The sequence below is a fragment of the Apium graveolens genome, chromosome 9, assembly GCF_009905375.1.
Source record: "Apium graveolens cultivar Ventura chromosome 9, ASM990537v1, whole genome shotgun sequence".
In the NCBI taxonomy this organism is placed as follows: Eukaryota; Viridiplantae; Streptophyta; class Magnoliopsida; order Apiales; family Apiaceae; genus Apium; species Apium graveolens.
The window spans coordinates 196,542,055-196,614,143 of NC_133655.1; the positions used below are offsets into that span (position 1 = coordinate 196,542,055).

At 35.5% G+C, this 72,089-nt stretch overlaps 2 protein-coding genes and 1 non-coding gene across 3 annotated transcripts; all 3 read right to left on the reverse strand.

The window, feature by feature from the left end:
- Positions 1 to 18,657: 18,657 nt before the first annotated feature.
- LOC141684322 (uncharacterized) lies at positions 18,658 to 22,725 on the reverse strand. Its single transcript, XM_074489238.1, has 3 exons — positions 21,441 to 22,725; positions 20,684 to 20,851; positions 18,658 to 19,676 (listed from the first exon to the last, which is right to left on the reverse strand). The coding sequence occupies exons 1-3, from the start codon at positions 22,596 to 22,598 to the stop codon at positions 18,906 to 18,908; spliced, it is 2,097 nt and encodes a 698-aa protein (XP_074345339.1). The 5' UTR covers positions 22,599 to 22,725; the 3' UTR covers positions 18,658 to 18,905.
- A 7,905-nt stretch (positions 22,726 to 30,630) lies between these two features.
- On the reverse strand, positions 30,631 to 30,736 carry LOC141688402 (small nucleolar RNA R71). Its single transcript, XR_012561846.1, has one exon. It is a non-coding gene; the product is annotated as a small nucleolar RNA R71 (small nucleolar RNA).
- Positions 30,737 to 62,829: 32,093 nt separating this feature from the next.
- LOC141683088 (uncharacterized) lies at positions 62,830 to 66,261 on the reverse strand. Its single transcript, XM_074487786.1, has 4 exons — positions 66,133 to 66,261; positions 64,829 to 65,979; positions 64,509 to 64,676; positions 62,830 to 63,692 (listed from the first exon to the last, which is right to left on the reverse strand). Exons 2-4 carry the CDS (start codon positions 65,945 to 65,947, stop codon positions 63,120 to 63,122), a joined length of 1,860 nt encoding a protein of 619 aa, XP_074343887.1. The 5' UTR covers positions 65,948 to 65,979; positions 66,133 to 66,261; the 3' UTR covers positions 62,830 to 63,119.
- Positions 66,262 to 72,089: the final 5,828 nt, after the last annotated feature.

Here is a 72,089-nt window from a genome sequence, read left to right on the forward strand (position 1 = left end):
GTCTACCAATTTATTTAAGTATGAGCATCTAATGAATGCAAGTCTCGAAGGACCAAATGCTGAAAATAAAAGATAAGTGTGAAATGAAACCAAATGATATGCATAAATAAAGATCCCGAAGGATCACAAGTTAAGTACCGAAGGACCAATAGGTAACAAACCAACATAGTTCAAATAAACAAGTTCTGAAAATAAAGCCATATGTGGCATCTAAACCCATGCAGGGTTATCATCTTCCTGACCCTCGTTCGAACCGGCCTCGGAGGAAGAACTATTGCTCCCTGGAGCCGACTCTCTGATCTTTTCATAGAAGGCCGCTTTAGAGCTGGGGCTTCCTGAAGGAGCCTTACCCTTGGAACCAGAATTCTCGCGGCTTGAACTAGATTGAGACCGATGGCGGAAAGTCTCGGGCACCGACGCGGAAGCCTGCCCGAATGGGTCCATAACAAGAACCTCCCAAGGGCAACTAAAGAGGCTTGGATCGACCATGTCCACATACAAGCTATGAACATCTCCAACGCCCCTTTGTTATCCTATGTCCAGGTTTACAGGGCGCATCTGTTCGTCATGGTTTTCCATCATCTGGGTAAACTTATGGGATTTGTTATACACGTCCACAAGCTTCCTCCACTCCATCTTTCTCCTTTTCATCTCCTTGGAGTGTTTTTCTCTAAGACAACAACCTTGTCCTCTTCCTGGTGTGCTTTGGCCCCCATTCATCTGAGGAGATTTGCATCTTGCTCATGGAGGTTTCCTGAAGGCCGCTTTAGATCTGGGGCTTCCTGAAGGAGCCTTACCCTTGGAATCAGAATTCTCGCGGCTTGAACTAGATTGAGACCGATGGCGGAAAGTCTCGGGCACCGACGCGGAAGCCTGCCCGAATGGGTCCATAACAAGAACCTCCCAAGGGCAACTAAAGAGGCTTGGATCGACCATGTCCACATACAAGCTATGAACATCTCCAACGCCCCTTTGTTATCCTATGTCCAGGTTTACAGGGCGCATCTGTTCGTCATGGTTTTCCATCATCTGGGTAAACTTATGGGATTTGTTATACACGTCCACAAGCTTCCTTCACTCCATCTTTCTCCTTTTCATCTCCTTGGAGTGTTTTTCTCTAAGACAACAACCTTGTCCTCTTCCTGGTGTGCTTTGGCCCCCATTCATCTGAGGAGATTTGCATCTTGCTCATGGAGGTTTCTAATACAGCCTAGTTGGTCCTCATCTTCATACTCTGTGTAGAGGAGGCTGCGAAGTAAGAATTGGCCTGAGAAAAAAAAATAAAAAGAGAGAAGTCATAAAAAGGCTAACTCCACGAAAGATAAGGGCTAAGATACTAAGACTGACTAACACTCAAGAGGGTCGAGTCCCCAACGTATAAAGTCCTGGCCAACCAGAACCTTCTCGAAAGAAAGATTATGGTCGACCAAGAGTACACTACTAGAAAAATGCCCTTAGACATCGGTTATAAACCGATGTCTTTTTTTTCAAATCGATGTCTTCGCATGTATAGAGAAAGGTAGGGTTATATAACATCGGTTTTTAGCCGATGTTAAAGATTAACATAGACATCATTTTTTTGAGCAAACTGATGTATAATTAGCCTTTTTTTAATAACATGTTAAAACTAGATTGTGAAAAATGGTATTTAGGATGTTAAAAAGCACTATAAACATATAACAGGGAAGAACTTTTAACTGATAGACATCAGATTCTTAAAAAAATTGATGTCTTAAATTCTATAGTACGGTTGGTCTGTGGAAGCGATGTTAAAGAGGGCCTTAGACATCAGTTCTCTTCCAAGATAAGATGTTATATGTTATATATCACATCGGTTTTCCTTGATGTAGCAATGTCAAAGTTCTTATTTAACATCGTTTTTCAATGGAACCGTTGTGCATTATAGTGAAAGAAATCGATTTATTTCAATTATTTTAATATAAACTTTTACTTTTGACATCGATTTTACTTGCACAAGTCGGTGTGTTTTAACATTTTAGACATCATTCTTCTTCCATAGATTCATGAGTGGAAAGTGATATAAAACCATAGATAAAAGAAGCATTTAAAATAAAAATAATCAAAAAAATGATATTATCATTAATAATGCTAGTAATATAATTACTGTTAACAAAAAAGCATATACATACATACAAAAATTCATTCTAATATCACAGAAATCGCATCTGCTTCAACTACTGTAAGACTATGGTTTGGGATGCCAAAAAAGAGTTCATCATTGAGTGTAACATTAATAAATCGGAGGAGATATGTTTTTCCTAGCTTCACCTTTAACTTGAATGTGTCTACAGATGAAGCTAAATAGAATTAGAACACATGAATTTTTTTGAGAATTTTTGTTAGGTTTCTATATCATATGCATATACTGATTTCCTTCTAAGGCATCATGGGTAAATCAACTGCCAACAAATTAAAATAAATGCTATGGTGAGACTAAAATTTTTTTTACCACATACAAGTCACCTGACATTATCTTAAATAAATTAGAGTATATTGTAAGAACAGAGAGTAATATTGTAAGAACCTTGATAATCTGAGCACACTTGGTGCTTTCACTGAGACCAATCATTGATTCAGCTGACCTCCCCATGGAGGGAAGAGATTAGAAGCTTTCAGAGATAACATGGAGACCCAATAAGGTTAGAACTCATATCCTCCCTAAAGAAGAAAGAAATTTATGTCGAAATATGAAAGGTAAACTTCTGAGAGCAACTTACAATCTTAACATAAGGGAAGTCACTGCTAAACCAACAGTGGATGCTATTGCAGTCTTACCGCTGCCCATGAGAAAAAAGAAAATCACCACTAAGACTTGAATCATGAAAGATAAATAGACAAATAAATACATAATCATACCCTATTTACCTTCCACTTGGTCCTTCCAAAAGATAAGTAACCAGCGGACTCCCTCTGCTCACCTTTACTTGCTTGGGTAATAGCATTGTTCTTCTAAATATGTGTGCATGTCTCCCATCAAACTCTACTATGCCATTAAGTCTGAAAGATTCATTCAGTTGGTGGAATGAATTAAGTGTTTCCAAACACCGAAGATCAAGCTTATTGTAGAGTCAGACTCGAGCTAAGCTCGATAAAGTGCTTCTAAACACCGATAATTAAATTTTATAAAGTCAAATTCTATACACTGTACATTTTCAAAGAACCAAATTCAAACACATTGTTTGAGCCCGTATTTAACTCGAGCTGAGTTCAAACACTGTAATTTCTTAACCAAACCCAAGCATGAGCACACTAGCAGTTGTGCTCTGCTAGTTACAACCCTATTAACATATAAGTCAACATGCCGTGACACGTTCTTTGACTTGTTACATACCATGGTTTTTTAATCTGCTCTTCTTTTCTTTTCTTATTTTGTGAGGAATCAGGGGTTTAAGATGAAGTGAATGTCTTTTAAATTTTCCTTACGCATAACGAATGCAAATACAAACAATTTCTATCTTATGCAAACTTAGATTGGCAACAATATTATTCAATTATACTAAGAATGGAACCACTGGTCAAATAATTCATGCCTGCAACGATCAAGATCATCCATAGATGCTCCAAATGCTGGAATCATTTCGTGGATTTTTTTGTAGTAGTTGTTGTCAAATGAAGTGTATGTTACCAAATCAAGTGGTGTTAATTTGGTATCTCCATCGCTGGAAGGGCAGTTGCGTCTACATGTGCTAGCGAATCCACATCAATGTTTGATGCATTGTTGTATATTCTGTCACGGAATGTGAAATAGTGTGCCTGTCCAAATGAATGTGCCCCTGAAATGTTTCAAAAAGATATTTTAATTAAATGTTGAGATGGAAAGAGGAACCAAGTAAATAATAACTACAAGATTAACACATAAATTTCTTATTCCGGGTAAGATATATATTGATTTCTTAACTGAAAAAGCAACCATCTCCCTTATAGTGAAGCCCTTGATAGCAAAGTCTGAAATTAGTTTTTGGAGATTATGGCGGAAAAATGGAAGACCGTTTGAGGCTTGTGGTAGTTGTAGAATCTCTTCTTCCCAGCTTTACAGTCCATGACTGTGGCGCCCTCCAAACCCGGGTCAGAAGTTTGGGGTCCACAACACAAACACAATATATCAACCTGTATAAGAAATATTATTTATAATGACCCAGCTTCACAAAACCACGGATCGCAACAGGTTAAAGTATGAAAACAAGCCACAACCTTAATTATTACATCGTACCAAATCCCAACTAATTTAACTTACAATTGATAATAAAATCATTCTTACAACCTTGCTATCTCACTACTGCCATAAGCTCCTGCTAGCTCGATCAATCATACTCTGGAATCCTAGCTCGAACATTGAACTGGGAAATCTTGCTATCAACCGTATCCTTCTTAACTGTAGAATATATAAAAAAAAATTCGCAAGAGTGAGCTAACTAGCTCAGCAAGTCATATTATCAATAACTGAGGTTAGATAATAATAAATGAGATGATTCAAAGGAATCAAGTTTCTTGTTAAACAACCAATAGAATTGGATTATTCATTTTAAGCTTTTAAACCAAGGTTAGGCTGCTGATCAGTCACGCACTAACCCCGAGCAAAGCACACAGCACTGCTCTAACTACTGGATCCAAGGCACACATTGGCCTAACTTGACCATCGATATGGTCTGACCACGAATCTGGTCCATACAAAGAAAACTATCCAATTCTAAAGCATTTCAATATGATAAACAATAGAGTTCAATAAAACCAGATCATAATCAATAACCATAAAACATTTGTACAAGAGCATGGTAAAAGTTCATAGTTACCAAAAAGGGTATGTCAAAATACATAAAAGAAGTGGCCTCCAGCCGGTAGGATAATCGGGTATTAGATAAATAGTGTTTTTCCAAAGTTTTAGTGCTTTGATATCACAAGGTATGGTTAAGTATAAAAGTTTTTGTATATATAAACAATTTTGTTCCAGTGTTTGGTATATGATGGATATATATTTGTGGAGTAGTATCGTATTTGTGTGGTTTAATATTTGGTAAATCCACAAGAAATGGTTCACAAAGAATAAGGCTTACGGCTCAAAGATCAAATGATGTGGCTCAGGTTCAAGGCTGGAGGATTCAAAGTATTTCCAATATAAAAGAGAGCTATTTTGAATATTAACAATAGGTCACAAGAGAATTTAGAAATATTTGCAATAAATCTCGAGAAAGGTTTAGAGGTACTTGCCTTATCATAATTGATTCCAACCTCACTTGTACTTGTCTACGACTCTATTCAACCACCATTCATCTGTTTCTCCTATGCCTCGCTTCTAATTTCTGCTCACTTGCTGTATTTTCTACATGTCAATTCTATTTTCTGATCACTTGCTTCTATTTCTTACGCCTTGCTTACTCTGCTAGGCATCATAAGTATTTATCAATATTCCACTCATACGATTCTATTCAACACATACTTCTATCTACCCTTCGTTTCACCCAAATCCGATTAACGGATTGAAAGTTATGCCATAAACAGTAATCATCGAATATATAAACCGACAGTCAATCAACAAGTTACACATAATACATCACGTAATCAATGACATATCATTTATAAAGACATTTCGAGTCATAAATAGGTTTTCTGGTATTTAAAATGATTTTTAAAACATTTATCGGAATTAAAACGGGTCATTGGATCAATTTCGGAATAATAAACAGGGTTCGGTTGGTCAATTCTGGCTCCGAAACAATTTTAGAATAATTATCGAGCCTTGAAAATAATTTAGAATAATATTTTAAAGCTCGAAACTATTTTTCAAAATTTTTAAATCATTTTTAAATAATTAAATCTAATTAAATAATTAATTAAAAATCAATTAATAATTAATTAAATCAATTAATCAATTAATTTTTGAATTAATTGACTAATTAATCAATTAAAAATTAACTGAAATTAATTAACTAATTAATTCAGATTTATTTGTGAATTAAAAGTAATTTTCGGAATTAAAATAATAATTTTTAGAATTTTCAGAAATTAAAAATGGATTTTCATAATAAAAATAAATAGGAAATATGATTTTTAAACATTTTTAAAACAGGAATCCAATTTTTGCAAAGTCTGGAAACTTCAGGGACTAAACTTCATCATCTACAAAACTACAGGGACTAAACTGCAATTTTGCAGTCCAGTCGCCGGAAAACACAGGGGTGGCCGGAGAACACGATTCCGGCCTCCTCACCTTGCCACAAGCTCCAGATCACATCTACGGATTACCAGGAACATAACCATGCAATCAAATCGATCTAACAATCCCTGAGTTGGCCGGAATTTGGCCGTGAAGTTTGCCAGTTTCCGGCGAACTTCGGAAATATTCAAAACACAACTCCCTTCTCTACAGACCTCGTTGATTCATGAAATTTATACGACTGGATTGCAAATTTTACAGGGAACACAACCCACTATAACACAACATCAATCTATCACAGAATAAGAAACCCCCAAATTTCAATTAAGAACATTCATACGGGTTATAAACCCTAATTTTGAAATTCGAAAATCAAACTCAAATTTGAACATGTTATTGAACTCCAAATCAGACGTATAACATATGAAAATCATCAGGAAAACAAGCTCTACAATATGAAATCATCAAATCATACAAACAATCATCCAAACAAAAATTCATATTTTTAATAAAATAAATTCGAAAATAAATAAATTTTTAGAAAAATAACCTTGATTTCTACAGTGAAACAAAGCTCAGAATCTGATAGAACACTTCAAATCCTTCGTTTTGGTTACTCAAGCTTTGAAAATAGAGATCGGTAACGCCTTCGTTTTGCTGTTTGATTCTTAGAACAGTTTTAGAAAATTAGGGCTTTTCTCTGAAAATTATATAATTAACTATCTGCAAATGATTTTGATACGAAATAAAATACGGTAAAAGGCTATTTATAATTACGGAGAATTAGTATCCCGTTGGATCATTCCGGATATAAAACGGAAGGCATTGGACTCATTGGAAGGCATCTGATCAACTTAAAATTAACTTTAGGGTTTTTGTTAATTTTAAAACGATCATGATCCCATCATAAAGAGATTCCCAATTTTTCCTTGAATAAAATACTTCAAATCAATATTTGTCAATGGTTTGATTTCCAAGTAGTGAGGGAGTCACAACGGTCTCGCTTAAAACTCATAACCTTACAAGTTCAATGAACTCGCTTTTGACAAAATCGCCCCATGTCAGAAATAAAGAAAATTTGTATTTTATTATGTGTTTCATAAACACGGGAATCTCATAATCGTTTGTTCATTTTAAAATCTTGAATCGTTACAGATTTTATCTTGTTTAGCAAGCAGGGCATGGGTGTCGTATCTAATACATACATCCTTAATCTAATTAAGCATGCATCTTTATAAACTACTCTACACATACAGTCATCATATGCGCATATATATGTAAAGTGCAATAAATAAACGTGGTTGGTTATGGCTTCATCCTATGTGATATTTATCAAGTTAATGACAAAGATCTAGGTTAATCTAAGGTGGAAAATAAATACAGGCTAACTATTACATGTCTTCTTTCTTGTATTGCTTCCTTGGATGGCCTCCGTGGGGGATTACCCTTGATCTTCAAATCTTCATGTCTTCATGTACATTACAAGAATGAAATATGAAAACTAATCTAATGAAATTACAAGAAGAACTCGAGTTACATTCGAAATTTAATAATTACAAGATTAAACGATATGCAAGCCGTATTTGAAAAATCAAAACCATTAACCTAAGGTCATAAGTGTTGAAATTTAATCGCGCCTGAAGTATACCCCCCAGTCGCTCTCATTCCATTCTAAGACTACAAACTTCTTTTTTCAATCGTGGATAGAGTCGTGAAGAGAATGTGTGTTCACGATATGAGAAACATGAGGCCTATGTTGTAGAAGAACTCATCCATGCATATTCAAAGAAAATGCCTTCAACATGAAAATACTTTGGAACATTGGGACACTCAATGGAATACCCAAGTTATTACACCTCACTATAAAAACATTTCTAAAAAAATTGGCTCTCAACAAAAACAAGCTTCGTGAAGACTACAATATCAACGAGAACAAGGTCCATGAAGACCAGAATATCCACAACAACACGGTCCCTGGAAACTAGAAGGTCCACGGAAATAAATTTCGTGAATAGTAGGGAGTTCTCCACAGCAAGTTCGAAGAACGTTCGCCTTCCGGCCGACCAGGACCACCATGGAGGTGGCTCCATGGCCGACCAAGAGTAAGTTTGGTCGAGTAGGCCAAAAGAAGGCCTTAGGGCCGACTAGGATCTCCTTTAAGGACTGTTCAAGCCCTCCTGAAGGTTTTTTGATGGCCCTCCTAGGATATTTCTTGAAAAGTTTCTAAAAAAATGAGTGCCCAACAAGAACAAGTTTCGTGAAGACTACAACGTCCACGAGAACAAGATCCGTAAAGGACTAGAACGTCCATGGGAACAAGTTTCGTGAAGACTAGAACATCCACAAGAACAAAATCTGTAAAGGACTAGAACGTCCATGGAAACAAGATTCATGAAGAATAGAACATTCAATAGAACGAGAACGGAACGTTCACTAGAGCGAGAACAGAACGTTCACTAGAACGAGAGCAGAACATTCACTAGAGTGAGTACAGAACGTTTGCTAGAACGAGTATAAAACGTTCACTGAAAGAAGAATAGAAGAACCACAAGGAGGTCTAGTACCACCATGGAGGTGGCTCGATGGACGACCAAGAGAAGAAAAAGCCTATCAGGCCACATGAAGGGATTGAGGCCGAGTAGAAGGTTTTGCAAAAAAAAAAAATCCCGGCCAGCAGGAGGCTCAGCTCCAGCCGACCAGGAGAAGCCGAGCAGGCTATATGCGGAGGTGAGGACGACCAGGACCTTCTGGAAGAATGGTCCATGGGGTCCTGTATTTTTTCCGGTGACCCTCCTGCGAAATTTTTGAAAATTTTTGCAAAAATTGGAAAATTTTGAATTTTAAAAATTTAGCCCCAATTAGGGTCGACTAATGAAAATTAGCCCCGTTTAGGGCCGATTAATGTATATTACACGTAATTAACCTAAATCAAGGAGAATTAGTGATATGTGTGATATAATTAGCCCCGACTAGGGTCGTTTAACTTATTTACGCACATGATTAACGTGAATTAGGGATAATTAGTGTCTCGCGCATACTAATTAGTCCTAGTTAAGATGAATTAGCCTCGATTAGGGCAGATTAGCCTCGATTAAGGCCTATCAGCATAAAATTAGGCTATTTTAAGCCTAGTTAGCAGCTTATACATGGAAATTAGCCCCGATTGGGGTCGATTAGCCCTTATTAGGGCCAGATAGCAGTTTTCACCTATAATTAACCTTGACGAAGATTAAGGGGTGATAAACGCTCGCTTTCTAGTCCCGATTAGAACCATTTACTGTCGAACACCCTTCAATTAGCATGTGCAAAGGTCTTAAGTGTGTATGCTCACACTCTAAGGTCATTGTAAATGTGTAGGTAGCTCCGCACTTTACGATAAAATGACGATACCCGGGAAGGGCCGATACCCATGAATGGCCGATAACCATGAAGGGCCGATACCCGAGAAGGGCCAAAAGTACCTCGAGTTACGAATAGACCATTATAACTTCCACCAAAACTCGAGTAGTCTTCCTGGAAGTTGGGGGCAAATGATATAGATAGAAAATACATCCTAAAGACACATTAAATGTCGCATTAATTACATTTGAAATTCTTATCCAAAACACAATACAGACCAGGCTGATCTAGGCTCGTAACAGACTAAAGATGACCCAAGTAGTCAAGGCCCACTAACAGAGGTCGTCAAAGTTTACAAACATGAGCTGTTCATAGACTAGGCCCAGTACGGCTAAAAGAGCAGAGACTTATGTCCCTACAAGGAAGGATCTGGAATTGCTTCTCTTACAGGAGTCCTAATTACCATCTAAGTAGGAGAATTGTACACCAAGTCTCCCAACACAAATCTAACCTTAAACTCATCTCTATGTAAAGGGATCTACCTCTCAATCTAAAACCTCATTTTTGGATTGATGTTCTACAACACAGAGATACATAGGCATCTTACGAGGACAAACAGTCCCTACCGCGAGAGCAACCATTAAAGCTTGAAACTCAAAAACCCTAGCATTAATTACTAACGCACCCTAATTCTTATTGCACAACAACTAAAATTAATTTTGGAAGTATTTGGTACCCTACAAGAGAGAAAAGAAAGAATTTGAGTGTGATTAGAAATTAAGTTGAATACTAATTCATAAAGTTTGTAATTATATTAGATACATGATTTAATTTTTTTTAATTAAATTATATTTCTTAAAACTTTGTTTGGGAAAGTGTTAACATACTTTTTAGGAAGCCGTTAATCAACCAAACAAACGAAGATAGGTACCCTTATAAAAGTATAACTAGTATAATAACCTGTGTGAGACACGGGTCATTTTCTAGATTTTTTTGTACACCATACAATTATATTAGTAAAATTCTTGATCGTTTTATTATTGATAAATATTGTATAACGTCTAAAATATCAAGTTGAGTATATATCAATGTGTATGATTTTCATGTAAAATATTAATAACGTTCATAACGTTTTTAATATATCTCATTAATCATAATACATATTTTCTTATTTGTGTCATGTAATTTGTATTTACTAAACAAAAACTGTACGTGTAAAAGGTTAAGATTGAAGTTAATCCATCAAATATTGTCAATATATTTATAAAAAGAAACTAAAAATTAACATATATGTATATTGCAGAGTCGTGTAGATTTTTTGAGTTTTGGTCAAATAAACCCAGAGTAATGAGATATTTTATTAATAAAGTCATTACTAATTTACAATTATCTTGCTTAATTTAAAAGAATTAGTAATGCATAATTAAAGTGGTCAAGACCTGCAATCGTAATATTCAACAAAGTACAATTTACACTATAATTAATATAAGTTTGTTTTTTAAGATAAATGTTATTTTTTTTAATTCAACGTTTATGTTGATTTAATATCATTGCTAATGTCTTAATTCATTAACTAAAGTTGATCTCAGCAGTGCACTTAGCTTTTAATCCTCTCTATTATACAAAGTTAATTTTATAAGATGTCAGATAATTGTCAATTCATAAATTAAAATTGACAAAATCTATTTAGTTTTTAAGACATTGAAAAAAAACTTAAATTTAATTGATCATTCATATTTTCATAACATAAAAGACTTTTGTTATTTTCTTCTAGTATATATATCAATAACTCTGAAATACACCATCAAAATTGAATCTTTTAATATTAGTAAAGATAAAGTCACATGTGTGTGTATGTAAATTATTATTTATTATATTTTGAGTAAATTATGTTGGTCTCGTTTATTTATATGCTAGATATCTTGGTCATGTATATATCTAATTGTTATTCAGTAAATTACTCAAAAAACATGTATTTATGATTATTCAAAAATTATAATAATCTAATAGATAAATTACAATTATTTATATATCGTAGTCGTAGTAGCACTCACAATCAAACAATGTCTATTTTTACTCAACAAAGCATCAGTCATGGATGTGACATAAAAATAATTCATATATCGTCAAGACTAACTAATGATATTCAGAAGTTTTTTTCAAGAATCTTAAGATAAATTTGTACTAATATCATCATTCAAATCATTTTAAAGTTTCTTTTATTTATGTATCTAATATTTCTTTTTATAGTAACTTGACAACATTGTATATTATTTTTTAAAATTAAATATTTTCAATTTGATAAAAAATTTTAAATATTAGTTGAACTTGTTAATCCTTTCAAAATATCGACTAATATTGAAATTTTTTATTTAGATAGCATAACAAGGATTAAATCAAATAGTACAATACATTATAATTTTAACCTTTTTTCAAATAATTTAAAATAGATGTACAATATTTTCCAACACTAAATATTTTTTTGTAAATTTATTATTGCTAATTTTAATTTTTTTTCAAAATATTAAATTCTATAATTTTTCAAGTTTCTTATATATATGTATATATATATATATATGAGTTAAGTTTTATTTGAGTCCTTGTTTTTAGTTCAGTACGGGAGTCCATATATGTTCTGCAAGTAAAATAGTACAAATTTTTTTGTAAAATGTATTATAAAATGAATCATGTTCTACAAATATCACTATTTTAATAAATATCTTGAAAATCTCATACATTTGATAAGTTGAACATTGCAGAACATATAATTTTATAGAACAAAATCAGTTTGAAGAACATACGTATTTACGTTATAGAACACGTAAATATTCAACTTGCAGAATATTAATGATATAACACCATAACACACATTTATATCATGCAGTTTATTATTTTAGTTTTTAAATTATTAGAAACATAAAACTTGAACCATTAGATTGCATTGTAATATAAAGTTAAGATTTTGGACTCCAGAACTACACAAAAAATAGGGACTATATGATATCAAACTGAATAATATAAAATTTAGGATTTGTCTCATAAATATTTGAATATAAATGTATCTTTAACTAAATAATGTAATAAATAAACTATTTTTTTATGAAAAAGTATCAAATGTCTTACCATTTTTCAAATAACATGTTAATGAAAATTATTAGTTTTACTTTATAGTTGTAGTTTAATTTTTTCTAAAGAAAATGAAAAAATAGGACTTTAAGAGCACCTCTTTATAAATTCACCATCATTGAATAATATTTCAAATTATGAATATATTTAAATATTGGGTCAAGCTCCTAATGTAATAATGTAAAACCAGTCAGTTAGTTTTTAATTTTGATATATAATATCAATTGACTTAATCGTATAAAAATCTCAAAAATATTAATTTTTATTAATATAAGATATTATAAAATTTATCCTTATTGATAAGATATTCTCGTCGAACTCGTAATTTAAATATATTAAACCTAGAGAGTGATGATGTATTTTCGGCTGCGTCATGTAGTCAAATTTCGAGTATTTTTTCAAAATGGGTATTTTGAAATTATTAATTTTGATACATAATATCAATTGACTTGATTCTATAAAGACCTCAAAGATATTACTTTTTACCAACATAAGATATCACAAAACTTTTCTTTGTTGGTAAGATTTTTAAGCCGAACTCGTAATTCAAATTAAACATAGGTAGTGACGTGGTATATACGGGCAGGTCATTCAGTCAAATTTTGAGTATTTTTTGAAAAATTGGTCAAGTTCTAATTTTGAATTCGAAATAAATCGAAATACGCTAATTATAATTTATCTAAATATATAGTACACATATATATTATTTATATAAGTGTACCTCTTTTCAACATATAAAAAAATTAATTATATGTACAATTTATTTTTTATTAAAAAATTTATATTAAAAATGTATGAGACATATTTTTCGAATTAAAAACTATTTAATAAATAAGGGAATGATCCGTTTATTTACTATACTTAACTTTATATCTTAAATTCAATTGTTCAAATCCAACTCTACAAATATTTTAGTAATCATTTTTAAAGTTAAATAAATTGTCGTTATTTACGACACTCACATATTATGTGTATGATAAACAATTTAAATAACAGTGTGGTGGAGTGGTAAGGTGATGGGCTTGCGAATATAAAGACTCGGGTTCAATTGCTCCCAACAACCTTCGAGACTTCTCTTATTATATATATATATATTAGATTAACAAATTTAAATTTTTTTTTATTCAATTACAAAATTAATGAACATATTTATATTTTGGTTTTAAAAATTTCAAAATTCCATAAACCGAATTTTATGATGCTTATATAACCTTTTTTATTTTTAAATATTTAATGTGAAAACATAATTATACTAATAAATAAATAATTATATCCATATTACTAAATTAATTTAAATTATATGGATTCCTTTTTTTGTGAATTCTTGGACTCCATGTCCGTGCTACAATTAAAATGTTACTTATTAATCTGCAAATAACATGGCATAAAGATTATTATTTTAATAAAAATTTGCAAAACACATAAATAGAAAATTACAAAACTTATTATTTTATATTTTCTTATCGCAAAATATACATGTTAGATATGTAAAATAAGTATGAAATTCGCAAGATTTTCATTTTAATAATGATGTTTATATAACATTATTAACAAAATTATATGTTCCGCAATATTTTAAATAATACTTTAATTGCAGAACGTAAATATACTTACAATGTATATGAACTAGACCCCACAATTTTTCACATGACACAAAAACACGACACGAAAAAATATAAAACTTAGTGTTTGTGTTTAATTGAAATTGAGTACACGACACGAAAAATACACGAATATTGTTGGTTTTATATGTATTCTTTGGGTACATGACATTATCCGAGGTACACGAAAAAAATTATTTATATTAAATATGTATATTTATTATAAATGTATGTATTTTAATTAAAAAATAATGCATAAATTTATAATGTTGTAAGTATAAATAATTTAAATATATGAATTTTATATAATTTTGTAAATTGTTACCTAAAATTCTAATATTTTCATTTATTTATTAATTAAATATACTTATATTTATTTTTAATTTTACACTAAACATACCACAAGAAAATGAAGATATACAAAAATTACAACCTAAATTGGTCAATTTTGTTTCGAGTACATGACACAAATTATAAAATTATAGTACTGTATATAAACGAATTGGCAGGTCTGATATGGACGTCAAGACTAAAAATAAAGTTGAGGCCTGTACAAATGCATTTTTTAAATCCAACTGGGCACTCTATATCATTTTTCCAGGGTCCTCATAATTTTTTCTATTGGAGAGATCACCAATCTCGGATAGTGAAACCAGAACTCTTAGTTGAACAAGGGCTACTGCATCTACATGTAGATTTATGTCATCCTTGCGGCTTAAAATTTTTGAGGTCTAGTTATCTGAGGAAACGTAGATTGGTAACGGGTTACGGGAGTTCTAAAATATTAGAGTCAAAATATTTTCCTACTTTACCTGCTTTTTTACATAATACTCCCTCGGTCCCTAAAAACGTTTACTCTTTGTGTTGGACACGTTTGTCAATGCATGTTTGATTGTTAATATCTTTAATACCGTATTAGTATTAAATATAAAAATTTCATTCTATTAAAGTACTCATAAATACGAATCCAACAAAATGACATATGACTATGTTTGATCTTATAGATTAGACGTAAATTAGTAGTCAATCGCTTACAATGAACAGTAGCAAAAGTCAAAGGGAAAAACAATATGGGACGGAGGGGCATGTTTTAGCTGACCGTAACAATTATTGTACTTGGAGATGCTCTACTTGATAAGAAATATGTCAACCTGCCAGTGCGATGAATGGTGTTTGATCTATTAATTTGCCAGCATTAACAACTCTGTGTCTTGATGGTTGTGATGTACGGAAATCGATATTTTTTTGTATTTTTTCTGTGTACATAAAGCTCATAGTTTGTAGGCAAAAAATGCATGTCATCTCTAGCACTAATATGATTTCTTCATTTTTATGAATTGTTTTATTATTTTTATAATGGAGAATGAGAGCATAAAATTGTGAACTTTGAAACACATTTCCTTGTTTCAGTAATTGTTTCAGATGCTTATAATGATGAACTTTTACTTAATTAATTTTGGGGCTCTGACCATCTTTTGGCATCATAAATAAGAATGAACAAAAACTATGCTTTATAAATTTAAAAATACAGGTCACAGGTCGGTCAATATCTCATTTGATGTCCAAGTGTATCTCATTCATTCTAGAACCTGTTATGACTGACCTATTGAACCTTATTGGTCCAACTTCTGTTGAAAACTAAACGTTTTGTTGCTACTTCTTCACAACATTTTAATTCCTCAAATGGGGCCTGGTTCTCTGACATCTCAAAATATCATTCTAGAAGATCCATTGCGAATTCCAAGTTTAGAAATAGTTTGCTCTCTGAAGATATACATACATGATATAGTGCAGGAGTTTTGGGGTGAAAGAACACATTCTGAACAACTCTTAAATAGATGCCTAACAATGTTAGAGAGTTTGGTGCTGTGAAAAAGGATCCGGGGCCCAATCCTCAAGTTGCAGAAGAATTCTTTAACTTGAGGCGCTCTTCTAGAGAGGCCGGTAGATTTGGTTAATAGCAGGGCCATAAGATCATGTTGGCGTTTATAACCCTACTTGATCTCATTATGTGGTAAAGTACCTGGAAATCTTTGAGAGCTTTACCCCCCAAAAGAAAGCCTCAATACTATGACTTTCTCGTGCACCTCAGAGAAAGCCTTTGTCAAAACCACTATGACTGAGATCAATACTGAGGTGATCGCGGAGTACAGGGATCCGTTTTCTGATTTGCAGGTTCAGTATAATGGCTGGTGAACCATCTTAACTATATAGAACAGTTCCTGTTTTGGGAGCAATAGCTTCATGAAATTGACTCTCGTATTAACGATGCCAAAAGTAATTTAATGATGATGCCAAATGTGAAATTGGAGATCTGCAGACTCTTCGTGTTGAGAAATGGTACTAACCTTGCTGTTGGCTACAATGGACCTGCCCTGCTCCCTAAATACTTTTAGAAATATGAGATTTGTTGCATGCTTACAATGTTTTATGATGATTCAGTATTTGTTCTCTGACTTTCGTATAGGTATTGTCTAGCACATGCAGTCATGAACTCTGTATTTATCAAGAAAAATAGTGAAACAAATGGTTAGTATTATCAACATGGTGTTTCCGATCACACCTAGAGGGGGCCAAACGAGCGGGCCGAACGAGCCGTGCCGGTTTTCTGGTGAGTCTCTAGATTCGTGAACGGCCGTACCGGGCTCGGGCCGATTTAAGAAAGGTGAGCTCGTGAACGGCACGCGGGTTACCCGAGTTATGCGGTTATGTTGCAACACAAACATGTGGTGGTTGGCTTGCAACTGAGCGTAGTGGACATGACAAGCCTGGGCCGTGCCGAAGCGAGTTGTGCCTATTATATTTTTTTTTATTCATGTGCGTATTATGTATTCATCTCTGTGACTTGTCTAATGAGCTAATCTATTTGATTATTTTAGTTATAGACTTACAGGCTTATAACACAAGTGCACAACCATATACATCATGTCTAAAGAATGTCTGTATTTTTTTATTATTATTAATTTTAAGTCAGTTACTTCATTTACCGTAGTTTAGACTTAAATTTATATCAATTTCTTAATTTTCTTTGGTTTAGTTGCGGTAATATAACATGTAATTTTCGTTGATAAAATAAAACATCAGCCTATATGACAAGCATGCTAGTACAAGTCACGTGACTGAGTTATTAAAATTGGCATTTTCCCTTCCTACGTCTGCCTGCCATTATTTTATTATTATATTTTTACATACTTTCTGTTACTTTACAAATGGATATTAACACTGAAAGACAGACGAGTTAGGCGAATCCCGGCCCGTGCCGGTTCTGCGGGCCGTGAAACAAATGGTTAGCATTATCAACATGGTGTTTCCGATCACACTCACACCAGATCTCGAACAGCTCTGCATCCATATTAGTGTAACCATACATGTGAGTAGATCAGTCAGTCCTTAGGCCACTTTGCCAGTGATTCCTAACCTTTACAATTTGACTAAACAATTTTTATATAAACCAAAAACCATTAAATTAACTTGCTATTTTTGAAATGTTGGACAAGTATAGAAGACATTGAAATTTAATTTCATGGATAAAGAAAAATTACTGTATTAAGAAAAGTTGTCCGGAAACTATTGTACAGTGGCATGTTAACACTCAGAGAGTCAGAGCACTCCAACGGGGGTGTCAAGAAGAGTGCTAAATTGTCATGTGACATGAGGTGACATACCATTCTTGTTGGCTATCCATTGAAGTCTTAGGGGTACCAATTGTTGTAGTAAATTTTGTGAAGAAGGTTGTCAAAAGTAAAATTGAAAAAAGAGATAATAATAATATTATTAATGAGTTGGAAATTTTAACAATATTAGCTTAGCACCTCCACCGGAGATGTTGTCAGTCCCTACAAATTAGGTAAAGAAAAATACACATAAAGCCTTCGAGAAAAAAATTGAATCTCTTTAACCGTGAAGTATGACGACCTAACATCCTGACCCTCTTTCAAATTAATTCTTCCGATTTTGTACTTGAGGGTCATATGGTATAATTCTTGTATGGCATCTTGTCTTTACTCGAAGTCTGGTGTTAGGATTCATCTTTAGGCTGGCTGAGAGGAGCTTGATCTAGTTACGAATAAGTGGACCAAGCAGACCAGAACTTCTAGTTGCAAGTGCAGCTCTTTTTCAATTCTGTTGTAAACAAATTAAGCATATCAGTGACACTTGCATGAACGATCAGAAACATAAGATGTTGCCTATGTTACTGAAAACTAGTGTAACCGTGAATAATTTGATGAAAACTAAGTTGATGACGTGACACAACTACAACTCTCTAGGAAATGATGATATTCCCTCTTCCCTCTCCTTCCAAGGCAGAGTATAATCTCGTTATGAGAAATTAGAAACTGCAACACGACAGAAACTGCAATCTAAATAGACCACCAATGCTACATGTTTCTATTACAATTCATGACATTTCACAAAATCTATTACCAAAAGATATAATTTCAAAGCATAGCAAAGTTTGGTCCAAAATCATAGTTCAAGTGCAACCAAACATTAGAGTACACCATAGAAGCATACAATCACTTCCATGACAATGTCGGAGACAAAACACCAAGAACACTTCAACAGAAGTCAATAAGCATAATAGCACAAAAGTACCGAAATCGACAACAGATAAGATACTACAGGCATCCAAAGAACTCTAACAAACAGCACCAATCCCGTTAAATTTAGGGACCAGCCAATAGATCATCCCCGACGCAGCCAACAACAAGATTTGTATCCATATTTCCAAAAGCTTTCTGAATCTCTTGCATCTTCTCATAGCGGAGAGTTTGTAGTTCTTGCAATTTAGTTTTGGTATCATCAATACATGTTTGCAGATCTTGCAACTTACTTTTAGCATCATTACTATGACAGTCGGTTGCATGAAGTTTGGGAAGTAGGGGCTTTGAGAACCGGATCTGTTCTACATAGTTCAGACGGTTCACTAGCCAACTTACATCGAGTCCCAATTTTTCAAAGTCAGCAAATACATCCATGTACTCAACAATCATATCAGTATCAACTTCGGTCATAGGGATTTTCATAAAGTCATTAACCGCGGTGCAGAACATATTTAGCTTCATTGTACAAAACTTCTTGTTTTTGGTGTTAAGGTGTTCAAAGGTTTCTGGGTACTTTTTCATAATCTGATCGAGTAGACATACAAACTCGGGGTTAACCTCAATGCCTTGCCATAACCCAGAGTCGGTATTTTCCCTGGAAAAGATGACCTGATCATTGCATGTCCCTTCAACCGCAGCACCAACATGTATAACCCCGTCAGCATGGTCTTTAGAACTCTGCACCACTAGCTCTTCTTGCACTCCAACATCACCAGCGTCAACGCACACATTTTTCTTTTTGTCGGAATTAACCAAACTTGGTGCTGCCAAGGTCTCTCCTATCACCATCTTTTGATCTGTGACAGAAGCTGCGGCTGTACGCGGAATTTTACTCTGACAAAAAAATATCAGAAACTGGGGTAAAATTCTCTCGCTGAGATTGAAGATAAATGTATCTTGCTGCAACAAAATAACTCTTCAAAAAAAACTTTGGAAGATCAAATACTTCAGTAAACACTAGAACTATTGTTCACAATCATAGACCTTTTAAAATTAAAATTCCTTATAAGTTTCAGAAAATGAGGCAAGAACATTTAGCGGACGTGAGCTGTTAGTTCTATAGTAGCTAGACAACTTAGCATGATGACACGGATTAAATACTATGTGTACCTTCATATTTTCGATAGTGTTTGACATCAATTATAATTTTACCTCCAGTTACATGTGGGCTTGTGTCTGTGCTTGCACGTGGAATACACATACCCAAAGCACTATCTTTGTCAAGCAGAAAAGAAGAAGTTACGTAAGCTCCCAACTCTCCCGTATGAACTTCAATTTTGTTGGGTGTGCACAGAAAACATTTCATACAAAACAAGACCTAAACGTATAAATATTGGAATTTAATGGATACTAGCAATCTGATTTGCAGGTTGAGATCAATTCTTCCTTCTGTATTTAGGCGATAATATTTGCCCCTTAAAACAAAGGGACATTTGATTTTTTTTTATTTTTAGACTACAAATTTAATTACTGGAAATATTCATACCCTATATGCCCTAATTTACTCAACAGAATAGCAACGGTCTTCTAAATAATAAAACCTCACGACTTCAAATTTACTTGTTTAAGTTAAAATCTCTGAAATTTGAGTATAATGTTAAAATAACAAGTCATTCGGACAAGAACTAGCTAGAAAACAATGTTAAAATACATACCAACATCAACACATTTTTTTGATATCCTTATATCAACCAATTCATGCCTTCGCAGCCCATCATGACTAATGCAAAGGAAATATACCTACTAAGCCTAATAAAGGAAATATGAAGTAATTGTGCCAGTATATTCGCCACAGAATAAAGATTACTGAAAAGAAAGTTGACTCTTCCAAATTTAAATACCTTGGGCAATGCTGTAACAATGGTGGCTGTTGGAGAGCCACCTAGTAAGTAGCATCTTAGAGTACTGGATAGACTTGCTTCTTCAAATCCAGGAGGTACCTTCACATACTTCAAGCTATGGAATGGAGAGGCAGAACTTACAAGAGTGTCGGAAATCATAGAAAGTGCCTACATAATTATAATAAAAATGAGCAATATGTAATACATCAATTATATTAAAAAAAAGTGTATTAGATCTGCATTTTAAAATGAACCAAACAAAAATAAATAGACCAGTAAGTTCCTCATGTGCTTAAATCCTGGAGTATCTTATTTTAAAGGAAATAAGTCACTCGAGAGGCTTATGACTTATGAGAAGTCATATATACTTACTGAAAGGGTACCTAAAATAGTCGGCAACCACTACCCTCCATATGAATTTTAAGGGACAAAGACTATGCATAAAACTGTAAAAGTGTTACCTTAGTAGTCAGTAAAGTTATTACATTTGCATTATATATTTAACCTCAATGGTTCCGAACTGCAAATTCTGCAATGTACGTACAAAGTTTATAGAAATAACTAATTTTTAATGACCAAGGCGAGAGGATATACTGAATCTAATCAGACACTCAAACTCTTAGCACCTTTCCTTCAAACGACACTCAAACTCTTAGCACCTTTTCTTCAAACATGGTACTAAAATAACTAAATCCCTATGCTTAATGCTCATAATTGTAAGAAAATTAAACATACACTGTATGACAAAAGAAGTTACCTCTATTGTCTCCAACTGGAGATTAAGAATCTCGGCACTACCCAGGCCTGGTAGCATAAATATAAACTGTTGATAATACTCTTTTACCTTCTTCCGCGGAATGTTTGTGCGATTTATCCAACCCCGCAACTTTAAATGCACATTTTCCAACTTGAAATCTTCAAATTTGATTTGAAAGATACCAGTAGCAGTGAAATTCATGAGGTTTGGTGCTAAAACCACAATGTAATCCTTATAATTATTATAATAGCGAGTCTTGATCTCCAGGTTGACCAATCGAGGACAACGAATGTAACAATCTTGCAAACACATCATCTCTAGTGTGAGATTTTCTAAATTGACAAGTGCAGTAAACATGTCATTCATAGTACCCGGAAATTCTACATCATAGAGCTTTAGGGTTTTCAAAGCAGGGAAATTCCAAATTTTCTGCGGCATTCTGCACATATTAAGAGCAAGAGTCGTTAACTCAGGCAAACTTAAATACACATCCTGTTCTCCCAAATCCCAAACCATAAGATTCAAAGTCCTCAAAGCAGGCAAACAAGTCAAACAACGCACCGGCAAATTATCATTATCAGTAGGTAACAACCACAAAAACAAATCCGTCAAAGCCGGTAAATCCCAACAATCCGAAACCTCAACAATATCCCCAACTTTCATTCTCAACTGAAGCTTCGAAATCGAGTTAGAGCTAAACCTATTAAACTTAATAACCTTATGTTCTCTCCGAAAATGAACATTTAAATCCTGAACATGATGAGAAACAGCATAGTCAATAAAGTTAGCAGTTAAACCTGGAGGGAGATACGCAATTCCCAGATGCGAAACCCGGGATTGATGGTTCCGGCTCTTCAAAACATTCCGGGCGAGATTAGTAACGCGTTTCTCGCAAGTGGAAAAGCTATAAGGAGTGTCGAATTTAAGAAACGGGAGCGTAGTCCAAATAAGCTTCCATCGTTTGGAGAGAACGCTTGTTTGTACGGCTAATCTGGTGTTGTTCACAAACTTGAGAATAAGATGAAGTACATCATCAGGCAATGTGCTGATCCTGTCTTCTCCTTGGGCTTCACTGCTCTTTTTCTGCTTCTTCTTCTTTCTCGATGGAGGAGGATTCATCGCTGGTTTTGACTGTGTATTACTACTACTTCTCTTCATCGAGCCCTAATCTGATATGTAACGATAATAGAAATGTAAGTTTCACATTTGCCTCCTATTTCAAATGATTCCGGGTCGGGTCTTTATCCGATCACAGCCGAGTCAGTTTAACGCTAGAAATTTCCTAACTTTAATCTTAATGTTCAGGATCAGCTTCTTAATAAATGAACCGGACACCATTTTATTGGACTCAGCGTTTCTTAAAAATTGTAACTTATGATTTAAAGTTGAAAAATGTTATATAAATATTATAACTTATAAGTCATCTAAGCATTTGGATATTTTTACGTATATGTTACTTATAAGCTATTAAGGTGTTTGGTAAATAATAATTTTTAAATTATAGTTATTTTTAAAAAATTATAATAAAATAGTTGAATACATGAATATATTATTAAATATAATCCATATATCGCACTGGTTTTAAGTTAGTACAAGTTTAAAAATAGAAAAGAAGGAAAACTGAAAATAAAATCATAAAATACTTACTCCTTAATATTCCACTTATGTCATACAAGTGACAAAAATGGGCGTTCATAAACTTTTGCCAAACAGGATGTGCAGGCATTCATTTAACTTTTATGACAAATGATCCCCGTTTAAGAGGAAACAAACAGGCACATGGTCTAGTTGTTCGATAATTTTTCACGTTTTACACTTATTTTTAGGGTTTTTCTAAAAATACCTAAATTTTAAAATATTTTTGTAAAAATATTTTTTCAACTTAAAAGTTTTTGCAAAAATACCTTTCTTTGAAACATATTCGCAAAAATATCATTCGCAACTGTGCAACTATATTTGTAACCGGAAGAAAATCACAATCTCCCACAACTACAACTTCAAAATTTAGTTATCAAAATAATTTTTAGTTGCAGAATGCGTTGCTTAACAAGTTGCAGTGGCTAAATCAAATACAAACTGAAATGCAACAAAAAATAGACATTAATTATTTCCAGATATTGAAAAAGGATTTACATTTTTTTATCGTAATTAACCCGCAGCCGCCGGCAAACTATATGAACCAAGGTAAACCGCATTTAAGCGATATGTTCTGGCTTAGAAAGTATAATCAAAATTCTCCTCCTGTGAAATATGAACATGTAACCTGAAATTCGAACATGTAATCAAGAGGATAGGTTTCCTCTTTTTAATCAACCGAGTCAACCTTTGCGGTAAGTTGCATTTATTTGATTTAGGTTGTAAAAGTTATCTTTGCAAATATTTTCAAAATATAGTAAAATCACAAAAAAATATCTTATAAAAGTGGTATTTTTGATAAACTTCCTATTTTTTAATCGATGTCATTTTATTTTTCAAGTCTAAGTTTAGAAACATATTCATTATATATTAAATTATTGAGATATTCATAATTTTAGAAATCTTGTATTTTCTTTTAAATTGGCAATAATGTTGAAACTTGAACATATTTTAATATTTTACTTAAATTTGATTTTTGTAGTTAAAAATTATTAAATGGTATTTATGAGAATATGAAAATTTGGAGACATATATATCGTGACATCAATGTTTAATAGTTTTCTTCCAAAAAAATTACTTATTCTGTCATTTTAGGATTTATACATGGGGACTGTCCCATTGGGATCTATACGGGTAATTTGACACACATTTAATACTCCTTTAAAGTATAGTTATATAAAATATTTTTAGTTTTTTCTCTTTTTAATAAAATTTAATGTTTAAAATTTAATATAAAAATATTTAAAAAATAATTATGAAAGTATACTTTATATTTACCTTAAAATATGTGCTAAGTATCGAGAAAAACATATAGATAATTGAATGGGACGCATGGAGTAAATGTTTATTTTAAAAATATAAACAAAAATTCTAAAATTATTTCAAATTAATAAGTGAGGAGAAAAATGTGATCATGAAAATATTTAAGTGATCAATAATAAATTACTATTATATATATATATATATATGTAACTTGGCCGAATCTCATTCGAGTCTAAGTCAAATGATAAAAAACACAACCCAACTTATTTGGTCCAAACTCATTTTCATGTTTAGGATGGATTCATTTAAGAAAACGAAAAGAACTATGTTCATTTAAATGAGTTGAACTCTATTTATTTGCGGCCATATCACATATTAAAACCCAAAATACTCATTGGCTCGAGAGGTTCCTAAGCCGATGTATTGGCTATGTGGCACAATTTGCTGGAAAAAGTCCACAAAAGCATAAGCGGGAAATATGATTTTAAATAGCACTTCAAAAGGCGGGAAACATAATTTTAAATAGTACTTCAAAAGGCTTGATCTATCATGTTTAACCAAAACACTAGACCGTTTAGTGTTTTGATCTTGATTTTTTTTTCTTTTGTACCTTTCATGGAACATTTAACCAAAATGTTACATTCCATAATGTTTTGATCTTAGAATAACTTTTTTCCTTTATATTTTTGAAATATGTGTTTAGGGATAACATAGATAAATGCAAGATAGTCTTGTTTTTAGAACAAAACACGACTTTAAGTGATGTTATGCGCATGTGATTTTTCTGATATATTTTTAAAATTGAAATATGAAACTGTTGAACCCCAAAATATTAAATTTATTGATTTATGGATTCACGCATTTAGGGTCCCTAATCCCTTAATCGGCGTTTCTTTTATTAATTTTTTCTAAATATATTTAAACTTCAAATAAGAAATTGTTAACTCTACAATATTAAAAATTATTGAATTATTTTTCAAGATTAAATTAGGATTTTTAAATCCTAAATTGATGTATCTTTCATTCATATTTTTTAATATTTCTAAAACCTAAATGAAAAATATTTGAACCATAAAAAATTAAAAATTCCTAAGTTAGGGTCCACTTGTAAATTAGGGTTTAGACTCTAAGCCCTAAATTGTGGTACAATTTTTTTATTTTTTAAAATATTTTTAAACTAAAATGTGAAATTGTTAAGTTAAGATCCACTCTTAAATTAAGATTTTGGAATGAGCACCATTGCGAGTATGTTCCATGTGAATATAATTATGGACTCAGAGTGTTGTCCACTTCACTTATTATTATTGGTGCATTGAAATTTATCATATTCGCACTTATTTACATTTTTTACATAATATTTTATCGTGTACTAAGCCAGGGTTATTCATGAATGAATCTCCCTACTTCGAATAGTACAAGTATGATATGCGATTATCTTAATCTTCCATTTAAGTAGGATAAGTTGGGTATATTTGGTTTTATTTAATTTTGTTTGATTTGATCTCGAATTTATTCTTTTGCGAATTTGGTTGAAACAGATTTTTATGTAATTTTTGTCATATTGTAACGAATCGAATTTTTGAGTCCGGACTTTTTACACTTCTCTAATTGATGATATTATTTTTGTATCTAATGCATGTCTTATAATAGCAAAAAAAATTATAGATAAATATATATTATTTATAAGTATAGGTCATCCGCGTAAATATGGATTTATTCCGCTTTTTAAATGAGTTCATTATCTTTCTAAAGAGTATTTTTGCCTAAGTATCCAAAAACATTATTCGACCTTGTTACTGAACAAGCCTTTAGCGTGCTAAATTTTTTCTTTTTCCAATTATTGGAAGTAATTTATAAATTATATTATTATGCAATTATTACTTACATGAGTACACGTAAGTTATGAATGAATTGTAAATTACAAAATGGTTAGCATATTATAATACCCATTAATTTGTAATAATAATCACTCAAAATTCGTATATGGATATTAAATTACACTCTTTATATCACCCACTAGTTAATATTTAGACAGATAATGACAATAAACAAGGTAAAGCAAAGAGAAGAAAAAAAGGTGTAAAGAATAACTCCAATAAGTTAAAAAATAAATCAAACCAAACCTATTCAGTATAACCCACTTAGAGCGGGGTATGGGGAGGGTAAAATAAACGCAGCCATAGCCTACCTTTAAAATAGGGAGACTGTTTCGGTGAAGAACACCAGCTTAGTGAATAATACATAAAATAGTGTGTGATAACATCCACACAATATCTTAGCCTGTGCCTTTGTTCACACGGGACTTAACTCAAAGTGAATGCATTAACACGAGCAAGTCCACTTATTGTATGGCCGAAAAAACCCAATGATGTTGTCAATGTACTCATGTAATAGAAAAAAAACTACGGTCTTGTCCTTCGGCAACCACGAGACCCCGCCTCTAATATTCTAATACGCTGTCTCCAAGCATTCCAATCTAATATCATGTCACATATGAGATTTAAAGTCGTCATATTCAAAATTAATTGGTATTTCCACCTCCTACATGTTCTACCTCTCTTTCTCTTCCTCCTAACCGAAATACTTTCAACCTTTCGAACCAAAGCTGGAGTACATCTCCTCCTTAGATGCCCATACCAACGTAAACATCCCTCCCTTAATTTTTAAAAAATAGACTCAATACCTATAACTCGTCTGAAATCCTTGTTTGGTATATAACCAGACATGGTGCAGCCACAAATCCACCGCAACATACGCATTATCGTCGTTTCCAATCTACGCTCTTAAGTCTTTCTCAATGGCCAACATTCAGACCCATATAATAATAAATGTCTGGCTGCCAATCTATAGAATTTACCCTTCAACTTCAAAGGTACGCTCCAGTAACAACCTCCATTTAACTCAACCTGCCTTAATACGATGTGTAACGTCAAGATTAATATCATCATTGCTCTGTATGATAGAGCCTAGATACTTAAAACTTTTAGTTTGTTGCACACGTTCATCAAAAATACAAATTACAAAATCATCTATATGATTCTATTCACTGAAATTTTCCTAAAGATATTCGGTCTTAGAACGGCTCAAACACAATCCCTTAGCCTCCAATGTTGCACGCCACTATTCTAACTGTGCATTAACTTCGCCCCTAGACTCAGTTATTCACACAATGTCATCAACAAAAAGTATACACCACTGTACATTAGCTTGGATGTCATGAGTAATCACATCCAAAATAATAACGAAAAGCAGGGGGCTGATGGAGTGCTACCTCCACTGAAAAATACTAAATATCCCCCAATACCATCCAAACACAAGTCTCAACATCTGAATATATATCTTGTATAATGCGAATATACAAACCTGGTACCCCTTTAGCTTTCAAGCAACGCAAAAAAATTTCATGAGGAACACCATCATAAGATTTTTCAAGATCAATAAACACCATATGAAGATCCTTATGACGCTCCCGATATTTCTCCATAAGACAATTAACGAGATAAATTGCATCAGTGTTGACCTACCACGTATGAAACCAAATTGATTCGCTAAAATTTCAATGATCCTTCTAAGCCTGCTTTTGATAACTCATTCCCAAAATTTCATTGTATGACTAAGTAACATAATACCACGATAATTAACACAACTTTGGGTATCTCCTTTATTCTTATAAATAGGGATAACAACACTCAACCGTCACTCACTTGGCATCGTGCCCGTCCGAATTATCAATAAGATTCTTTCACCCGTACATCATCAATACACCACCAAGATTCTTTATGATCCCTAACTTTGCCTGATGTCACTCCCAAAGTCCATCTTGTCACATTTTTAATTAAATTTGTCATGTTTTCCCATAAGTTCTCAACATCTTCACCTATCCTCAAACAACCCTCAAGCAATTTCTTAAATTCCACTGCTTTCTCTCCTTGTAAATTCCGCCACATGATTTTTGATTTGACCATACACGTTATTCCTTATAATTGACCTCTCATATATAAATTCATTGCTAAGAGACGGTGTTGAGAAGAACATATAGCTCTGGGAAAGACCAGACTTTCCCTACATAATCTAATATCCTTATTACGAATAAGAAGATAATCAATTTGTGTGTTATAACCACCACTCCGAAAAGAAATGAGATAATCATCACGCTTTTAAAAACAAGAATTCACAATCACTAACTCGTGAGCTCTCACAAATTTTAAAAATCTCAATGCATTAGAATTTGTAACACCATAACCATAAGCGCCATGAGTACCATATTAACCATCCACTCGTGCACTAATGTGACCATTAAAGTCCCCAGCAACAAATAAAAATTGATTTTTGATAAGTGTATTTTATATCTACTTGGAATGTTTCATTTCAGGCTTAAGTTGGTGTTTTGGACTCAAGTTATTGGTAATTTTCATGTGTTTTTGTGTTATTGCATTTCAGACATCAGTTAAGTGAAGAAAGGAGCTTTTCAAAGAAATATGCTGAAAATAGATAAGAATTGGAAGTTTAGACCATTCTCAAGTTGTAGAGAATCTCGTTAGATTCGCGTGGGCAGTTGAATCGCCTAATTCTGATGAGCAGAACTCAAGATATGGCCAAAAGAAGATTTGTCAGCAAAATTCCAGAATGTCAGCGCGCCCGCGCGCCCGCGCCGCTGAAACACTATTTCAGCGCGGCCACGCCCGAAGGCCGAGTGGCCGCGCCTGGTTTCTGCCCCAGAATCCTGATTTTAGTCAAAATTGAAGATTTTGAGAGTCCTGGTCATCCTGGAGCCTATATATACCCATAAAAAGACGTTTTTAACAACAAGGAGGCCTGGAGAGCAATAAGAAGACCTAGAGAGCGTGAGAAGGCTACGGAGAAGAAGACTCTTGTTTTCTTTAATTTAGTTGATACTTGGATGCTTGTTTTCGATTTGTTCTTGAACCCTAGCACTCTTATATTATTTATTATCATGCTTTTATTGGAACCCATGGTGATGATGAGTTCGATTATGAACTAATCGTTATCATGGGGTTCTAGCAGATTTAATTATGGATTTCTTTAGTTAATTTGTTTCGATACCTTAGTGTGTGGTGATTGTATGATAACCTAGTATTGGTTGTGCTTATTCGTCTTATGTGCGTAGCTAACATATAAGATAGCGTGTTAATCTCTATTGAAGCGACAGTGAATAGAGAGGTTTAGAACTTGTCCTGCTAGCATAGGTTCATGTATTTGTTATGCATGATTCCTAGATAATTTTAACCATCTTACATGCCCTATGTAATCACGATAGATAACTTGCGCATTAAACCGTTATGTTTTCAATTCTTATAGACATATAAGGACTAAGCATAATTGGTGTATATTCAACTTCTATCTCTTTTGTGGATGCTTGGTAGTAGGGTATTCGTACAACGAAAGTTGGCATTTACTAGTTTCATGTTATCTGATTAGTGTCATCACCATTGCATGCTAAGGTTAAGAAAAAAAATGCTATTAAATGAAGTATTTAATGAAGTTAGGGTCCCATGTTTGTCATATATAGTAATTCAACCTCAATTCTCTTAGTTAATGTTATTTAGTATAATCTCTTAGTTCAATCAAAACCCAATTTGCTAATTGTCTTAGCATTGAGCGATAACCATATATTGTTGCATAGGTGCATAAATTGAACTTAACCTAAACCAGTCTCTGTGGGAACAAATCTAATTTATATCTTATACTACTTGCGAACGTGTATACTTGCGTGAATTTTAGCGCGCGTTTTCGCCCTAACAAGTTTTTGGCGCCGCTGCCGGGGAGTCGGTGTTGTTAATTTTTAGTTTATGTGCTTGTCATCAGTGGTTGTTAAATTTCACTTACTCGGATTCTTTTACTTTCATGGTTTATTTGTTTGTGTTTCAAGTACTCATTACAATGGGAGGTCCAGCAGCACGAACGAAAGCCTTGATGGATTTTTCTCAACCTAAGATCAATGACATTCAATCTAGCATTGTCAGGCCAGCTATCACAGCTAATACCTTTGAGATCAAGCCTGACATAATTTAATGGGTGCAGAATTTAATCCAGTTTGAGGGTTCTTCAACGGAAGATCCCAATATGCACATTAGGGATTTTTTTTGAGATCTGCGACACTTTCAAGTTTAACGGTGTTTCTGAAGATGCTGTGAAGCTGAGACTATTCCCATTCTCTCTGAGGGACAAGGCTAAGAGCTGGTTACACTCTCTACTAGCTGGTTCGATTACTACTTGGGAAGATCTTGCTCAAAAGTTTCTCTCTAAATTCTTCCCAATGGCGAAGACAACTGTAATCAGGAATGCTATTACTCAATTTATGCAGCAATCAGGAGAACACTATGTAAAGCTTGGGAGCGCTATAAGGAGATGCTTGGAAAGTGTCCTCATCATGGCATGCCTGATTGGATGATCATCAATTGTTTTTATAATGGTCTGGGAGCACAATCCAGACCCATGCTCGATGCAGCATCAGGTAGAGCCTTATAGGCTAAGAGCTATAAGGAAGCTTATTATCCAATTGAACTGATGGCTGCTAATGAATATCAGTATCCAACCCAGAGATTGCCACATGGCAAGGTAGCAGGAGTTCTTGAAGCGGATACAGCTACGGCTATCACTGCTCAACTAAAGGTATTGTCTATAAAGATCGATTCGCTAGCTAACTATGGAGTTCATCAGAGGACGAGTGTTTGTGAGCTTTGTGCAGGTTCGCATGCGACGGAGCAATGCGCTATATCTAGTGAATCAACTCAGTTTGTGAGCAACTTTCAGAGATCGCAGAAACCAGTTCCAGACACTTATCATCTTGACAACTGTAATCATCCTAACTTCAGCCGGAGCAACAATCAGAATGCGGTACAACAGCCTTATCAGCAGTTTGGATCCAATCATACAATCCTACTGGTTTTCAGCAGTAATTTGCACCAAGACAATAACTCCAACTTCAACAACAAACTCAAGATGCAGGTCAATATTCGAATGAAAAATCTGAATTGGAGGAGTTGAGGCTTATGTGCAAAAATCAGGCTCTTATATGCCAAAGCCAGGCTATTTCTATCAAGACTCTGGAGGACCAAATAGGACAAATTGCTAATGTCTTATTGAATCGACTACCAGGAACGCTTCCTAGTGATACAAAAGCCAATCCAGGTGAGAGGGAAGTTGAAGAACAGGTGAACGCCATCACCTTGAGGTCTGGAAGGGTCGCAAGTCCCCAAATTCAGCAAAAAAAAGAGTCTGAAAATTCTATCCATAATGTAGGTGCGTCTGCACCCTTTCCAATTCCAGAAAATGAGATTGTGGCTGAAAAAGAAGTATAGAAGGAAGCAGAGGTGGAACCAAGGAAGACTAATGTGGAACACACTCCTCCGGAGGGTAATACAGGGGAGAAACAAATCTATCCTCCACCCCCTTTTCCTAAAAGGCTGCAGAAGCAGAAGTTGGATAAGCAATTTGCTAAGTTTCTGGAGGTGTTCAAGAAACTTCATATCAACATACCTTTCATTGAAGCTCTTGAACAGATGCCTAGCTATGCAAGGTTTATGAAAGGTATTCTCTCTCGAAAAGTGAAGCTCGATGACTTAGAGACCATTGCTCTTACGGAGAAATGCAGTACTGTGCTGCAACAGAAGTTGCCTCTGAAGCTTAAAGATCCTGGAAGCTTCACTATTCCTTGCACCATCGGAAACTTGTCATTCGACAAGTGTTTATGTGATTTAGGAGCTAGCATCAATCTGATGCTCTTATCTATCTTCAAGAAGCTTGGTTTGCCTGATCCGAAACCAACATACATGTCATTGCAACTAGCTGATCGTTCCATCGCTTATCCACGAGGTATAACGGAGGATGTTTTGGTCAAGGTGGACAAACTTATCTTTCCTACTGACTTTGTAATTCTTGACTTTGAGGAGGATAAGAAGATTCCCATTATCTTGGGGAGACCATTCTTAGCTACTGGCCGAACTATGATCGATGTACAAAAAGGAGAGCTTACGATGAAAGTTCACGATCAAAAGATCACTTTTAATGTGTTCAAGGCAATAAAGTTACCCACAGCTAAAGAGGAGTGCTTTAAAGTAGAGTGGGTAGACTCTATCGTGAATTCGGAACTTGAGCAATTGCCAAAGTCAGAGACCTTAGAGAGATCCTTAATGGGGAAATCAGTTATTGATGAAAAGGAAGGAGCAGAGCAACTGCAAGTTTTGAATGCACCTCTGTGGAAGAGGAAGTTGGATATGCCATTCGATTCTCTTGGGTTAGCAGAGCTGAAAATTTCTCAGGAGCGTCTCGAGCCGTCTATTGAAGATGTTTTCACACTTGAGCTTCACCCACTACCATATCACTTGAGTTATGCATTCTTAGGTGCACCACATGATAAGGGCTTGGGATATATTTTTGATGATGTAGAGGGTAGCCGAATGAATCCTCTAGTGCCTACAGAGGGTTCTTCTCATGTGCAGCAGGTAGTTGATATGAATGGTGTTGGTGATGAGCAGTATAGGCGAGTAATTAGGCGTATGGAGGCCATGCACGACATTCACCACCATTTTGTTGCAGATTTGACACAGGCTTTGGGCACTATTTTCCGAGCCACTGGTGTCGAGGTTGATTGGCCACCTGATCCTCCACCCGAAGAGGGTGATCTTTCTGACGACTAGGTATGCCTGAAATCCTTATTATTTCCTTCAATGAGGATATTGAAAATTTTAAGTTTGGGGTGATAATGCAAGGATTAGTTTGTGTGTGTCCATATAGTTCATATAGATTCATGTTGCATATAGTGTTATTTCATTCGTAGTGTTGCATGATTGTTCATAGAGGACATATTTGTTTGTTTTTTATGTGATTTCATATAGTTGCATTTGCATGCATATTTAGTATGATCCCTTAAGATGAGCTATTTATGAATAATTAGTTGATGTTGATTTGAGTGTGGTGATGACGAATAGATGGATGTTTAAGTCCTAACGAATTGATTTGCATGCCAGAACAAATATTTTCACAAAGTCTTATAGGGTTGCTTTTGATCTAGATCATAATCATACTTGTTCATTGTTGAGATTTAATCACTTGGTTATATTTAGAATTTGTGATATTCTCGTAATGACGTGTGTTAGATATATTTGATAATATCATGTGTAATATGATTTCTGTTTAGTTTTCAGATCTTATCTAACATGACAAATCAGTACTTAACTGGAAATCAGCACTTATACTGAAAACAAAACTTAAGATATCAGAACTTAAGTTATCAGAACTTAAGTTATCAGAAGATATTTATCAGAAGATAATATCAGGACTTAAGATGACTTTCAGATAAGGCAGGCGGCTGATTAAAAGGAAAGAAGATTGAGACTAAGACAAAAAGAAATATGCTTGAAGAAAGAATTCTATGAAGAATAGAATACTTGGAAGAAAATATAACTAGTTGATATATTTTAGGAAGCAGAATTATATTCCATATCAATTAGAATATTATCTTGTAACTGTGTAGTATATAAACACAGGCATAGGGTTTACACTATATGTGTTATCATTATCGAAGTTATTATTCTTTGTAACCCTAGCAGCTCTCGTGATAATTTGTTCATCACTGAGAGAGGACAGTTCCATATTGTAACAAAGTTTATTGTGTTGAATAAAATCTATTTTCTGTTACTTGAGTTCTTATATTCGATTTGATTATAGTAAACACTGTATTCAACCCCCTTCTACAGTGTGTGTGACCTAACAAGTGCTATCAGAGCAGATCAGTTAACACACATACAGTTTAAGATCCATAAACAATCATGTCTGAAGAAGAAACTCCAACCATGCCCACCAAAACTGAAGAACCTCCAAAAACCATAACCCATAGTCAATATGAGACTATAAGAGTTCCCATGTTGAAACCTTCTGAGTATTCCATATGGAAAGTGAAGATGGCTATGTTTCTGGAAGCTACAGATCCAGAATATCTCGACATGATTAATGAAGGACCTCATATGCCAACCAAACTCTCTGTGGAAGTGGCAGGTCAGCCAGTAAAGTCTGTACCAAAGGAGAAAAGTGATTACACTGCTGAAGATATCTCATCGATTGCAAAGGATGCAAAGGTAAGACACTTGCTGCATAGTGCCATTGATAATGTCATGTCAAACATGGTAATTCAATGCAAGACTGCAAAAAAGATATGGGATGCTTTTGAAACAAGGTGTCAGGGAACTGATTCAATCAAGAAGAATCGGAAGACGATACTCACTCAAGAGTATGAGCACTTTGACTCAAAGCCTGATGAGTCGTTAACTGATTTATATGACAGATTTGTCAAAGTCTTGAATGATTTGTCACTAGTTGATAAAGAGTATGATATTGAAGATTCAAATCTTAAATTTATATTAGCTCTTCCTGAAAGATGGGATTTGAATGCCACAATAATAAGAGATAACTATAATCTTGATGAAACAACTCTTGATGAGATTTATGGGATGCTCAAGACTCATGAACTTGAGATGGAACAAAGAAGCAAGAGGAATGGAAGAAAGTCAAGGACAGTTGCCTTTGTGGCCGAGTAGGAAAGTCCCAAATTTGCTGCCTCAAAGAAAGGCAAGGGAAAAGCTCTCATCACAAAGTCTGATACTGAGTTATCAACTTCTGATTGTGATGATGACTCAGAAACTGAAAGTATACCTGAGATAGACCCTGATGAAGAGATGATGAAGCTGTGTGCTCTTATGGTGAAAGGAATCACAAAGATTGCATACAGGAAATTCAGGAGAGGAAAGAAGTTTTCCAGGAAAGGTGCAAGTTCTGATAAGAAAGGTTTCAGAAAATCTGAAGGCAAAGGAGGAAAGTCTGACAGAGGAGATTACTCGAATGTTAAATGCTACAACTGTGGTGACAAAGGCCACATATCTCCTGATTGCAGAAAAGGGAAGAGTGACAAAGGCAAGGCTCTTGTTACAAAGAAGAAAAGCTGGTCAGATGCTTCAGATTTTGAGGATGAGGAAAACTATGCCTTGATGGCAAATGCTGATAGCAGTTCTGATACTGCTGACTTAAAGGTACCTCAAACTACTTATGCCTTTCATACTGATGATATTACTGAGTTGAGAAGATATCTTAAAACCAAGTTCATTAGTTATAAAGATCAAACTTTAACATGTGAAAGATTAACTTCTGAAAATCTTGCTTATAAAAAGAGGAATGATTATTTAGAAAAAGAGTTAGTCATGTTCCATCAAACTCAGAAAGATAGAGATGATGCCATTTATGTTAGGGATGAAGTGCTAAAAATGAATGAATCTCTAAAAACTGAGTTAGAAAAGGAAAGAGAGATTATCAGGATTTGGACTAACTCTGGTAAAGCAACTCAGGATATTTTTTAGTAGTGGAAACTGGAAAGAGGGCTTAGGTTATGGAGATGATAAGAACAGTAAGAGAACTGTAGAAACTGAGCCTATAGTTGTTAAACAAAAACCAAAGGTAAATCCTGTTAAGTTTGTAACTGCAAAGTCTGATATTGAGAAATCAGAAGTTAAGGAGAAAGTAACTTCTGACAAACCTAAACAGGATAAGCCAACTAAAGTTAACATAGGCTTAATAACAAAGAAGAAGCTTAAACACAAGCTGAAAGATGTTAAGAATGTAAACAAGGTAAAGCCACCTAGGAAAAATAGGAATGGAAAGGAAGGTGTGAACAAAAGTAACAATTATAAGCCTGTTCCTAGTGCTCCTAGAAAACATGTCATAACTGTGGAAATTCTAACCATCTGGCTTCTTTTTGCAGGAAGAATAAGAACATAAACTCCTTACCTTCAAAGTCAGGAGTTAAGAGTCAGTCTGTTAGATATAAGCCACAAAATCCTTATTTTCATTGTGGTAGTTTATGGCATTCCATTTATACTTGTAAGGAATATCATAGTTTATACTATGATTATTATCAAATAAAACCTTCTGTAAAGAAAGTTAGCATTATTCCTTCTAGTGTAAGTTCTGATGCAAAGTCTGATATTGCAAATTCTGATAAGAAAACTGTTAACATAAACTCTGATGCTAAATCCGCTGTAAATGTTAACAAACTTAAAAAGGCCAAAGGATCCAAGCAAGTCTGGGTCCTTAAAACTAATCATTAGTGGTCTTTGTGATTGCAGGGCAACAGGAAAAACATCCTAGTTCTGGACAGTGGATGTTCAGGACATATGACTGGAAATAAAGCCCTGCTATCAGACTTTGTGGAGAAAGCTGGCCCAGGTGTTTCTTATGGAGATGGCAATATTGGAAAAACTCTGTGATATGGCAATATCAATCTTGGGAATGTCATCATTGAAAAAGTAGCTCTGGTCTCAGGACTTAGACACAATCTGCTGAGTGTTAGTCAAATCTGTGACAGAAGTTATCATGTGGATTTCTTTGAAGAACACTGTGAAGTTGTAAGGCAAATCTACAGGCAAAGTTGTTTTGAAAGGGTACAGGCATGGTAACATTTATGAAGCCAAGCTTTTAACAAGTACTGATGGTTCTGCAATCTGTCTAATGAGTAGAGCATCAATTGAAGAAAGCTGGGATTGGCACAAAAAACTCTCTCATTTAAATTTTAACAATATAAATAAACTAGTCAAGAAAGATCTTGTGAGGGGACTGCCAAAATCAGTATTTGCTCCTGATGGCCTTTGTGATTCATGTTAGAAGGCAAAACAAAGAAAATCTTCATTCAAGAGCAAGACTGAATCATCAATTCTTGAGCCTTATCACCTACTACATGTTGATCTATTTGGTCCAGTGAATGTCATGTCTATTGCAAAGAAGAAATATGCTATGGTCATAGTGGATGAGTTCACCAGATACACATGGGTGTATTTCTTGCACCCAAAAAGTGAAACTGCATCTATCTTGATTGATCATGTCAAGCAACTGGATAAACTGGTCAAAGATTCTGTGAAGATCATAAGAAGTGATAATGACATTGAGTTCAAGAATTTGATTATGGAAGAGTTCTGCAAAAACCATGGAATAAAGCAGGAATTTTCTGCTCCTGGAACTCCACAGCAAAATGGAGTTGTTGAAAGAAAGAATAGAACTCTTATTGAAGCTGCTCGAACTATGCTTGATGAAGCAAAGTTGCCAACCTACTTTTGGGCTGAAGCTGTGCAGATTGCTTGTTTTACTCAGAATGCTACACTCATTAACAAGCATGGAAAGACACCATATGAGATGGTGAAGAAAAAGAAGCCAAATTTGAAGTATTTTCATGTATTTGGATGCAAGTGTTTTGTTCTTAAGACTCATCCCGAACAGCTATCCAAATTTGATCTAAAAGCTGATAAAGGAATTTTTGTTGGATATCTACTTTCCACAAAAGCCTTCAGAGTCTACAATTTAAGAACAAGGGTTGTCATGGAATCGATCAATGTCTCTTTTGATGATAAGAAGATTACTGGACTTGAAGATTTCAATGATCATGATCAGCTGAGATTCGAAAATGAAGTTTTAAATTCTGATTCTGTAACTCCTGACAGTCTAAATCCTGATATTGCAAACTCTGATGGATTAAACTCTGATGTTATTAAAAATGTGGTGACTACGCCAAAGGAAAATGCACCTGTGCAGGGGGAGCATACTGAAGATCCAACCACATCTCAAGAAGCATCAGAACCTACAACAGGCTCTTCAAGTTCTGATAATTCTGAAACTCATGTTGTGATATTTCTGGAAACTCAAATTCTGAAGGATCCAACTCAGAGAGCATAATTTCAGGGGGAGCATCAGAAAATGTTGATGGAGACAACATGGATCATGGGGGAGCATCCAGTTCTAAAGAGAACCTTCCATCTGCAAGGAAGTGGACTAAAGCACATACACCTGACTTAATTATTGGAAATCTTGATGCAAGTGTCAGAACTAGAACAGCTACATCAAATGAATGCCTCTATCATTCTTTTCTATCTCAGACTGAACCAAAGAAAGTGGAAGAAGCTCTTCAAGATGCTGATTGGGTGCAAGCAATGCAGGAAGAGTTAAATGAATTTGAAAGAAACAAAGTATGGACCCTAGTGCCAAGACCAAAGAACAGGTCTGTTGTTGGTACAAAGTGGGTGTTCAGAAACAAAACTGACAGTGATGGCATAATTACAAGGAATAAAGCAAGAATGGTTGTAAAAGGATACTCTCAACAGGAGGGAATTGATTATGATGAAACATTTGCATCAGTTGCTAGATTGGAAGCCATAAGGATTTTTTGGCTTATGCTGCTCACAAGAAGTTTAAAGTCTTTCAAATGGATGTGAAAAGTGCTTTTCTCAATGGAGAATTGGAAGAAGAGGTATATGTTGAACAACCTCCAGGATTTGTAGATCCCAAATTTTCCAATCATGTCTACAGGCTTGATACAGCACTTTATGGCCTTAAGCAAGCTCCAAGAGCATGGTATGAGAATTTAGCTCAGTTTCTTTTAGAAAGTGGATTTAACAGAGGGACTATTGATAAAACACTGTTTTACCTCAACCATGGAAAGGACTTACGTTTGGTGCAAATATATGTTGATGATATCATTTTTGGTTCTACAAATGACAGACTTTGTAAGAAGTTTACCAAGCTGATGCTGTCAAGATATCAAATGAATATGATGGGAGAACTTAACTATTTTCTGGGCCTTCAAGTCAATCAGAATGAATAAGGAACTTTTATTTGTCAATCTAAGTACACCAGAAATTTGTTGAAAAAGTTTGGAATGCAAGATTGTTCAAGTACATCCACTCTTATGGCCACTGCAACCAAGTTGGATAAGGATACTGGTAAATCAGTAGATATTACTGATTACAGAGGTATGATTGGCTCTCTACTCTATCTAACTGCAAGTAGACCTGATATCATGTATGCTACCTGTCTTTGTGCAAGATTTCAAGCAGATCCAAGAGAATCTCACTTAACAGCTGTTAAAAGAATTTTCAAGTACCTTAAGGGTACAGCTGATCTGGGATTGTGGTATCCTAGAGAATCAGACTTTAAGCTAATAGGTTACTCAGATGCAGATTTTGCAGGATGCAAAATTGACAGGAAAAGCACAAGTGGAAGCTGCCAATTTTTTGGAGGCAGATTGGTTTCTTGGTTTAGCAAGAAACGAAAGTCAATTTCCACATCAACTGCAGAAGCAGAATACATTGCTGCAGGAAGCTGTTGTGCACAGATTATTTGGATGAAGAATCAGTTACTGGATTATGGGTTAGAATTTTCTAAAATCCCTATTTACTGTGATAATCAAAGTGCTATTGCTATGACAGGTAATCTAGTTCAACACTTAATGACAAAGCACATCAGCATTAGGTACCACTTTATACGGGAACATGTGGATGAAGGTACAGTGGAATTGCATTTTGTTCCAACAGATCAATAACTAGCAGATATCTTCACAAAACCACTGTGTGAAGCTACTTTTACAAGATTGGTAAATGAACTTGAAATGGTTTTAGGTTCTTTCTCTAAATCTGCATAGTTTATGTTCTGATATATCAGATTTTATGATCAGTATTTACAGATATTACTATCTTTGTGTATTCTGTGTTTAAATTGAAATTTGCTTAAGTGTTGATTGTTGTCTGATTTGAATTTCTAAACTCTGATAGTGATATGAATGTTGCTGTGACTATACAATCCAATGAGGATAATTGTGCTAGATGCTGACCTAGTAGTCTTTAATATACTAAAGATACCATGTTTGAACTAATTGTTTATGTGGAAATCGTTTAACACAAGCAAATTCTGATATTGAGCTTAGTTAAGTTTACTTTGTGAATTTATTACTAAGTCAAAAACTAGAATAGTGCTTCTTATCTGTTAAGTCCTGATGTTAATAAATCTGATGGATGTACTAAGTGTTGATAAGCCTCACTTATCAAAAGAAAAAGAAAAGAAAAAAAAAATTAATAAAAATCAGGTACTCCTTTGAGATCTAGAGTAAAAATGTGGAAGGGAAGACCCAAGTGCATTGCTGGTATTAAGTAAAATGCATTAGAAAAGCAAAATAAAAATTTTCTTGGTGACTTTTCACACTCTATGATTACTGGAGAAATACTATGATAACAACATAAATTCTAATAAGCAGTCGTGACTCACTTACACTGAGAAGCCACTGTAAAATGGAATTTCAAAAGATGCATAAAATGAGCACAAAACAGTTGAGGTGGACTCATGCATGAACTCATTCTAAAGTAGACTTAAGAATAATGACAGATTTTGAGCAAAGTTCTTAGTTATGCCTTATTTCCAAGATGTACTGAAGTGAATCAGACTTTACTCTTTGTCTGATATTTAGCTTAATGCACACACTTACACTCCATATGAATGATGAAAATTACTGTGGTGATAAATATTGTTTTAGATGAACAGTTTATGTGTCAGATTGCATAAATTCTAAGGACAAGTTCTGATTGAAGTTCTGATGATTAAGTTCTGATAAAACCATATCAGTATTTGTGTGAAGAATTACAGGGATAAACATTCACTTTTTGAGTTAAGGAGCCATATTCTGATGACTTTTAAATCATGATAATAATCAAGTTCTGATGCTGACGTGGCAGTATTTATTTACTTGGTTTATTTTTGGTCATTACTTGAACGATAATATTTTTCTTACAAAATATTGGTTAATGTGAGATAAAATGGTCATAATCAGTATGGGTTAGTGGTTAACGTGTATGTCCTGAAAAATTGCATTTGCACGGTAATTATTGCTTATTTTACGTGCCCATTAACTCTTTTTCTAACCGTTTACTGACTGTTCACATGGTGCCAGGTGTAAAGTGTATCCCATGCTTCAAAAATACAACTGTTGAGTGGAGAGAGTATATATATGAGAGATAAAAGATTTACTAATCTTTTATTTACTTTTCTATTCTAAATCTCTTTCACTTTCTCTCTCTCTCTCTTTTATTTTCTGAAGTTGTTTTTCTCTCATGACTTTTTACAAACATTCTCTTATTCACTTAGTTTATTACAGAGATGGCACCAAAAGACGTAATTTTTGATGGAGCTAAGTTTGTTCCTAATAACTTCTCTGCTATTCTTAGCAAGTCGGAAGCCCCATCAGAACTTCACTTCATTCAAGACTTTCTTACTAGTTCTGATATTGGGTACGCTCTGACCGAACCGAATGAAGTCTCTGGTACTCAAGTGCTGGAGTTCTGGAGAAGCGGAGTATATGATGATGGTGGTGCTCAAGGGTCCCCAAGTATAATTTTTTCATCAGGGGAGGATGAGCATGTCGTGACATTGGCTACGGTTCGACAAGCACTGCAGCTGCCTAAGAACTGTGTTTATTCTACTGTTGAAGAACCAGTTCTTCAAAACATGATGGCCAGTCTAGGGTATGAGAGGACATTGGCCAAGCTGGGTCAGTTGAAGAGATTATACATAAGGTGGGAATGAAGTTTCTTCTTTGACTGCATAACCAAGGCTTTTGCAAACAAATGTTCTAATTTCGATGCAATCCCCATATTCAGCCAATAAATCGGGTATGCTCTCATAAATCAAACTGATTTTGATTATGCAAGTGTTGTCTTAGGTTTTATTGGGGATAGAATGACAGAAGATAGAAATACTGTTTACTTTGCTAGATTATGTCAGCTTATCTATACTTTTTGTTGTGATGATAAGCCCCAATCAGCTAGTGAATTAATTTCATCATTCAGACTAGCTAAAAGAGCTTTTAATGACTTATTATCCACTGATAATAAGAAGGCTGTGTTACAACCCCTCCTAGTTCCTTTATCTGTCAAACAAGCCTTAATAACCTACGATCCAGTTAAATCACTGAATTATATCCTGATGTCCAACCATCAGAACCTCATCCATCAGCACCTACCACCTCTACACAAACACCTCAACCTTCTCAACCTCAGCCTTCATCCTCCAAACCCAAAAGGACTAAGAAAGTACCTCAGCCTCAATAGAAGAGAAGGAGAATTATTCTGCGAGATGAATCAGATACTGAGGAACAAGTTCCCATATCAAAACCTGTTGTTGTAGAAGCTGAGAAGGTTTCTTCTCAGAAAGATACTGTAACTGGGAGTTCTAGGCCCCTCAAAAGGCTTAGAAAGTTAAATTTTAATAATAAAGCTCCTACAGTGTCTCCACCATTGAAGAAATTAAAGAAACAGAGAGCTCACAGGGACATAGTTGAGTCAGATTCAGAGGATGTAGTGGAAGCAGCTAAGGAAGGGGATCAGGAATCTCTGATCTCAACAGAACCAATTGTTATTGAATCACTTCCTTCTGCACAACCAGAAACTGCTCAAGACAGAATGCCTATACCTCCTATGTCACCTATAGTTGATCCAGTACATACTGAAGAACCAGGTACAAGTACTGCAATTGATATTCATAACTAGATTGTGCCTGAGGTTTTGTACTTGGAAGCTCCACCAATTCAACTCACTCCACCAACAACATCAATTTTGGATGTTGATCAGAACCTGGCTGCAGATCAGAATTTAGAGGATGATGTCGAAGCCTCTTTAGCCTCACATACTGCTATTTTATTAGAGGATGCTGATAATGCAGGATCTACAAGTTCTGATGCTGCCAATAAAGAAACTACTGGTGAAACTACTGTCGATGCTGATACAGCTGGTCCATCAGGACATGCACCTCAACAAAAAGTTAATAAAGCTGATTTAGTCAAGAAGTTTGTTACAGGGGAAGCACCAGTACCTTGGAGTGAAACTCCTAGAGGAAAGGAGTGGACTAAGGAATGAAACACAGTTAGTTTTGTTCCTTCTGAAAAGATTCTTGCTGAGCATCTAGCAAAAGCTGATGAAATACTGTTAAATGATGATTTCAAGGCACAGCTGAGAGTTACTGCATTGAGTACTAGGCACCTTCAGGGTCAACACTCAACAACTCATGCCTAGGTGAATAAAATTCAAGAAACTTTGATCCAGCAAGATATGAATGTGAAACTTGTAAAGAACAGATTTTTCAAGCCAGCCTTCGACAGAATTGCCTATATTGAGAAAACTCAGGAGAAGCAACAAACTCAAATTTATGAAATTATGAAGAATCAAGCTTCTCACCAAGATCAACTCAATGAGATCCAATCCTCAGTGGAATTGCTTGTCTCTCTTCTTTTACCTACTGATGCCAAAAAGGGGGAGAAAGTGATTAAGTCCAAATGCAAATCTATTCAGACACTGAAGGGAAAGGATGAAGGAAATGATGACCAGGAAACTCTAACAAGGGTAGAGGTCAAGGTCAAGACAAAGGATTTTCATCAAGTAAAGCTAGAATTACAAGTCAAGGAACAAGTTCTGATACTGGTTAAAGGATAAGTGAACATCTGGAACTTGATGAAGAAATTTCAAAGCAGTTATTTCTTAAAGAAAATCCAGGAATGGACTTTGAGAGTCTAAAGGAAGAAGAAGCTAGACTCAAAACAGAAGGTGTCAAGATAAAATCTAAAGCTTCTATTGTTGAAAAGAAATTTCCAAAGCTTAAGGGTATTGTGATAAAGGAAAGAACAAGTTCTGAGGCAACCAAAGCCAAATCACAAGTGGAAATTAATCCAAGGTTCAAGGGCAAAGAAAAAGTTGATGAACCTGTAAAGGTTTATATGCCAGTCATGGATGAAGAAATAATTGATGATGAAAAAGATGATAATCTTACTCTGATGCAAAAGAAGATTTTTCAAACAACCTCTAACATGGCTCATGTTGTTCATAGTCAAGATGTAGTAAGTTCTAATATGACAGTGAAGCAAGCAACCTCTGACATAGCTCAAGTTGGCTTAATATCAGAAGATAAGGAAAAGGAAACCTCTGACATTGCTTATATTAGACCTTCAAAGATACTCCTACCAGGATTCACCAAAGCTAAACAGGCTCAACCTTTGAAGACTGCCACGAATGGTTTTGAAGCAAGAGTTGTTACAGGAAAGGAAACAAGAGATAAATCTGGATCAGGTAGTTCTGATGAAAGAAGAGTACATAACACTACCAATGATCCAACTTCCTTAAGTGAACCAAGTGTTGGAGCAACTCCTGAAAGATTGAATCGACTTGAATCTATACAAATGGTTTACCATACCTTTTTGAAAGAACATATCTTGTTATATTTTATGACAGATGGAAGGGTATACCAGATTAGGCAGAATGCTATACCACTGAAGTATTTTGAACTGGAACATGTTCTATTTCTACTTCAAGTAAAAGACAGATTAACAGATAGTGCTGCAGGTTATTTAAAATCTCAAATTCAAAGACAGAAGAAGCTTTATTCTGTAAAGTCTGATAGCACATATTGTTCCAAGTACAGAGATCACAGAGGTGATATTGTCGAAATGAAGCCTAACTCTGCTAAGATCATAACTACTTTTTTGGGTTATAAGGCTGTGGAATTCAATCTAGAGTCTGACAAGGCATATCTGATCAGACTAGATCAGGAGATAAGAAAAGCTAAGATAAATGATCTCAGAGCAGCTATTTTTCAAATTGGTGAAGATACAGCTGAATTGATAAAAGCTAAAAGGAGGATGGTCAATGAACTTGAATATGCTGAGAGATGTTTGTTGAAGAACTATCTCAGAACAACTCATGATATCAAAGAGATCATAAATTGAAGCCAAGTCAAAGATCTACAACTGCTTAAATTCTGAAGTGTATACAGACTGAAGCTGTTATCAGACCTTAAGTTGGTAAAGCTGAAAGGACTGTACGTTATAGTTATCTAGTCAAATTCTCATGCATTTGTACTTCATTTTTTTGACATCATCAAATATCTGTTGAACTTGTATATTATGCTAATTTACAAGTTGGGGGAGATTGTTAGATATATTTGATAATGTCATGTGTAATATGATTTGTGTTTAGTTTTCAGATCTTACCTAACTGGACAAATCAATACTTAACTGGAAATCAGCACTTATACTAAGACAGAACTTAAGATATCAGAACTTAAGTTATCAGAACCTAAGTTATCAGAAGATATTTATCAGAAGATAATATCAGGACTTAAGATGACTTTCAGATAAGGCAGGCGGCTGATTGAAAGGAAAGAAGATCGAGACTAAGACATAAAGAAATATGCATAAAGAAAGAATTCTATGAAGAATATAATACTTGGAAGAAAAGATAACTAGTTGATATATTTTAGGAAGCATAATTATATTCCATATCAATTAGAATATTATCTTGTAACTGTGCAATATATAAACACAGGCATAGGGTTTACACTATATGTGTTATCATTATCGAAGTTATTATTCTTTGTAACCCTAGCAGCTCTTGTGATAATTTGTTCATCACTGAGAGAGGACAGTTCCATATTGTAACAGAGTTTATTATGTTGAATAAAATCTATTTTTTGTTACTTGAGTTCTTATATTCGATTTGATTGTAGTAAACACTGTATTCAACCCCCTTCTACAGTGTGTGTGACCTAACAACGTAAAAGCACTGATTTTTAAACTGGAGAAAAGCAGGATTTCATTGATATTTGTTGTAAGGCTAGATATCAAATGGCTAGTAGCCGGCTCATAATTTATGAGCAGTCTAGGGTTGAATGAGATGGAGCGAAACGCACTCATTCAGAAATTGTTGAAAAAAACAGAAAAAAAGAAAAAAAAGAGAAAGAAAAAAGAAAAAAGAAAAAAAGTATGTGTTTATGCATAATTGATCAAGAGTGAGCTCTTTAATACTCGAGTTATTAAGTTCTAGGGGACTTTGTGCCTAGAAACCTAAGGCTTTTATAGTCTGGGATCCACTAACCTAACGCTCGCTACATGGGTATTATTGCATAAGTCTTTTGTGAACCTCATTCATTGCACGGTCAAGTAAGCATCTTTGTTATGTGTTCAATAATAGCATGAATCCTTGTATAACTCTAGTAGAAAGGAGGTATTGTGAGTCATTATGCGTTTAACGTCTATTCTAGTTATAAACTTGTGATTTTTTCGATGAAAGATAAGTTATGGTTATTGATCTACTATCGAGGGTATATTTGTTAAGCATCCCACACACGCACATTTCTGGTTTGTGGGATTTATTCGAGCTCTGTTTTGAGTCATTGTAATCTTAGAGGCGTGGCTTATTCAATTGGTTATGTTTATTCTGAGGGGATCGATTGTATTATCATTTAGTTGCATTCACGTAGTTGCATTCATGCATTAGGTTTGATTTGTAGTTTTGAGTATGTTTGTGCTTGAGGACAAGCATCAATTCAAGTTTGGGGGTGTGATAAGTGGATTTTATATCTACTTGGAACGCTTCATTTCAGGCTTAAGTTGGTGTTTTGGACTCAAGTTATTGGTATTTTTGATGTGTTTTTGTGTTATTGCATTTCAGGCATCAGTTAAATGAAGAAAGGAGCTTTTCAAAGAAATATGCTGAAACGAGATCATAATTGGAAGCTTAGGCCATTCTCAAATTGTAAAGAATCTCGTTAGCTTCGCATGGGCAGTTGAATCGCCTAATTCTGATGAGCAGAACTCAAGATATGGCCAAAAGAAGATTTGTCAGAAAAATTCCAGAATGTCAGCGCGGCCGCGGAAGAAGGCAGCGCGCCCGCGCCCGAAGGCCACGCGGCCGTGCCCGGTTTCTGCCCCAGAATCCTGATTTTAGTCAAAATTGAAGATTTTGAGAGTCCTGGTCATCCTGGAGCCTATATACCCATAAAAAGACGTTTTTAACAATAAGGAGGCCTGAGAGAGCAATAAGAAGACCTAGAGAGCGCGAGAAGGCTACGGAGAAGAAAACTCTTATTTTCTTTAATTTGGTTGATACTTGGATGTTTTTTTTTTGATTTGTTCTTGAACCCTAGCACTCTTATATTATTTATTATCATGCTTTCATTGGAACCCATGGTGATGATGAGTTCGATTATGAATTAATCGTTATCATGGGGTTCTAGCAGATTTAATTATGGATTTCTTTAGTTAATTTGTTTCGATACCTTAGTGTGTGGTGATTGTATGATAACCTAGTATTGGTTGTGCTTATTCGTCTTATGTGCGTAGCTAACATATAAGATAGCGTGTTAATCTCTCTTGAAGCGACAGTGTATATAGTGGTTTAGAACTTGCCATGCTAGCATAGGTTCATGTATTTGTTATGCATGATTCGTAGGTAATTTTAACCATCTTATTTGCCCTATGTAATCATGATAGATAACTTGCGCATTAAACCGTTATGTTTTCAATTCTTATAGACATATAAGGACTAAGCATAATTGGTGTCTATTCAACTTCTATCTCTTTTGTGGATGCTTGGTAGTAGGGTATTAGTACAACGAAAGTTGGCATATACTAGTTTCGTGTTATCTGATTAGTGTCATCACCATTGCATGCTAAGGTTAAGAACAAAAAGGCTATTGAATGAAGTATTTAATGAAGTTAGGATCCCATATTTGTCATATATAGTAATTCAACCTCAATTCTCTTAGTTAATGTTATTTAGTATAATCTCTTAGTTTATCAAAACCCAATTTGCTATTTGTCTTAGCATTGAGTGATAACCATACATTGTTGCATAGGTGCATAAATTGAACTTTAGTCTATGTGGGAACGAATCTGATTTATATCTTATACTACTTGCAAACGCGTATACTTGCGTGAATTTTAGCACATGTTTTCGCGCTAACAATTTTGAGGAATAGTCTAACCAAATCATCCAAATAACCCCCCAAATAGATATGGACTCAAAATCCTCAAACCATCTTGAGGTGCGTAGACACAAACGATAGTCCCAACGACATCCCCAATAAATAATCTAATATACATAAATCTTTCTCCACATCTTTTAACCTCCACCACATTATCTTTTAAGAATAATGTTAACAAAATTCCAACATCATTACGAGAGTTAACTAAGCCTGAATACCATAATTTATACCCATTATCCTCATTTTTCTGATCCCCCATCTACTTAGTTTTTTGTATACAAATATTATTTACATTCTTTTTTCGCAAAACATCAACCAATTTAAAAACTTACTAGTCAAAGTCCCTATATGTAATGAAGTCGTACGTAACATGTGCCTGCGTACGAACCTTGGTTCATGCCTTTGAACACGTTGTAACTCGTTGCGAACAAAATCCCTATAATGATTCGTAACTATTGTATTTTCGAGAAATTGTTTGCCATAATACAAAAAACAATGATGGATACTGTTAATAAACTTGGGAAAACTTAATGTAAATATACAAGAAAGATGCGGGTTTATGTCAAGTTAGATTCTCATTCAGTTAAAAATCTCAGTCGACCCACTGATTTCAATTAGAACTCATTTAAACTACTCAAAACACTGTATATATCATTCCCTTAAATACTAAAAAAATTAACAGGAAAGATAACGGCTGAATATGTGTTAGCCCTTTGATTAAATATAATCATAAATCTACTATTCGGATAAACATGCACATTTCATACTTACATTATAGATCATATAAACGGGGTCTAACCTTAAACATTTATATAATCTTCTTTTTTTCATTTACACATTCTACTTAATCCCAAAATTATAATTTTTAACACTTTTCTAAATCCACCTAATATATATTTCCATTTTCATCACCGAGGATACCCTTAAATAAGCCACATTTTGATATCCGCTGGAGCCCTGCTAATACTTTCCAACAAGATTAGGAAAGGGCGGATAGTTAAATTGGCTGTGATCAAGAAACTATAAAAAGAAAGACGGAGAAGATGTTGGGTAATAAACTAACACTACACGTAACAATGAGGCAGTTATATATATCACAAATTAACAAGAATATGAAATAAACCAAATAACGAAATAATAACACGAAGGCAGAATAAAAAGATATATCAATAACTGAACTGACAAAGAAAGGAAATAACACTTAGCTCTAACATAAGTTTTAACAAATTTGAAAGAACCAATAACAGCTGAGTCGCCTAGCCTTCGAGAAGTTCTAGACTGATCTTAAAGAGATTATTGCCCCACTTACGTTGTATTGAGTTAAAGCAATATCACTTCTAAGATAAAACAACACAGAGTACTTCATCCACAAATACGTAGCACTCAACAGCGAGCCGTACCTCACTTCGCCCAGAAAACCTATGCTATAATCTGTATATTATAGAAGAGAGAAAGAGAGAGAGACAACAGCTGGGGTTTCACAAAATGTGATTGCAGTATATATTCCTCCCAACATTTTAGTCTGTATGTAATACAAAATAAAAACGTAATTGAAGATATTCATTAATTAAAATAAATCTTCTGACTCAAATTGCATTTAATGGAATATTTCCACAATCAGAAACATAACAGTCAGTATCAGGATTTGTTAATTCCTGATACATCCAGCCCATCAGTATTTGCACTCAGCAAATCCTGATCCAGTCATCAGGTTTTATCGGCTTCAGCAAATCCTGATCCAGGCGTGTCAGGATCTAATAGCTGAGCAATTCCTGATCCAAGGTTGATCAATATTTATTCCAGCAAATCAGAGTTAGTAATTTCTGATCAACAAATATTGATATTCCCTGTTACACAGATTCAATATTCAGATTAAAACAATATAACAAGTAAGTAATTTTTTAATTAAACAAGCAGTAAAATTCCTCGCCAAGGTTGCCTCGCGTACGCGAGACGCCGAGACATTCACCCAAATCCACTACTAGAAATAGTGCCTACGACATCACCCCTTTAACATCGGTTAGAAATGTCACTGATATTAAAAGTTGTTTTAACATCGGTAGCTTCAAAACCGATGTTAAAGGTGTTCTAAGACATCAGTATCTTAACCAACCGATGTCTATAATCGTTTTTAAAAAAAAATAAAAAAGGCTCGCTTCTTTCTTTCCCCCGTTAATACACCAAAAAAATTCCCCCCCTTAACCAAAAATTTTATTCACAGTTTCCCCCCCTTAACCAAAACCGTTTCCCCCCTTAACCAAAACCGTTTCCCCCCTCCCTCTCATTTTCTCTTCTCTCTCTCTCATTCCCTCCTCTCTTCTTCCTTCTCTCTTCTCTCTCATCTCTCACTGTCTCTTCTCAATCACTCTCTCTAAACCTAATTATACCCCTATTTGTACAAACCTATAATTAAACTCGATTAATTCCTAAATCGAGCTCGATTGGTGCTAAATAATCTTGAAAGAAGTTGAGTCTACTCGATTTATGTGAGAAAAGTAAGTTTATTTCCAATTTATTTTCAAATTTTATGTTTTGATTTTAATAGAGTTTTGTTTACAGGTCTTTGGAGCTTTGTTAGTGTTAAAAGAAGATGGGTTTGCTTGATTAGGTATGTATACAAGTAGCTTTGTTATTTTAATAGAGTTGGGTATGTATACAAGTAGATTTTTTTTCAAAAAAAAGATTCCACTGACCATTCTTTTCTTCATTAATGGTCACAACTTCAAGTTCAGACTAAACAACAACAGATCTCTCTAAAAAAGATCGTCCTTCTTTTTACCTGCAATTTATAAAATTGTCGATTTTAGCAACCGGGTCAACTGTTTTCATGTGTTTTAGAGGATTGTTTAGTGTGTTTGAAGCCAATTTGACCATATTTAAGTTTATATGTTAGTATGTGTTTGATATGTTTATTGGATTTTGTGCATTTTGATGGTCTGTTTGATGGTTTATTGGGTTTGATATGTTATTGAGTTTTTGAGTATTGGCTAATCTTGGGGGTTTGAATGTTTGATCATATCTCCGAGTATGAAATTATAGAGATATTGGAAAATGTTTGTAACTTCAAGAAGCAAGAAGCTGATTGGATTCTCAAAATTGATATTGTTGAAGAAGGAGATAGATTGGAGGTAAGAATGTTGTCTTTGGCTTCTAATGTGTAAAGGTTCTTGTGATTATTGGTTAGATATTGGTATAACTACACGAGAGATTTTATGTATCTTGTAGAGACAAATGTCACAAATCTTTTATGCGTTTATTGTGCTCAATTATCTACACTTAGGTAACTGTACTCGAAGTCTTATCTAAAAGTTTCTTGTTTCAGCTTGTTGAATATGACTCTGAAGGACAGTGAAATTCAGAATGCAATACGATTGAGCGGGCTTGTCAAGAGGTGATGTTCCTGATGACATTGATATGTATTAATACTGTAATATCACTATAGTTTAGTGCTTGAAATTTACTGGAATTCTTCTTTTTACTAAATATACCTACATATTTTCTTGGCTAAATGCAGGTCATGGTGTATTATGATACCGATGTTGCAGAATTTTTGTACAAAAAAAAACCTCAGATTAGTCAATTGGTTAATTATCTCTATTTATGGAAAGGTGGTTGAGGTTAATAAAGAACTCGATGAATCTCCTGGTTTGGTGAGTTCTTTGTAGTTAACACTCCTGTATATTTCCCATGAATTTAACATGCTTAACTAAAATTATAAATTGAGAATATATATGTTTAAGTTGTGAAGATAAGGACTGTCAGTGACGTTCTTTAAGTGCACATCTTGAACATGCATGTGAATGTTTAGATAATCTGTGAGCTTCATTTCAAATTGACTACTGTATCTGTGAAAAGAGAGCTTCATACCCCGAAATCTTTCCTTATCTAGTCATATTACAGTTTGTCATTAGCAGCAATACATATTTTTACTTGCCTTTTATTTAGGTTGGAAACTGAGTCATTTTCCTAATTTAATATAAAGAGAGCTAATACATTGTTTATCTACATTTTCAATAAGACTAAGGATTTCTTGTCTTGCAGACAGTTTTGCTTGCTCTTTCGCTTACTGTTTTACTGATTTCCTACCAATAAGGCATATGTTACACTCATCAATGGATGTTAATGTAATCATAGTGTTTTAAAATATCTAGTCTACTTCAACAAACATTGGCTAGTTATATTAATAAAAAATTAATCATAAGTTTACAACTATTACTGATTAACAATAATTCTTCTAAAGTTTGTTTATTATTATATTCACACGGCAGTATTTGTGTAGCAATATTGTACTTCACGCACCTAATCATCCTTTCATAGATGCATATATCTATGTTTTTTTACATTATACATGATTGCTCCATCAAGAATTCATGTTACTTGTGCATTGGTTAATGAGAGAACTCCTGCGGATGAATCCACAAAGGCGTCAAATATTATCACTGTACATAAAGACTATGAAGAAGTTCCACAAGTATCTAACTGGTATTGCTACCAAGGAGATTGATTCAGTTCTACCTCGACCCAAAGAAGTAAGTATATGGGTAGAATAGTGTACAAGCGTGGACTACTTTTCACCATCCGTTTGTAGTCAGTCACCTTCATTTAATATCATTTGCTAATTTAACTTGCTTTAATAAAGGTCACATGCTTAATAATATTTTGTAATGTACAAGTATCTTGAGAAGCATCATTATATTGCAAATGTTGTCTCTTAAATGAGAGGAGGATTTATAAAATGAGATTGATACAGGGGTAGTATTACAATATATGATGTCTCTTATACAGGACGTATGAAAACTACCTTATATTCTAGTTGTGTTCATATGCTTTTATTGAAAAAGTAACTGCTAGTCTACTCACTTAATGTCTAAGTCACATCCTTCTGTCTTTGTTAACCACTTCGTCCAGCATTTCCGAGTTTCTGGAAACATGTGGCTACTTGTCCTGCAGGCCAATGGCTTTTTAGTGTATTGGAGTCGAGCTCAACTTTTAGTTACATCTTGCTCGCGGTTTGCATAACATTGTCGGACTAGTGATTAAATGTCAGTTTTATGGTGCGTGAGCCATTTTCGTAAATAAGTGGTCTCTCTGAGATGTACTGGTTGACAAACCTAAGGATTAGAGTAAGAGTCGTAATTAAACCGAACCTAACCTAATTTGTGCCTCAATCACGTTCAGGCCTGGCTTGTTAGAAAAGAGTCGAGCTCTGTTTGTTAAGATAATTATAATACCTTTCCTGCTCACTTGCCCACGAGTGACTCCTCTATACTATTCACGAGTTTTTACTTATTACAGTTCTGCTCATGAAGAGCTCATATGCAAATTAAAAGTGTTAGATGATAATGACACAGTATTTGAGAAGATTAACCATACTATCCATAATAGCTAATACCATACTTAGCTTCTAAATATACGTTCGACATTTGTGAAGTAAATAATTTGTAATATTTTCTTATACTTGTCTCATATCAGCACTCACTTCCTGTATGTACTTTGTTGATTATAAAGACAAGCTCAAGAGGGAGATGTACGTGATGCTACAACTTTGCTTCAGCTGATACTATTTATGGTTCAGCAGCTGATCCATCCAGGGAGAATTACTTGGGAAATGCGGCTTTAGTGAGTTAGATAGGTTATGAATATGATTGTAAGTAGATAGTTTTTGATGTTGAAGTAGATGTAGATATAGAAATATGTTGGTTGAACGTTGATATATAAGTTTTTTGGTATATATTTGTTCTCGTTTAAGATTTTTTTTTATTGATATAGCTTTTATTTTAATTAAAGAGTACGATGTATCTTGCATAGATATAACATCATTTAATTATTAACCAACCGATGTCAAAAAAAAGCAAAACACAAGAATTTTGACAGGAAAAATTATGGAAATAGGAACTTTCACATCGCTAACCTAAGTGAAACCGATATGATATGCCATATTTAACATCGCTAACCTAATTGAAATCGACGTAGTATGCCATATTTAACATCAGTTCTATGTAGCAACCGATGTCTATGTACATCTTTAACATCGGCTAAAAACCGATGTTAAAAACCCCTACCTTTCTCTACACATGCGAAGACATCCGTTTTAAAAAAAAAGACATCGGTTTATAACCGATGTCTAAGGGCATTTTTCTAGTAGTGATCGCCCTTCGACCTGACCCGAGGCGGCGGCGGCACGCGCGCGAGGCAGACAGTAACACAATGCGCGAGGCACACAATAATACCATGCACACCCACATGTCTCAGTAGTTGGTATACTACTTTTGTACATGGTACTATATAAAGCACTACCCTCTTTACTTAATCAATGTGGGACAAAACCCACAAACTCATTTTAAGCTACTAAATTCACCTCAATTTCTATATGGATTACACTAAGAAAATAATTTTAAACCCAAACATAAAAGTTTAAGTCCTCATTACAAGGAACAACCTCCAACAAGTAGTTTTAGGAAATTACATCAAGAACATGTCTAAAACATGCCTCAAACTTTCTATTTTCTAACAATCCCCCACAAGTCCATACAGAAATGCATATCATATTTCATCATGACTTGCTTTTTCAGAGTCGGTACCCTTCCGAGTTTTAACCCTCCTAAGTCTCATACTTCGATGGCTACCGGATATAGATGGAATATTTCACCTTGAATCTCTATCCGTTTTGTGTAACCACACTCCATAGAGGATGACAAGTCAAAAGGTCATGCTGCAGATCTACGGATTTGAGACGTTATGGTCGTGTCTCGATCCCGTTTGTCGAATGCTTCAAGAAATAACCTTTTCCTCTTATTGCAACCTCACAATTTCATTCGCTTAGTTGGGCTTCTCCAAAGATGTACTGCCAACATCTCGTCTTACGACTTGACCCCATTCAGAGTTTATAAATCCTGACACAGTATTTGGTCCATCAGTATTTATCAAATCCTTATCCAAAACTATATCCATTAGAGTTTATTAAAACTCTTGCTAACTAGCAGTTCAAGTACCTCTTAAGGTTTACAGGGGATAGACTCGGATACGTAGGTATCTAAATATATATGGTAGAGGTACTACCAATTCATCCTTACAACTTTTTATTACCACATTGAATACAATTCGAGGGATCTCCTTTCAGGTGTATTGGGTTCCCTCTTTTGATGAGTCATGATGGGTTACAAGTCCCATCCCCAACCTCGACTTAAGGACTACAACATGCTCAAGTCCCTTAGTCAGCGGATCAGCTATATTATCTTGAGTTCCAATAGACTCTATAGCAATAATCATATCAGACACAAGACCCCTTATAGACTTCAATATAAGTTGGATGTGTCTCTTTATCTTAGCATTATATTTCAAACTTCTGATCTTGTCGATAGTTGTACGACTATCACAATGAACAGAAATGGCAGGAAGTGGCTTGCTTACTACAAGTAACATTGATATGAGTCCATGTAACCATTCAGCCTCCGTCCTCGTGGCATCAAGTGCACACAACTCAGCCTCAAAAGTAGACCGAGTAATCAAAGTCTGTCTAGAAGACTCCCAGGACACTACTGCACCCGCAAGGGTAAACACATATCCAGTCACTCCATTGGAACTGGATTTCTTAGCTATCCAACTTGCATCACTTTACCCCTCGAGTACCCCCGAAAATCTCCAGTAATGCAAGCCAACATAAATAGTTCCCTTGAGATATCTAAGAATTCTATCCAGTGCCTCCCAATGAGTCTTGTTTGGACAACTTGTATATCTAGCTAACTTAGACATAGAATAAGAAATATTTGGTCTAGTCACATTAGTAAGATATTACAAACTCCCAATAATCTGAGAATACCTTAACCGAGATACATGAAATCCTGAACTATTCTTGACTATAACAATTTTTGAATCATATGATGTACTAGCGATTCTACAATTTGAATAACCATACTTCTCAAGTATAGATTCTATATATAATGAGATTATGACAATGTTATTCCATCAGTTGATTGAGTCAACTTGATCCCAAGAATTCCATTATCCTCACCCATATCCTTCATTTCAAAGTGCCTCTTCAAGAAACTCTTTGTCTCGTTAATAATCTCAATATTGGTTTCAAACAACAAAATATCATCTATATACAAGCACACAATCACACAGTCATTATCTTTAACCTTATAGTAGACACACTTATCACTTTCATTACTAAAAATTTGAAGTATAAAATAGTTTCATCAAAAATTTTATGTTGGTCTATAGGTGCTTCTTTAAGGCCATATATGGACTTGACCAGTCTATAAACTTTCCTCTCATTACCAGAAGCAACAAATCCCTCAGGATGATCTATATAAATCTCTTCTTCAAGGTCACCATGAAAAAAAGTTGTCTTTATATCCATTTGATGGATGATAATACCATGTATGGAAGCCAATGCAATAAGCATTCTGATTGTTGTCATTCGGGCAACATGAGAGTATGTATCAAAATAGTCAATGCCTTCCCTTTGCCTAAAGCCCTTAGCAACTAGCCTAGCCTTGTACTTATCTATTGAGTCATCAGGGTTTAGTTTCCTCCTGAAGATCCATTTACATCCAATATTAGAACACCCAGGAGGGAGATTAGCTAACTCCCATGTTTCATTAGAAATAATTGAGTAAATTTCATTCTTCACAGCGCCTTTCCAATACCTTGACTCCGAAGAATCCATGGCTTGACAGAAAGTTAAAGGCTCATCCTCGACATTGTAAGTGATAAAATCACTTCCAAAGTCCTTGACTACCTTTGCACGCTTACTCCTTCTAGGTTCCTCTACTTCATTAGGAGTAGAGCTACTACCAGGATCCTCCCCTACATTTGTCATCTTTTCCACATGATCAGGAATAGAACTCAATGTGTGAGTGGGATCATCCTCAGAACTAGCCAAAGGTATACCAATCTTCATATGGAGTACTTTCTCAAAGAAATTTGCATCACGAAACTCAACTATTGTATTCGCCACAATACCATCTATGTCAAATTTTAATACTAAAAATCTCATAGCAGTTGTGGTTTCAAGATAGCCCAGAAAGATACACAACAGTTTTCGGACCCATTTTATTTCTCTTGTGTTCAGGGACAAGCACCTTAGAAAGGCACCCCCACACACGAAGATAACTCAAACTTGTCATATGTTTTCTCCATAATTCATACGGTGTTTTATCCATATGTTTCAGAGGGACTTTATTCAGAATATGGCTAGCCGTATTTAGAGTCTCTCCCCGCATGTACCTAAGAAACCCAGAATTAATTAGCATACTGTTAATCATGTTTTTAAAAGTTCTGTTCTTTCGCTCTGCCACCCCATTAGACTCAGGTGTGTGTGGTGGAGTAACCTTATGAACTATTCCATTGCTTGCGCAAAATTCATTAAACAAGATACTCGTATACTCACCACCTCTATCAGATCTCAAATGTTTAAGTACTTATTCAGTTTGTGTTTCAGCTTCATTTTTATACATAATGAATTTATCTAGTGCTTCATCCTTATGTTTAAGAAAATAAACATAATAATATCTACTACAATCATCTATAAAAGTAATGAAATATCTACAGTGATCCTTAGTCAACACACCACCGAATTCACATATGCCCGAGTGAACTAAATCTAACAAGTATGAATCCCTAACAATATTATGAAAAGGTTTCCTTGTTTGTTTAGCAGTTACACACACTTGACACTTAGATTTCTTATCAATGGCATGCTTTGGAATCAACTCTAAATTCATCACATTCCTTACAGCACCAAAATTTAAATGACCAAGTCGTAAGTGCTACAAATCAGATGATTCAATACAATTAACAGAAAATGCAACACTATCATTAATAAAATTACCCAAAACGGGTTCAACATTTATCAAAAACAAACCATCAGACAAGTAACCCTTGCCAAAAAATGTACCAGTATGAGTAATAACTACTTTATTACATTTCAAAGAAAGTTTAAAGTCGTTCTTAACAAGACAACTTCCACTTATTATATTTCTACGAATAGAGAGAAAACGATGCACTCGAGTGAGAGATAGAATCCGCACAGAAGCAAACTTCAGGTGCACGTTTCCTATTCCAAGCACTTGTGTAGCACTAGCATTCCCCATCATCACTGTCATTCCATGAATTTGTTGATAAGATATAAACAAACTTATATCAACACAAATATGTACATTAGCTCCCATATCAATCAACCACTCATGTGATAGATAAGTGGAAAGTAGTACAGGGTTGTAAGTAACATACTCGTCATCAGTTTCAGAGGAAACAACCTCACCAAAAAACATGTTAGCTACAGGCCCACTCGTGGTTCCAAGTCCAAGCACAGTATTTGCCTGAGCTACCACTCCAGCTTTCTTAGCTTTCTTACTAGGACAGTCCTTGCTCTAATGACCAACCTGTCCATAAGACCAACATGATTTGTTTGCCTTTGCTTTCTTAGACTTGTTCTTGTAAGATTTAGTGTTTGCCTTCGTAGTGACTACCTTTCTTTTCTGTCCTACAGTCACTACATTCACCTTCGAGCTCCCATGTTCAGCAGGCATCACATCTCCTTGTTTGGACTTATGCTGCTCCTGCATAGAGATGTCCAACATCAAGTTAGTCCAAGTGATCTCTCCTTTCTATCTTTTCAGGGAGAGAGCAAAATCTTCCCAAGACTTCGGGAGCTTTTCAATTACTGACATAACTCGAAACTTCTCTGGAAAGACCATACCGGACTCCCCCAAAGCATGAACCAACAACTCAAACTCATGAACCTGTTTGGTCAAGGATTTTCCATCCACCAGCTTGAAATCAAGAAACCTAGCCACATAATACTTCTCAAGTTCTTGAGAATCAGTATTATGGGTTTGGTCCAGCTTATCCCATAAGACCTTAGCAGTATAGGCATCTGATGAATAAACATCGAACAAGGTGTTTGCCAAGGCTGCCAAAATGGCTGCCCTAACCACCCCATCCTTCTCAGCCCATAAAGCATAAGCTTTAACAAATTCAGCCTTCTCTTGATCCAACACAGGAGGATCAGACTACACCATTGGACATAGACCCTTAACCGTTAACCAGAGCTTCATCTTTTTCTACCAACGAGAAAAAAAAGCTCCACCACTGAATTTATCAGGCATGCCCGATAAACCAATTGGCTGGGGAAAACGATACGTGCTCCAATTAATGGATGCAGTACCACCAGAACCAGAACCAGGCTCAACAATCTTAGGAACATCACCATTTTTGTTAACCATCTTGTTAATTACACAATATAACAAGTAATCTCTTCAAGATTGTTGGGTAATAAATTAACACTACGCGCAACAATGAGGCAGTTATATATTCAAATGAACAAGAACATGCAATAAACCAAATAACGAAACAAAAATACGAAGGCAAAATAACAAGATATACCAGTAACTGAATTGATAAATACAGGAAAGAACACTTAGCTCTAACAGAAGCTTTCACAAATCTGAAAGAACCAATCACTATTGAGTCGCCTAGCCTTCGAGAAGTCTAGACCGTACTTGAAGATATTATTGCCCCACTTACGCTATGTTGGGTTTTAGCAATATCTCTTTTAGGATAAAACAACACAGAGTACATCGTCCACAGATATGTAGCACTCAACAGCGACCCGTACCCCCTTTCATCCAATAAACATAGATTATAATCTGTATATTATGAAAGACAGAAAGAAAGAGAGACCGCATCTAGGGTTTCACAAAATATGATTGCAAATATATTCTTCCCAACATTTTAGTCTGTATGTAATACAAAATAAAAACGTAACTGAAGATATTCATTAATTAAAATAAATCTTTTGATTTAAATTATATTTAATGGAATATTTTTGTTAGGAATATGTAGTGTACTTGATGATAACTTGAACAAAATTCTAAGTAGATTTTTATTAAGTGATTTTGTAGCTTTCAACGGATGATCATTTCAACATCCGTTGAAAGAGTAGCTTATGTACAATAAGACTAGCAACACATTTTTGCATACTTGAATGGCTTAATGAACTAGATGTTGTAGATTGTTCAAGTCATGTTAATTACTAGATTGATATGCAAGATAGAATGGTTAATTGTAAATATTAGATGCCTTGTAATCTTGTGTAAATGAAGTAGAGTTAACTATCAAGAAGACAGTCTCAACGGATGATTTACAAAGTTTCAACGTATGATCAACATAAGTCTCGATGGATGATCAAACAAAGTTCCAACGGATGATCAATCTAAGTTTCAACAGATGATCAAACAAAGTTCCAACGGATGATCAATCTGAGTTTCAACGGATGTTCAAATTCAAAAGAGCAGTTGATAGTGACTTGACAGTCACATGCGTTGGTTGTATGCAAATGGAATGTGGCAGCCTGTTTGAAGGATTTGGAGAACAAAGAAGCATTTCCATTTCCATGCTAAAAAGATGATATTCAAAAATGCTGGAAAGAGAAGTGTAGCAGCATGAAGTTAGACTAGATATAGTTTGTCTTATTATCTTGTCTTTTTATCATGTAACTTGGTGATATATAAATCAAGTGTAACAAGTTGAATAGTATCCAAGTAAGTAAGCAATTACCTGAGAAATAGATAAGGCAAAATCTGTATAGAATTTCTCTATTCTTGTATTTCAAGTTGTAAGCAGTTGTGTTCATTTTGAAACACAGAGTTCTCTACTTAATATATATCTCTGGTGGAAAAGTTCAAACCACCAGAAAGTTTTTAAATACTTGTATTTAATTGCTTTGTGATTTAATTTCTATCTTAATTTCATTACGCACTACTGCAAAATCAAACACAGTTATATATTTATAGTGGAACTGTTCTTAAAATTAAAAAGAAGTCAGAATTTCATTCCACCCCCTTCTGTAATTCTTGTTTAGATTGTTTGAGAATAACAATTTCCAGAATCAGAAATGTAACAGTTAGTATCAGGATTTGTTAAATCCTGATACAGCCAGCCAATCAGTATTTGCACTCGGCAAAATAACAAGTTAGTTAATTTTTAATTAAACAAGTAGTAAAATTCCTCGCCAAGGTCGCCTCGCGTACTTGAGACACCGAGACATTCGCCCAAATCGCCCTTTGACCCGACCCGGGGCGGCGGCGGCGCAATAACACCATGCACACCCACATGCCTCTGTAGTTGGTATACTACTCTTGCATATGGTACTATATAAAGCACTACACCCCACTTTACTTAATCAATGTGGGACAAAACCCACAAACTCATTTCAAACTACTAATTTCACCTCAATTTCTATATGGATTACACTAAGAAAATGACTTAAATCCAAACATGAAAGTTTAAGTCCTCATTACAATAAAAAACCTCCAACAATTAGTTTTTGAAAATTACATCAAGAACATGTCTAAAACATATCTAAAACATGCCTCAAACTTGCCTCAAACTTTACATTTTTCTAACAGAAGAGATGGGAAATCAATGTGTGTCTGGATGCTAGAACTTGATGATTATCGAAATATCTTCACAAATACTAATTTATTTTTTTGCGCTTTCATCACATCTAGAGACTGCTTTTTAAAGCTGTTTACGGGATCAATAATTGATTTTGGTTTCTTAATTTGGTATATAATGAAAAAAGGGAAAAAAATGAGATCAACATCACTTGACAATGACTTCTAGATTTTTTTATTATAAAATATGATTTTTAATTACCGCTACTTGAAAGACAAGAGAAAATATGATGTGTTTAAAAATATTAGTGTCTAAAAATCATGTGCTATATGTTTTTAATAAAAATCTCAAAGTCAGTTAGACATTTTATAATTATAATTAAGTTTACTTATTAATTAATGATAATTGATTGATAAAACTACTGTCAACTGACTCTTTCATATATATATATATATACATAGGGATGCACAAATGTCAAACACCGGATCAGATCGACACGGACCAGACCGGAGACCGTATTTTTTCAGAATTAAGGACCGAGGACCGGACCGGCTCTATTCGGTCTTGAGACCGGACCGGACCGGAATAACCGGATTGGACCGGACCGGTTTAATTAATATTTATATAAAAAAATTATTTATATAATTTTTTTAATTTTTTTTTTGTCAAATTTATATACATTAAAAATTTTGTTACTTGGTACGTCAATAAAAAACTAAAAGTAAGTACATATTTTATTATTTTAAAAGTAAATATAAAATCTTAAGAGTATGAATATCAATATTTTATTACATAATTTACGAAATTTAGTAATTTAAAGTGTAGTATCGATCTAGTTTATTATATGAATCTATTATCTATTAACTTGGATCAATAAAATATGATATTGGTGAATATTTAATATTTATATATGATCTTATAAGACATAAATTAAAGATAAAATAATTATATATATGAATTCAGGTCCATTCAGGTCTGGACCGGATTTTTTGAGGTCTTGGACCGGATCGGACTGAAGACCGTATTTTTTCAATTATAAGGACCGGAGACCGGACCGAGTATGTCCGGTCCGGTCCACGTCTTGGACCGATAGACCCGGCCCGGTCCGGGTTTCAGGTCCAAACCGGAATTCTGTACAGCGCTATATACACACATCATATATATATATATACACACACATATGAAAGAATCATCTTTATTTAAAAAAAATAATAGTAGGGTTATCAAAGTGTAATAATAAAAATTAAAAAGTGAATTCATGAGCATTCCTTAAAAATTCTAACGAAATGCAATCGTTTATGAAATTTGTTAAAATATAATAATTTAATCACTAAAATTATAATAATTATAAAAAAGTTATTTTTTATAGCAATTAAGTCATCTATTTAATACAAGATGAAGGGGTTTAGTGCCCAAGCCCACCACAATCAACAAGTTAGTTCAAGTTAGCTCAGTGCCCCAGTTTTTCGGCCCAATTAGATACCTCTAATGGGTTGGTTCAGTGCCCAAATTATTCCGTCGGGCCTGTAAAAGCCCGACCAGTAATAAAATACAAGAAATGTGGCCTATTATCGACTATTACATGCAAAAATTTTGATATCCAATGCATAAAATTTTAATGATGCATTGTCAAAGAAACCAGTACAACACTGTCAATCTAGCCTCAGTAAAACCATAAAAATAAGTTTTACATGCTTAACTCAGCACGAGTAAAGAAACACATATCTTGAGTTGGTGATTATAAGAGAACTAAGGACTAGGAAGTAAATCATCTCCAATAAACTGAAGAGAAAGGCCAGCATCCATGGTTCCTAAAGCCTTCTGAATTTCCACCATCTTCTCAGCACGAAGAGTCTGCAAATCTTGAATGCGGGAGACAATTGCATGAAGCTCATTAAGTAAGGGTTGTGAAAATCGGAACTGTTCAACATAGTTTAGACGGCTAGTCAGCCAACTTATGTTAAATCCCCAACTCTGCAAGTCGGAAAATATAGCCCTGTACCCAGTGATAAGATCAGCGTCGACATCAGCTATTGGGGTGTTCATAAACGAAGTCACTGTTGTGCAAAACCCATTCAACATCAATTTATGTACGATATTGACTTTGGCAGTTAAGTGCCTCACAGTATCTGGGTACTTTTTAGTAATCCGCTCAAGTAGGCTTACAAACTCTGACTTAACCTCGTGACCCCTCCAAAACCTGAAACCACTAGTTTCCCATGACAAGCTTGGCTGATCATTGCCTGCTCTGGCCACAGTTTTTTCCAGTAACGCATTCGGTGTTTTCGGCGGAAGTAGCCCCATTTGAGGGTTCACATCACTCTGAAATATATTCAGAAACCAGGTGGATACACATTGATATTAGAAAAAACATGCTTAATAGGGACTATAAATCTCAGGACCAGGTATTAGTTCGCTCATCAGCCTTTGTACACATAACTCAAGTAGATTACCTCAAGTCAAGTCCTTACATAATAACGTTACTTATCCATAACAGGTTCTCGAAAAGCTGATAATATACACTCATCGCCAGTAAAGAGAAAACATTGATCCCCAGAGTTCGAATGAATTCTTAAAGCAAACTAAAATGATGGTGAAAGGAACAGAGATGTGCATGAACTAGCTATATATAACCTATGAACATGCTAAACTCAAGGAAGCCACCCCGCATAACTCCCAATACAATCCAAATTCCTACCATATTAAACTTATGTTTCCTTGGTATAGCTTTTGGTAAAAATCATCACTTGAGATTTGACATAGTCCGATTACAAATAATATAACAAACATTTTCTTACATTACTAAGTTTGTTAAAAGAGGGATGTAAATAGTCAAAATAGGAAGTGAGCTAGCATTTACTTGTAAAGCAGTCGAAGATTGAATATATAAACTAAAATGTTTGAAATTTCAATATGTTTGTGGCAAATATCAATTTTTTTTGAAACTTTATCATTTGATTCTGTAATTCCTCCATTATACACACAACCATAATTACAAAAAACAGAACAATAACATACATTAAATCGAAAAAGATATTTATAGATTTACTATTAAGCTACATGAATCAAACGGGCATACAAAAATATGACATGAAAATAACCAAGTTAAAACTCAGTGGTACATCAGTCCTTGCTTACCTGCTTCGGTGCTGTCATAATGCTGGCTTCTGGAGAGCCACCAAGCAAGTAGCCTTTCATAGTACTAGATAGACTCGATTCATGATATCCCTTCGGTAGCTTCACATGCCTCAGGTTATAGAATGGAGAAGGAAAACGTGCCAGGAAGTCAGAGATTGCAGCGAGTGACTTGAAAATATCAAAAAGAAAACATTGATCCTTAATTAGCACATCTAAAAATTGAACTAATTAAACAACTGCGAAATATTACAAATATCATAAGTCGGAAAAAAATTAAGGATGATGATTTATATACTTAAAAAGGTAAAAAAAAAACGTACCTCGATGGTCTCTAAGTCAAGAGTGAGAATCTTGGCAGTACCCAATCCTGGAAACATAAAAATGAAGCGCTGATAATATTGTTTTAACTTCTCCAACGGCACCTTACTTTTTTCTTTAAAGCAGCCCTGTAATTTTATATTAACATTCTCCAACTTTGAAACTCCACACATGATAGGAAAGATACCAACACAACTGACATTGCAGAGATTTGGTGCCATAACAACAATGTTACCCGTAAGAGTACTTGTGGTACTCATGCTGGTCCTGAGTTCCAAGTTTACCAAGTTGGGACAAGATATAAAGCATTCTTGCATATTTTTCTTGCGAAAGGATAAAGTAAGACACTGTAGTCTTACAAGAACAGAGAAAAACTCATTCATATTTCTTTGAAATAGTACATCATCCATCTGTAGACTAATCAAAGCTGGCAAATGCCAAACTGTTTCCGGCATATCGCACCTTGCCAGGCAGAGAACTTTTAAAGTGGGCAAGCAAAAAGATTTCGGGAAAATGCAATGATCAAGACGCAGAGTTTCCAATGCAGGCAAGCATGTCAAAAGTGACATCGGCAAGATGTGGCTATTACGAGTGCAGATCAAGTGTAGAGTTTTTAACATAGGCAAATTCCAACACCCTGACTGAAAAACTCCCAGAGATCCAGGTCTCATCGTCAACTTAAGTTCCTTCAACCACATAGAACTAAAAATCGACAACGAATAATTATAACACAAATCAACATGCAAGTCATGAACACTGAGCGAAATTGCGTGGTTGACATAATTCTCAACTGATTCTGGATCAATCCCCCTTTTCACATTGAGTTCTAATTTTAGCATTTGTGATTCCTGGTTTCGATTTGAAAAAACAAAATCAAGAAACTTGGAAAATCTAGCTTCTTTCCCGTAGAAATATTTTCCATACCCATCTAATTTAAGAAAAGGAAGAGTTTTCCAAACCGGCTTCCATCTCTTTGACAAAACACTTGTCTGAACCGCCATTTTGGTATCTACATACGATAAAATCTTGTGAATCAAATCATCCGATAAACTGCTAAATCTGTCTTGACCTTCTATAACATCGTTACTGATTCTCATTTTCTTCTTCAAAAGAAATTCCATCAAAATACGTTATAAATTCCTTCTCTTTACCCCTGCAAAGCAATTAGGGTATGAATCATACTTAACTAATAAAACTCATACAGAATTAAACAATGAACTATAAACTAGAATCCGTGCAACATTAATATCATTTCAATTATCATAAATTTGTAATACTGTGACCCCTAATTTGTACTACTACATACCTGTACCTTGTTTGGCAATGTTTTGCATTATAAGATGCATCGGACAAGCAGAACATAAACACTATAATCGATTCATAGTACCCTCACCCATTATGGTAATCTAATACTTATCAGCTACAATGTTATTTGTACTATAAAATGCAACATACACTATATACAATTAGTCAAACATTGCACTAAATCTCGATAAATGAATAACTCAGTTAATTAATAATTTTTTATTAAATCACAATAATCTCGAGAAATAAATAAAATTATAACTTGTTTGGGAATGGATTTTGTATTATAAGATGCATCAGACAAGTAGAACGTAAAAATAGTAACTGCAAGCGGGGGCGGATCCTGGGACAAATTTTGAGAATATACCTTTATATTTTTTAAATTTTGTGGGAGCACTTTCATATATTTTCAAAAAATGTAATAGTAAAAAAATGAAAAATTTGATTTTACGGGGGACACGTGTCCCAGTTAGAGATGCACAAAAGGCCCACCGGGCCGGACTTTGACCGGGCCGGGCTTTTCGGGCTTTGACTTTGACCGGGCCGAGCTTTGACTTTGACCGGGCCGGGCTTTGACTTTGACCGGGCCGAACTTTCCGGAAATGTCAAAGCCCGTTTGGGCCCTCGAGGCAGGCCTAACCGGGCTTTTTTTTTCGGGCCAGATCGGATCGGGCCGGGTTTTTTTTAATTTAAATCGGATCGAGTATTATTAGAGATTCTGAAGAATACATGTGTTAGCAACTAGATCATCGTAAAAATGTATTAGTTTACATGAAATATTTAATGAAAACATTACTCCGTTGAAAACATTTAAGTTCGGTAAAAATTAAACATGTTTATATAATATATTTTATCATTGTTATGATAACAATGATAACAATGATATCATTGTTATGATAACAATGATATCCAAACATTCATAACAATGATATCCAAATATATATAGTGTACTTATTATATCTTCTTTCATTATTTATGCAACAGAGTATATAAATAATATTATTAATCAAAAATATGTAAATATATATGTGTTTAAAGTATTATTTATATTTATAGTAAATGTGAATTTATAAATATATAAGAAAATATATTAGAATAATCAGATTATAACCGGGCTTTTTTCGGGCTTTTAACCGGGCCGGGCCGGGCCGGGCCTTGCCTAAAAATATAGGGCCCGTCGAGGCCCGAAGCCCGGGCCGGGACCGGGCCGGGCTTGGCCGGGCTTTGACCGGATCGGGTCGGGCCAGATTTTTGGGCTCGGGCTTTTTGTGCATCTCTAGTCCAGTGCCCCTTACTAGATCTTCCCCTGACTACAAGTGTATTATTTCACTAAAATCGATCCGCATTACCCAGACCCGTTATGGTAATCTGTTACTTATCAGCTACAATGTTATGTTTTACTATAAACTGCAACATAAACTATATACGATTAGAGCCAAACAACTTACTAGAATCTCTATAAATGAGTAACTCGATTATTAATTACCCTAATTCCCGATTCCAACCTAATAATCTCAAAAAATGAATAAAACTATACGATGAGGCATATCCAGGCATCGTCGTTACTAGCCAAAACATCACCTGTTACGCCCAGATCCTTTCGGTTGTATGAACAGGCTTCGGCTGGATTGAAGATGGCTTCGGCCGTACCTGAAAGTGAAGCGAATGCGAGGGTTTGGACCCCCGATTCACCTCCGGTGTGAGAATCCGAATATGGCTGTAAAATTAGGGTAGTAATACAAGAGAAGTAGAGTGTTGAGAGTGTATATGTTTTATCTTACTTCACAAGGGTTTTTATACCCAATCATGCCATGAATGTTCTTCCGTTACCAACCATTAAGGAGGTAGTGAAAAGGGGGCGTTATGTCCCTTGCATTGTCCAACGGTCCACGAGTAGCAGGCCTCGACTTGGGCTTCCATGGGCCTTGGCGACGCGGGCCTGGAGGTCCTTCGGCCCAGTAGCATAACCGCTTAATGGGCCTTCGTTCAATGGGCCTTATTGGGCCTATAACCAACATGTCCCTGTCCTTCGGCTGGGCCTTCGGGCCGACCGACAGACACCGGTCTCGGCTCATATGGGGATGGAGGAACCCTAGGGCGATCGCTTCAGTCCCGCCTCGATCTTCGGTCGTACACGTGGCAATCTTATGGGGACTTGCAGTGCATTGATGACAGCTGGTGGCACGTCGTTTCATGACTCAATCTCAGCCGTTGAATGCCAACAGTTTTGATCTGGGACGTTCATTTCAAAAACCCCCAAACGTCGCTGCTCTAAATTCATTTTAGGCGCCTATATAAGCCCATTTGTATGTTTCATTTCCTTTTTATCACTTTAGCTTCTCCACACACAGTGACAAATCGCGGTGAATCTCTCAATCACGGGCAACAGCAACTCCGTCTTTCCAAATTATCCCATTTCAATCCAAGAACATCTTCAAATAAGTAAGTCTCTCTTCTTATTTTCCAGTTTTGAATTTGCATGCTAGTTTCCCGTGTTTTATAGAGTTTGCATGCGGACTTTTGTTCCGGGTTTATGGGGATTTTCTGGGTTTTTGCGTGTGCTGTTGTGTTTTTCTGGGGTTTTTGGGTAGGTAATCATAGGTTTCTGGGTTTTACCAATCCTGAGGAGGCCCCAAGGGTTTAAAGATGGCATGCGAGGTGTTTTATGACCAAGAACGTTCTTCGGGACTTGTTGATTTTAGAACACCCTTCGGGAGCCGACCCAGGGCTTAAACAGGTGGTCTGGAGCGATGTTTGCGTAAGGCTCTGTAGGCAAGAACATCCTTCGGGTGGGCTTGGCTCAGGAGCAGCCTTCGGAAACAGCCTCCGGGGTTCGGGTTCGTTCGGTCCTGGGAAGTGTACTCGGGTGTTTATTTTTTCTTTTATCTGCTAATCCGAGTACATGGACTAATGTCTCTCTGTTCCTGATACAGGGACATGGACCGAGCAGAACGTCCCCCGGATTCTTGGGACCCCTTATCCAACAGCTTGGTAGGAACGTCTTCCATTCGCCCCGAGCGGATGGGACGGGCCCTATACGGTTCGGCTGCCGACTATCCCGCAGCCAATAATAGATCTGAGCTGACGAAAGGGCGCGTCGTTCAGAAGTACGATGATTACTCTGTTCCCTGAGGACTTTGTTGGCTGTACACGCCGAGGGAGGGTGAGAGAATCTTCGACACTCCCGGGGTACCGGACGGATATGGAGGCTGTGCCGTAGGGATTTCAGAGGCGGCCTTCAAATGCGGCTTGAGGGTGCCGCCGTTGAAGCTGATTAAGCACCTCTTTTTCCAGATGGGCATCGCCCTCGGACAGATGGATTCGAAGGGGTCATCCACATCAACTATTTTCAAAACAGGTGTCTTCATGCCGGGATCGCACCCAGCACTCGCCTATTCTGGTACCACTACGATTTCAGGAGGAATCTGAAGAGTGCTGGTTTTTACACCATCGCCCGTCGGGCAGGGTGACCCGATTGGACGGCGACCAACTCGAACAATAAGTCCACTCACACACATTGGTGCTATGTGAGTGGTCCGGGGTTGGCGACCATGTCGGTTTGGCGGGATGTAAACCCCGCTCTGCTTCTCATGCCGAGCTTGACCTTGGAGGAGAAGGATAGTTACACGGCGTTGGTGGACGTCAATGTGAAGAAGCTGGGTCCCGGAGAGTTTCGGGACAAGGATTGGCTCTTCAGCTTGTGGGGTGAGGGTAACAAAACTTCTTTCTTGGTCTTTTAGTTTTGTCCCCATACCTGTATTTTCATTTCTTTTTATGCATTCGATTATATATATGCTTAGATTGACTTGTTTTCCCTTCTTATTTCAGTGTCTTCAAGGGAGGCCCTGATCGAGAGAAAGAAGGCCAGGGCGGCCGAGAAGAGGGTGGCCGAAGAGGCGGCGAAGAAGTCCGCCGATAAGGGGGCTACGCCCGATCCATCTGAGGGCACGGGTGAAAGGGCCCCGACCGAGAAGCCTTCGTCACCCCGTCAATCTCGAGTGGCTTCTGAGGCCGAGGAGGGGGACGATCTGGAGTACATGGGAGAGGGGAACCCTTCCAAGAGGACCCGGAGCAAGGAGGGGATAGTGCGTTCTTATCTCCCGGGGTGGGGCGTACTTACGTCCGACCATACGGTGTATCCTGCTCGGCAGTCCACGAAAGAGGTGGCTTCGGACCTCTGCCATGGTCTTCAGCTCCCGGTCGATCTCCCGACCTTTGCCTCGGCTTCTGCTACCGAAGCCTGCACTGAGCTTCTGTCCTACCTGTCCTTGGTATATTTTTTAATCTTCTATTTTTCTTCCACTTTTTTTATTTCGGCATCCTTTAGTAATGCTTTTGTCGTCCTTTTGCAGGCTGCCCCTTGGGCCGCAGCCATGGAGGATAAGGGTAAGGATATGGAGACTCGCATGGCCGAGGTGAAGGAGTTGGAGAGGAGGGCTACGGCGGCCGAGGAGGAGCTCGTAAGGGTGAAAGCCCAGAAGCCGCTGAGCTGAAGAAGGAGATCCCGGCTGGAGACTGAGCTGGAGAGGGCGAATCGGAGGATCTCCCATCGGAACGGCCAGCTGAAGAGGTCCTTAAAGGAGCTTCGAAAGAAGCAGAAGCAGCTGGACCGGACTGAGGAGCGCTGCTTCCAGTTTGGCGCTGATTATGTCCTGGAGAAGGCCCATGGCCTGAACTGGGACTATAAGCAGTTGCTGGACGACAGCCTGGAGGATCCTATCGGTCGTCCAGCAGTCGAAGTCCCTCCTGTCTCCTCCGGCGAAGACGAAGAGCTCTCGGAGGAAGACCCTCAAGCCTAAACCTTCAGCACTGAGGTGCTTGACATGACTGAAGATGATCTTGTTGCGAAGTTTGCCGTTGGTGTTTCCATGGTCGTACCCAACTCTTGCAGCGGCATTATTCGTTCGTCTTCCTGTATTTCTATTTTTCGTAATCGGTACTCTTTGTAATTGGTAGTAGTTGGTACTCTTTGTAGTTGGTACTCTTTGTAATTTAACTGGCCTTCGGGATTTTATATTTTAATGCATCTTTTGTTTTTCATCAGCATTGTCCGACTGCATTTAATTGTTCACCTTAAAAACGAACCGTCTCTTCGGCATTATTGGTGCCTTAACGATTATTAAAATTGTATCTTTGGCTTACTCATTTGCCTTAACGAAATTAGTGAATTGTATCTTCGGCTTATTCCGCCTCAACAATTTTAATAATAAAATGAATCGCATCTCTGGCTTCATTCGCCTCAACGATCTTATCGAATTGAATAAAATGAATCGTATCTTCGGCTTATTTTGCCTCAACAATTTTAATAATAAAATGAATCGCATCTCTGGCTTCATTCGCCTCAACGATCTTATCGAATTGAATAAAATAAATCGTATCTTCGGCTTATTCTGCCTCAACAATTTTTTTTAACGATTTTAATTTATTGCTGCCTCACTACCCCTTACGCGAGGGCACATGGGTGCTGATCTTTTAATGATCGCCCCTAGATCAGCGGTCATCTTCGGGATCGCCCCTAAACCTGGTCGGATTAATTGTTTCATTATCTAGGCCGAAGGACCATGTCCTTCCTTTGATCGCCCCGGGACAGGGGTTCCTTGGGCCTCATTAATAATAAATAATTAAGTTAAGACGAATGATAGGGCGTTATTCTAGGACTGCCCCTTAAGGCCCTTAATTCATGTTTACCAATTTCAAGTTTTCATAAGAGTGTAGTGATGTTCGATTTTTGGGTGATTGCCCCTTATGTCTTTTCAATTAACAAATTAGACAATGGCGGCGGCCGAATGGTTTATCTTCTTCGGGATCGCCCTCAGATAATACTCGGTCGGCCGCAGCATGTATAAATAAAGAAATTTTGACAGGAAATGCATCTTTATTCAATCAGTCCGCTTACATTCTTCACATATAATTGAAATACAAGCTTTTTAAGAAATTTCTTACTGATAAAATTTCCGA

Coding starts and splice junctions, on each gene's coding strand:
- LOC141683088 (XM_074487786.1), bottom strand. CDS start 65,947: ATGGAATTTCTTTTGAAGAAGAAAATGAGAATCAGTAACGATGTTATA. Junction 64,677..64,828: donor TTGACTTAGAGACCATCGAG/GTACGTTTTTTT, acceptor GATATTTTCAAG/TCACTCGCTGCAATCTCTGA. Junction 63,693..64,508: donor TTATGACAGCACCGAAGCAG/GTAAGCAAGGAC, acceptor AATATATTTCAG/AGTGATGTGAACCCTCAAAT.
- LOC141684322 (XM_074489238.1), bottom strand. CDS start 22,598: ATGAAGAGAAGTAGTAGTAATACACAGTCAAAACCAGCGATGAATCCT. Junction 20,852..21,440: donor TCCAGTTGGAGACAATAGAG/GTAACTTCTTTT, acceptor ATAATTATGTAG/GCACTTTCTATGATTTCCGA. Junction 19,677..20,683: donor TTGTTACAGCATTGCCCAAG/GTATTTAAATTT, acceptor TTTTTTTGTCAG/AGTAAAATTCCGCGTACAGC.